The following is a 72,089-nucleotide window of genomic DNA, read 5'->3' on the forward strand; positions in this document are numbered from 1 at the left end:
TTGTTGACTTTAGTTGACTTTGACTTGACTGAAAATTGACGGTTGTCACATGTTACATTGGAATGTCTTTATATTTTTGGAGTATTGAGTTTTGGTAAAGTTGGTAAACGCAAGGAACTTGGAAAAGACTTGGGATTTTGAACACGTTTGAGATGTCATGGTAGACTTTAAGCAACAATTAGGGCACCTTTCACGAATCCACATCAGGTGGGAGCCAAATTGACACCTTGTGAATTGATATCGTTGCCTCGTGAATCAACATCAGAAGACTATGCATTATAGACACCAGTTCATGATATCACTACATGTGTTCTTAAGTTCTTACCTTCTTTCAATCTTGAATTCTCGATTATTCATCGGTTCGTCACACTCGCTTATTAATTATAGTCACCAAACATCAGTTAATGACACTTTGTTTATGATTTGATTTCCATTCTCGTACCAGACTTCAGTCCATCACACATTCACACTTGGTAGTTATTTCGAATCAATTGCACAATACCAGACGATCATTAATATACTGATTATTTTTGTTTTTATTTTTCTTATTCTTTTGTTTCTCGATCATTCTCGGTTACTTATTTGATTTCTTATTATCCAAATTCTCAAGTTTATAGTGTTTTTCTAATTTTTGTTTGTATATCCAAATTTTGAACCGGAATCTTCCAACTTGAACTTGATTTTTTTTTTTGTTTTAGGTTGAAGGATTATTTCTAGCCTTTAGGTTCCAGATTTTTTATTCTACAAGGTAATATGTTTGTAGATTTTTTAGTCAGAAGTTTTATGTTCTAGTTCCAAATTTTCCTATGATTGTTTTTGTATTATTTTATAGTTGTAGCTTTCTTTGAATGTGATCTGATACTAGCTTGCTTTACGTTCCAAGTACATTACAAGATAATATGTGTTTAGATTTGTGATTCATAAGTTTTATGTTTCAGTTCCAAATTTTTCAATGATTATTTTCATTTTGAAGATGTAGTTTGCTTTGAATCTAATATAGGCTTCCAGAAATTGAGATAGAAATAAGATAACATTATTGAAGAAGTAATTTTTCATAATTAATTGTTTTTGTACTGTTATGGCCATATTTGTGTTTTTTAGAATATTATTAATGAATTTTGTAAATGAAGTTTCTATTTTTTATTATTTAGTATATTTATGATTTCCAGTTTTTTTTTTTCTTTTCTCCGTGGGCCTACTATATGCTTGGACCGACTTGTGCCTGGTTTTATTTTCGCATCGGACATCCAAAATATCATGGTCAGGCCTATTTTGTTGGTATATGTTGCTCCAACATATCATTATTTGTTATGTTAAAATATATTAAGATGGTGTTTGTTGTCATTGATATTTGAATTTTTTTATAACATTTGTATGGCAATTGATGGATGCATGTGCATTTTTTATCTTTTAGAATTATAACTATATAGTTAAGATTTTAGGATCCAAATCCAATTTTACGATGACGATCTTGCAAAATTGAAAACGATAGTATCCCGATGTTGACAACTTTCGTTTGTAACGTCATAGTACTAAAAATTGACATTCTGCTTTTTGGTTATATCCAAAATATATATTTCTAAATTAAATAAATGGTACATAGCCACCAACGTGATTCATTTTAACAAATGCTATTATATAATCTTCTCTATGCATCACTAGGGCCGAAGTCCTGTGTCGGTAGGTAATGGGCTAATTGATTTATTCGGGTTTTATAAGGGTTGTATTTAGTTGTAATGGGAAGGACCACCAATCCATTACGGTAATCCAAATTGTAAATTGGGACATCCATCCAAGTTAAAAATAAGGGCTTGGGTTATTATCAAGGTCTTAAATTGCCCAAATAAATTGGATATGGAAATTAGGTCACTATAAAATTATATGAAAATTTAATTATAGTTTATATGATTACCAGTTACTTAAAATCTTTATCTGTATGGAGCAAATAAGATATTATAGTTTACAAGCTAAATAAAAAAATAGAAAATTTTCATTATTTTTTATAAAAAAATTTTATTCTACAAAAGCCATTATATACATAACTTTCTTCTGTTTTAGCATCAACATTATTTTTTGTTCATCATGTGTCATTATATTTTAATTTTTTTTATTTTTGTGCCGTTGATAGGTCACCACCAAGTCATTTAGCAAAAATATTTTTGTTTCCCATTTGCCATTATCTTTTAGAATGAAGGAAAAAGATGTAGTGAAAGTATTAAGTCCTTGAAATCTAATAAACGATATTACATACTAATCTTTAAGCCAATCAAAATTATAATTCATTCATATTTATTGAAAACTAAATATTTATAAAGTGTCCAAACTGCAACTTCTCTTTTAAGGGTGGTGCGTGTTAGCTAATAAGTCACCAACTCTCCTTTATTATTATTATTTTTATATTATCAATGTTTGTTGTATTTAATTTACACATATAGGTTTAAATGAAGGAAAAAAAAAAGATTTAGTGTAAGTCTTAAGTCTGTAACATCAAATAAACAATACCATATGCTAATACTTTGAGTCAATCAAAATTGTTAATTCACTTGTAACACGTCTAAGAAACAATCAAAATTGTTAGTTTAATTGTAACACATCTAAGAAACAATTGGCTATTTTTAATGACATATGTGACATCCCTAAAATCACGGCCAGAAAAGACCGGTTTCATTTATGCTATTAAAATAATTTCAGAGTAAATATATTGATTAAAAAGAGTTGCGGAATTTGTTCCCAAAACACAATATGATAAAATAAAGTTTATCAAAGCATTTCTTAAAGAAATGTATTTTCATATATAACAAACTCGGGATGTCATGTTCCGATACAGACCAAAAACATAAACGGCACATTATAAGCCTTACAACAATTATATACAACTACTGACCTATAAACAAAATATCTTCACAAGTTGTCCAACTTATGCTTTCGCACCACTACCTGTAATACAAATAAAACTGAGTGAGCTAGACTTGGGAGCCTGGTGAGCATATAAGATTTTCAACCCACAATAAATAATTATTTTTAATTACACCAATCAACAATAACCCGATTACCCATTCCCGTTATCCTCACTTTACGTCCCTAAAACAACATCTATTACCAGGGACCTAATCTAGGATTTTCATCGGGATGGACATTACTACAAAGGGGTTTCCTCAACAATAGATGTTCTAAAGTCAACCATGAGGGGGATAGAGTACACCAGTGAACACATCGTTCATAACACCTACAGGTTATGAACCTGCCAGCGTTCCACTGGACAGTCTTGAAAGAGTCTGTGGTCATCATCCATACTCCGCTAGTTGACTAGATTAACAACAACATCGAGGCCTCTCATCATTTTTATTTTATCACACACCAACTATCTACCCATGTTCTACCCAACATATTAGTAGATAAAGTATACTTGTTTATATACAACTTAAAACCTGTATAACATGTTCATTCAATACTCATACCACATAAAAAATAGTATATAGTCACATAACACGTACTTCATAGAGTATAATTCATATATGTGTATTGTCATAAAGCAACTACACACTTACTCATATCATATATCTAATACATTCATCAATACTTGTATTAAAATCGTGTATGTGAAAGGGACTATTGTCACACCCCAAAACCATGAACGGCTGAAACGTTCTGGGGCCGAGGACTTCATGTACAGTATCACAACAATGAATAATAGTAAACAAGCAACAACATCATCTATTGCATTAATAATATAATTTCATACATGTGTGTTCTGTCAAGTTTTATAGACACCAAAATATACATATCAAAATAAAAGATGAGTCTTGAATGAACTCCATCTTCTCAAAACCTGGCACCTGTACCTGTCTATTGGTGACCTGAGAATACAAGTTATTTTGAAAGCTAGTATCAGCTTAAAGCTGGTGAGATCATAAATATATTAATGTCTGTGTTTGTATGAAAGCATTTGTAAGATGTTTTGTATAATGTTTTGTAAAATGTTTGAACTCTCCTAGAAAACCCTATGTTTCCTACTAATGGTAGCCTTCTACCAAAGCATCTAGTGTCTGTGTGTATGTCTCTTGTAAGAGTGTGTATTTTCCCAAATCCGACTATCATTAACCAAAAGTATATTTTTTACATTACCGTGCATCGTGTGAATATTTACGAAGTGAATGTAATGGAAAAATATCGTAGTACTGTAGTATTTGTAATAAGTGACTACTGCTGTACTAACTACCTTAAAAACAAAAGGCGTTTAAAGTAACATGTGATCGACCTGTATCCTGCTACTGACTCTAGTAAAACGACGATGTAAGACGCCGTAAGAAATGACATTTGGCACCCGTAGACTTGCAAGTCCCACTGTAGCGAGGAGCAAGGTGTAGGATAGTCAATCCAGTATAGATCTATACACAAACTCATACGCTCCCCAATTAAGGAGATTCTGGATACAAAAACGGTCATGGCAGGAAGTGCCATGACCCGTTTAATGGTTCACATAACTGCATGAATGTACATGTAATGAATGTGCTAACTGTAAAGTGTACTCTTTCTCTGTCTAGCATGTATGTACAGTAATGTTCTGCGTGTACTAGCTGTAATGTGTGTTCTCTCTCTATCTAGCATGTATAGTAAGGTATTGTGTGTACTACTCGTATTGACTCATGAATGAACTGACTCATTGTATGTTTCATTGTTCTAGTAACAATATTAGTATCTTCCTGTACTACCCCTATGGTAGCTTACTAGTAATGTATGATCATGATTGTAAACCCTTGCTACCCAAAAGTATGGAACTGGTTGAAAGAACTTTTATGTCTATATATATATATATATATATATATATATATATATATATATATATATACATACATACATACATACATAATATATAACTAATGGATAGACGACCTTCAGACGGATAGCCGATGCCCTAAAGCCACATCCCAACGAGGAAAAGGAGATAAAGCGAGCTGGCCTTCCTAAGCTCTTTAAACATTACTTATATAACTATAAATACATAGGCATGCATTTGATAATAAGTATAAAAGAGTATAAGAAAAAGTATTTGATAAGTAAAAGAGTTTGTAAAACAGTTTGATAAACAGTTTGAACAGTAAGTAAACTACTAGTTTGGTAGTTATTAATCACATGTGATTGATATAATAACTATAAGTATTCAACTTGTATCCCCCCCATAAAAGTATTTAAAAATATTTAAACCATTGATTAAGGGGTATGAACTGTTGGATTAGTGTCTAAGTCCATAACTATAATTGGTAAGACTTGACCCGACCCGACATGGTCCATTTGGGTTGCATGGCATCATGCATTTGGATAGACTATAATGAGAGAAATAACACTTAAGGTTTGTTAATATATTATAAGTTATAATATATTAAAAGAAGATTATTTAATTAGTATTGATCAAGAATTAATCTAGAATTAATTAAGTGATCAAAAGAAGACTAATTAAATATATGGGTTGATTGTGTAAATCATCCATACTTGTATAGTGGGCTAATGCTCCATGGATTATCAAGTTGGGCTAAAACCCATACGATGCTCCATGGATGCTCTATGGTGTGTTTGAACCCATGGATCCAAGGAAATGGAAAGTCATGACAATTAGGGTTTAGCCGATTTCAAGTGTTCTACATTTCTCTCAAGGTTATTCCAAAAGCAATTGATGTTGTGTAAACCATTTGAGGTGTCACACTTGGGGCACTAGGCACTCAAGCTTCTTGAGAACCTTCTACATCAAAGAGGTATGTATTCTATCTTGTTATATTCATTGTTTTGTATGCTAGATTAGGATAATACCTTGGATGTTCATATTTGCATGTATAATAGAGAAAACATAGATCCAAGGTATTTAGGGTTGCATGTACACTTAGGAGTGTTAGAATGCTCAAAACCCAACAGTGGTATCAGAGCCAGGTTTGTTTTCTTGTTATACTTGCAAAAGTAGCTGAAAAATCGAGTTTTGCTGCTGTCTGCCCAACAGACTCGCCAAGTCCATGAATGGACTCGCCGAGTCCAAGGCAAAATGCATTCAACTCGCCGAGTTGGTTCGTGCACTCGACGAGTTGGACCCCCAGACAGCATATATTCGACTTTTTTGGTTGGAATTAGACTATGAACATTACCCTAAGATGTTTTTGAACTTATAAACTTGCTTTTTGATATGGTAATGTTCATGCTAATCCAACTTCTAAGATAATTGTCTTAATTTCAAGATTTGTATTACTTTGTATATTCATGCTAATTTCTTGAAGATTGATGATTTGAATTATCTTGTTCTTAGATTAATAGAAAAGTTGTGTGAAATAGTTGATTTCAAACCATTTTAATCTAAGAGTTGATTCCAAAGTGTGTTTTTGTAACTTGTCCTCAAGTTATATGTAAAGTCACATTTAAGAATCATAAAACTCATAAAAGTTGGCAAAGGTTACAAAATGAAGAGTCTAGTTCTAATTAAATGGTTTTATGACTCCATAACTTGTCCTCAAGTTATGGAGGTTCAAGAGTCTCTTCATTAAATAATAAAAAAATAAAAAAATGTAACCTTAATTAGTTCCATAAGTTACAATAAAAAAGAGTTATTTTTTTTATTAATTAGTTTAAAGTCTTCCATAACTTGTCCTCAAGTTATGGAACTTGAAGAGTTTTTAAATAAAACTACTTTAAACTCATAAGTTATTGAATAGTTTCAAAATTTGCCCTCAAGTTTTGGAATTTGAAAAAGTTTTCTCTTATGAATACTTTAATTCCAAGTTAAGCCCTTAGAATTTTAAAAGTTAAAATTCAACCCTTATACTTTATAATATTATAAGTTAATAATAATAATAATATATATATATATATATATATATATATATATATATATATATATATATATATATATATATATATATATATATAAGAGTAAAGCCAGTCTTACCGTTAGTAGGCCTCATTCACGAAGCCAGTCTATAAGGGGGGGTATAAGGTTATTGCCTATAAAATGGCAGTTTAATGGGTGTCCACTCTCACCCACCGCTTCCTTGACTGGTGGAGGGTCGTTAGCCGAACGGGTAGGACAAAGACTATAAGTTCTCCCTTCATTAAAAGTATTAATGATAAATACTAAGTAACTAAACACTTATAATTCCCAATCTTTGTTACTTAGGAAAAATGTGAATAAGGTGCTAACCCATGAAATTACACTTTGTACTTTGCTTAAGTCGGTTGGTGGAGCGTGTGTGGTTTACCGGCACACTGGCTTGACTTAACAAGGTAGGCAAAGGGGTTTCTTAAAGTTTATCATAGACTGGTGGAGCATGTGTGGTTTACCGGCACATCGGTTGGGTGATAAACATTTAAGAGTACCAAGTAATTTGCATGGTTACTTCACACCTTGTTTTGTGATCCTCGGCATCCCAGTCACAAAACCTGAAGGGCACACTCGAGATTGAAACATGCCATTGAAAAGTTCAATGAGTCTCAAAAGATCTAGGAGTTTCAAATCCAATTAAAACTTAATTATATTTCGTTTTTCATGGTGGAAATTGGTAAATCGTCATTTACCTACCTTCAAATATTTTATAGCTTGGATTACGGCATCCCTCTTCTGAGTTATAAAATAGTTTGTAGGGTCCTAGCCTTAATATTTCATATTGGGTGTTATATTAAGGACTTTTAATCAACTATCTTGAATATCTCCCAAAAGATGTCTAGTTCAGACAGCTATGATCTTCCCAAATCTCTTGGAACTTCACTTCCTCCACCTCCTCCAATTATTCTCCCTAACCCACAAGTTTAAGGTCACTCAAGCCCTATTGGCAAAGCAAAGGTCTATGTGTGATCACATCGTGGAGATGTAGTCACATATTGACAAGTCGGGAGAGTTGGGTGTCAAAGTCTTGAGAAAGTTGGTGTCTCAACTACTTTCTAAGTCACATAATGAGTTCCTTTGGGACCTATGAAACAGACTATGAAAAGACCCTTAATGATCTTATCTATTTGCTGAGATCAACTTCCTAAAACTTTATGGACATTGACAATGATGACACTAGAAATCCAGAAAAAGCATTCTCTTCCCAATGGAAAGGGATCGGCCGTAGTCAACTCGGTTGACCAAATGGTAAAGAGAAATGATAAGTCTGTGATAGTCCCATGTACCATTATCAAAGAGCCCATATGTTAAATTGCCAAAGGAAGGGCATTGGTTACGAAGCTGCCAAACTTACCTAAGGATGGTAAAGTCAATGGGTTTGACTTTATTTCAGGTAAAGTCCATTTGTCTAACTCTGTTAAGTTTCTACTCTGAGATTCTTATTACATGATGTGATTGGATCTTATAGTGATGTTTTAAGAATCAAAGAAAAAGTGGAGAAGGAAGTATATGCTGATTCTGATTGCGAAGATGGATTTCGATCGCATGGTTAATGATCAGAATTTTGAGCAGGTGCTTAAGAGTTATGATAAATTGCTTAGGAATAGATAACAACAAGTTTTCATATACATTCGCATTGTAAGGATTAGTTTTTCCGCAAAGTTTTAAAATAAAAGAAAAGTTTTTAATTTTATTTATTTTAAGTATCCTTACAATGGCATTTGTGAAAGAAATTGTTGTTATATGATTCCATTGATGGCAATAATGGAAAATGGTTTTGATTCTTTCATTTGTGGTAGTGTCTAAATTTACCAAATAAAGAAAATTTCTCATCACCCAAGTTTCAATTGGACCAAAACTTGGAATCATGCAAGTTGTATAGTATGATGAATGAGAACTTTCAAGCATTGTAAAATTAAGACTAACTACTTGTTCACATGGATGTGTGAGTCAAGTAAAGGACTAAGGGATCGAGTACACATTCTTGTGCACTGATCAAGCCCACCACAAATAATCGATAAGACTATTCGTCGTGAATTACTAAAGTTTAGTAAATATGGTTATACTTATATGTCTAAGTACAATTCTGTAGCATTGGAAAAGTCTCGATGTATGGCAGAACGAATCTAATTAGGAAGAAAGATAAAAGTTTCTCACATCTGAAAAGATGGGAGAGTACTTTAGTATCATGTTATATGATCATCTTAATGATTAAGAGACCTTATCACATTTCATCCTCTAAGTGCATTCTGATAGCTAAGAACAGGAGCTATTTGAAGTGGTCAAATCAAGAAGATGAGTCATACTTCGTTCCAAAACAATTCTTAGAGTCATACTCCTAGATTGTAACTTGAGTTACATATCTTAAAGAAGGTTTATTAACACTAGTCAAATGTAAGAGTAAAAGGTTATATACTCTTGTACATTTGAAATTGGTAAGTTGTGATGTTTTGGATAAAACAGAGACCAACTTAGACCAATTGTGTGAAGTGTTTGTCTTGATAAAGAATCCGCACTATCCCTTGAATATGTGACAAGAGAGTCTTATATGTCAAGAGGACAGTAGGAGTCTTATAGGTCTTGAAAGTCTCAAGAACTAATCAAGAAGAAAACCTAAGGTTCTTCACTAGCACACGAATTGAGGTTATAACTTATCGTGTTGAAATATTCTGTGCCCATTCCAGTTAAAGTTGGCTTTGCATATGAGTTCTTAGAGTCCTCAATTGGTTGCACAGCTACTTGGAAGCTATGGCAAGCCCTTGTGCTGCCAAATGGCAAGAACTTAAGATTGCACAAGTTCAATCCATATGAGTTTGGATTTGTCACTAACCTTGTCTTGTGATTATGGTTTTGACAAATTCATATGGGTAGGAACTCATACACCATAAAAATCTAGGTGTCATAATGTTTCTCTCCGATTCATGAAAATGATGGTGAGGAAACACTTCCACTAAGTAGATTTGTAAGTAAATAGTAATCTTTGCATTCTCAAAGTTGTTAGTAGGCACACTAACATGGACTTATGAGAAATAGCAAAGGTCTAAACAATTAAAACTATGATTACGGAATCCTTTTTCATAGTTCTGAAATTGTTTAGACACACCTGTGAGCTATCTAAGATAAGGTGTATGATTTTGATAAAGTCTTATCAAAGCAATCTAGTATCAAAAATCTGAACTTTGGTAAAAAAAAGTCAATAGCTGATTTCTGAGTACATGGCAAAGCTAGTGGTAGCATAAGTGTTATGCTAATAATCATCATGTTAGTGGGAGCATGATAATTATGATAAGTATTTCAAGTTAGCAATGTTAATTATAGAAAACAAAAGTTTCAATTCGTGAGGTTGCTGGGGTTGAAAAAGTTGTTTTGCTATAATTAAGGGAGAGGAAATTATACTTCATTTCAATTATGAAAAGATTAGATTAAGTTTATAATCATTCTAAAGAGCTTATATTGAGATTTTAATCACCTTTAGTCAAGAATATATATATATATATATATATATATATATATATATATATATATATGAATTTCATGTTGGATTCGTTTAACTTAAGAAAGTTTTATATATTGCATTCTCAAAATTCGATTATGATTACGACAACCCTTTTCATAGTAAAATTTTGAGAATATCGCAAACAAAAATTATTATGGCAAAAGACTGGTCTAGAACCATGTCTTTATGTGAAACATCATGAATCGTGTCCCATTTACTTTGGGTACAAGATCGATTACTTGTGCTATAATATTTATTCTTTCTGAATTTTCCAAATGCCTTGGGGAATTAAGGAGGAAAATGTCTAGAATTGGATATGACTAAAGTGATTAAGCAATTGAATCTAAGGTTTACCAAAGATTGGTTGCTCAAGGACAGTTGGAAGTATAGTGTGAATTTTTGAAGGGCTATATTGACATAGTCTGAAAAGAGGCAACTCTTGTTCAGAAGTAGTAATCAAAATGGGAATATAGAGTTGTCTCTATAGATAGTAGCAATCTGTGTAAGATTAGAAAGAACTTAGTGCAAGAAGCATGTTCAAAGCAATGCATACTTTGAACATAAGGCTTTGTGTCCATGGAGTAGGTCTTCATTGGAATACCCTGTAATGGTTGTTGACAAGTCTTTGTGACTTTGTACACACTCATTGCAAGAGGGTAGTGCATTTAAGTTTAAAATCTAACAGATTTCGCTTTGGAAGTGTGAAATTAGAATCATTGAAAGTTTGGTCAATAGGTTTATTTCACAAAGTAAGGATCGTAGATAAACATAGAGTGCATACTTGGTGTATGGCAAAGCTATTGTTTAGAAAAACATAGTGTACATGCTTGGAGCATGGGACAACTAGTGTTTTTAGTTCAAGTATAAAGTTAATAAAACCGAAACAATGAATAATGAGTAATTAGTATGGTGATAAATAGATAGTGTTTTATTTATATTCATAGGGTTTGATACCATATTTGATTCATTTATTTGTGTGTCTCACTTTGCATGTTTTGACTTCCGTAATAACTAGGTTATTCTTCCGGAATGACTAAGTTAATTAAACCATCCACAGTTGGTCATATGTTGGAAGTAGATATGAATCAAGACTGTCATGGGTTGGCTTGTAGAGGTCCAAGTTGGTGGACAAAGTTGTGCTACAACGCTCATGAGTGCTAATAAGTTTTGAGTATTGGATTCAACCCACGCTCATTTGAATCACTTCATGGATTTTATCACGAGTGATCATGAGACGATAATATCTTATATTCTTCAAACCTAGAGATATGATTTGTTACTATGAGTTGGTTGTACATTGATTGTGCGAAAACGCATTGGTAACTCGATGTTATAAAACGTGTCTTTGTGTATGATTCAACAAGTAGTAGAGCAAGCCACATGAGTCGAAATTTATCCATTCCTTTTACCTTCGGGATAAAAGCGATATCTGTGGGCCCCTCGATGATTTAATGATGATACATGTGAGTGCTTGGCCAAGCCAAGATTGAATTGATTTGTTCAATCAGTCAATCATCATAAATCGGAAATCGGGAAACAACAAATGGACAGAGAGAATGATTTATAATCCATGTCTCAGTCCATATGATATCTAGAATGGAGGAATATATGATCCCTTATCTAATGGACAAGTCATTGATAAAGGTCAAAGTTTATCTACACGGTCAGAGTTCGACAGAAGCTTTTGAGAGCTACGATTGCAAGTTGGTTCTTGAAGTCATACGCAATAATAGTTTTAGACTTATCCAAGTGGGAGACTGTTGGATTAATGTCTAAGTCCATAACTATAATTGGTAAGACTTGACCCGACCCAACATGGTCCATTTGGGTTGCATGGCATCATGCATTTGGATAGACTATAATGAGAGAAATAACACTTAAGGTTTATTAATATATTATAAGTTATAATATATTAAAAGAAGATTATTTAATTAGTATTGATCAAAAATTAATCTAGAATTAATTAAGTGATCAAAAGAAGACTAATTAAATATATGGGTTGATTGTGTAAATCATCCATACTTGTATAGTGGGCTAATGCTCCATGGATTATCAAGTTGGGCTAAAACCCATACGATGCTCCATGGATGCTCCATGGTGTATTTGAACCCATGGATCCAATGAAATGGAAAGTCATGACAATTAGGGTTTACCCTAATTGTAACAACTATATAAGATCATATTCTTTGGCAAAATCGGGACTATGGGTGAATAGAGAAGGGCTAGCCGATTTCAAGTGTTCTGCATTTCTCTCAAGGTTATTCCAAAAGCAATTGGTGTTGTGTGAACCATTTGAGGTGTCACACTTGGGGCACTAGGCACTCAAGCTTCTTGAGAACCTTCTACATCAAAGAGGTATGTATTCTATCTTGTTATATTCATTGTTTTGTATGCTAGATTAGGATAATACCTTGGATGTTCATAATTGCATGTATAATAGAGAAAACATAGATCCAAGGTATTTAGGGTTGCATGTACACTTAGGAGTGTTAGAATGCTCAAAACCCAACATGAACTCACCTGTAGTGAGTGGTACGGATGAACTGAAGATGTAGGATTCCTAAGTGTCAAGTGAAGTCTTGAACACACACTATGATCCTAGTTAACATATAATATCACATATATGTATCCAATTAGTCTTTAAACAACTAATAAACAAAGTCAAGACACCCTAGGAAATGCTAAACACCTTATACAAGTTTTATAAGTCCCAAGGATTGCATCTAAGTGTTATAGGGAAAGGCTAGTGTGCTTGGGGTTCAAGGAAAACTCCATTAGGGAGTTTACGGTTTTGTGGTCACTACCAAAAGAGTTTATGGTCGTAAAACCTTGAGTTTACGGCCGTAAGCTCACACACTTTTTGACCATTTGTTGTTTGAAGCCTTAAGATTCCCTAGAAGCTTTTCTACTAGAAGTATGTCACTAAGGAAGGAAGTAGGGCACCCTTTCACTCCTATTTGGAGTTTACGGTCCCTAACCATTTTCCTTTGAGTTTACTACCGTAAACTCATAAGGCTAATGGTATTTTGGGGGTTTTGAAGTCCTTAGTTCATCAAAGAATGGATCCATGTTAGCTACTAAGGTATAGGAAGGAATATGGGACATTTATAAATACTTTGGGGTGTTTACGGTTTTGCGAGATCCCCAAACCGTAAACTCATATACATGAGAGATTTTGGTGCTTTTCATGGGCTTAAACACATCAAGGAAGGATTTAGACATGTTTCAAAGGCTTGTGAAGGACTAAGGCACCCTTTTGCACCTTAACTTGGTGTTTACGGTTCAAGAACTTCTTGAACCGTGAACACCTTGTTCTTGGTGTTCTTGGGACAATTTCTTGATGTAATGATGTAAAACAAGATTTATAAGACTCTAGGATAGAAGTACTTACTATATGGAATCTTGAAATGAACTAAAAGTCCAAGAACACTAGTGTGTGTTCTTGGTGTTCTTGGTGAAAATGGAAGAATCAACCTTTTGGAATGATTTCATGGTTAGAAGTGTGTTAAAACACTAGATCAAAGCATATAATCACTTAAGAAAGCTATAATCACTTACTAGTTTGAAGATCTTGAAAATCTTTTGGATGATACTTGAGAGAGAAATGGTTTGGATCTTGAGAATTTGGAAAAAGTGAAAATAATGACAAATAGTCATATATATACCCCCAGATTTAGGGTTTTTGGCTGTAAATATTTTATTCAGGCAGTAAACTCTAATTTCTTAGAGTTTTGGAATAACAGTGTTGAACAAAACCCTAGTGCATCCTCTCTCCTGATATCTCTTTAAGTGTAAATCCTGAAATACTCAAACTTATACTAAAAAGTCTGAATATTAACGACAACTGTTCTGACTTCTATTGACTTGATATTGTTTGTACAGAATAGAAATTTCGGGTTGTCACATCATCCTCTCCTTAGAAAGAATTTCGTCCCAAAATTAGAATTTAAGAAAATAAGTAGTTACAAATAACTGAGTAAAAAGACGAGGATATTTCAGTTTCATCTGATCCTCACGCTCCCAAGTGAATTCCGGTCCTCGCTTGGCATTCCAGCGAACCTTCACTATCGGGATACGGCTTTGTTTCGTTTGCTTGACCTCTCGGTCCATGATCTCTACTGGTTCCTCCACGAAGTTGAGGCTCTCTTTGATCTCGATCTCGTCGAGTGGAATTACAAGAGTCTCGTCGGACAGACACTTTTTCAAGTTCGATACGTGGAAGGTAGAATGTACGTTACTGAGTTCGCGCGGTAAGTTAAGTTTCTAAGCTACAGGGTCGTTTCTTGCGAGAATCTTGAAAGGCCGAATGTACCTTGGATTTAGCTTTCCACGCTTTCCGAAGCGTATCAAGCCCTTCCAGGGTGAGACCTTCAATAGAACACGGTCACCCACCTGGAATTCCAACGGTTTCCTACGTTTATCAGCATAGCTTTTCTGTCGATCTCGGGAGGCTTTCAATCGTTCACGGATATGAACGATCTTCTCCGTCGTTTCCTGTATGATCTCCAGACCTGTGAGAGTGCTTTTAGGAACTCGTCCTTTAGCTAACTGGGTATCACCTACCTCAGCCCAGCACAGAGGGGATTCGCACTTTCGGCCATAGAGGGCCTCGAATGGAGCAGCGTTTACGCTCGTGTGATAACTGCTGTTGTAGGAAAATTCGACAAGGGGTAAATGAGTATCCCATGCTTTCCCAAAGTCGATCACACAGGCTCGCAACATATCTTCCAAGGTTGGGATAGTTCTCTCACTTTGCCCGTCGGTTTGTGGATGGTAGGCTGTACTCATGTCTAGCCTAGTTCCTAAGGAACTTTGTAACGACTGCCAGAACCTCCAAGTGAATCTACTATCTCTGTCCGAGATAATGGATAAGGGAACACCATGCAGTCGTACAATCTCCCTAATATAAGTTCTTGAAAGTTTCTCCATCTTGTCTGTTTCTTTGATCGGCAGGAAGTGTGCAGACTTGGTCAATCTATCGACGATGACCCATATGGTATCAAGTCCACCCGTTGTCTTGGGCAACTTGGTTATGAAATCCATAGTTATCCGCTCCCACTTCCATTCCGGTATCTCCGACTGTTGTAATAGACCGGAGGGTTTCTGGTATTCGACCTTTTCCTTTGCACAAGTATGGCATTAAGATCCAGATACATCTTATCCGATTGTGAAAAAAACATGTTCAATTTCTGCTTAAGGTAGCAATCTCTGCTTTCAAGTTAGGCCACCAGTATATGTTCGATCTAGGGTTATTCCATTGTAATTTTCAGTTACAGCAACAAGTTTTTTTTCTTAATGTGATCGTAATCCATCACGACCCATTTGCAAAGGATGCAACGCTATGTGGATCGTCTATTGAAGTTGAATGTGAACTTCAATGAAGACTTGGATATTGATATAGTCCTACACTCGTTGCCTCCTAGCTATGATCATTACAAAACGACTTATCATATGAGAAATAAGGAAGTCACATTAAATAAACTTCAAGGCCTGCTAAGAACTGCTGCAAGTGGATTGAAAGGGAAAAGTATCGAATCCACTCCCACTCCTGCTGCTGCTCCAGTCCTAGCTATTGGACAACGAAAGGGGAAAAAGAGGAAAGCTCCCTTTAAAAGCTGGAAGGGAAAGTCTCATGATGGGTCCTCTTCTAATGGATCCAAAGCAAAGTCCGGTTCAGCTCTCCCTGGCTCCGATCCAAAGGATGCAATCTGTTTCTACTGCCAAGACAAGGGGCATTGGAAGAGAAGCTGCCCTAAGTACCTGCAGGACATTAAGGATGTCAAGATCAAGCCTTCCTTATCAGGTATTTACACTATTTGTCTAAAAAATCATCGCATTCTAATTCTTGGGTATTTGATACAGGATGTGGTTTTCACATTTTCTCTGACCTGTAGGGACTAAAAAGAAGTGAGGAAGTAGAGCATGGGAAGATGAACCTGATAATGGGCAATAGGATATCGTCACCTATTACCAGGATCGACGTTTATTCTTTAGAGCTTAGTAGTGGATTTTGTTTAGACTTGAACAATTGTTGCTACTCGTCAGAAATAACGAGGAATATTTCTTTTTATGGTTTGTACAGACAAGGCTTTAGATATTCAATTAATAATGAAATTGGTTCTATTAATACTTATTATAATGGTGTATTTTATTTTGAAGCATTGCCTTGTGATGGTGTATATGAAACTGTGATGGTTGTAGACAATTTAGGAAATAATGTGTTGCACATTGATTCTTCTAATGGTTTAGACAAAGCATGCTTGTGCCATTGTAATCTTGGACATGTCAACAAGAAGCGCAATTCCCAACTCTAAAACGATGGAGTGTTGGAATCATTTGACCTTAGGTCAGATGATACATGTGACTCATGTTTGCTTGGAGAGATGACTAAATCATCTTTCACTGATTCGTGTGAAAGAGGTGAGGGATTGTTGGATCTCATAAACACCAATGTGTGTGGGACCTTTAGATCCACCACAAGGGATGCAAATCAATTTTATATGACTTTTACCGTTGATTGTAGTAGATATGGATACGTCTACTTAATCAAGCATAAGTCAGAAACCTTTTAAAAGTTCAGAGAGTTCAAACATGAAGTCGAGAATCAATTGGGTAGGAAGATCAAGATGCTCAGATCCGATAGGGGTAGTTAGTATCTTAGTATCGATTTCCACCACTACGTCAGGGATTGTGGAATTGTTTCACAATTGACACCTCCTAGGACACCACAACTTAATGGTGTGGCTGAGAGGTGTAATCGAACCTTGTTGGACATGGTTCGTTCCATGATGAGTCGAGCTTCACTTTTGATATTATAATGGGGGTATGCCTTGGAGATTGCTACCCATATCCTTAATTTGGTCCCAATGAAGAAGGTTGCCAAAACACCTCACTATGTGACAACCCGAAGTTTATTCCATTGCCGTAACTCGCTTCCATCCATAAAACTCGTCTTTAGCAAATTGTTCCGATTACGTTTTTGGATTAAGTCATTTAAGTTAAGACTTTTATTATGAACTCGTAAGTATCCAAACCCATTAGAAAAACATGAGAACGCCCCAAATTATTATTTGGAAAATTTTTAGTTACGACCACGTCGGGTTACAACAATTAAATCGGGTATGACCAAAAACCCCGTCTAACGTCAGTATCGGGTAGATTTCCACCGAGTCTCAAACTTAATCCATATTTAAAGTTCAAAGAACCTCATTTGAAGCTTTTTCAACCTCTCTCTACTCTCTCTCCTCAAATCCAAGTTCTTGATCCAAAAACCATCCAATTCAAGCTTCAAATCGTTAAGGAATCAACCCTAGCTCATAGTATAACATCTTTAGCCTTCAAATTCGTGTTTAATACATGAAATAGGATCATAATCATGTGTTTACAGCCCTGGAACAGCCCTAGGCCGCAAACACACATAAATGGGGGTTTTTGAGCCCCAAAACCCTTCCAAACCACCTTTAGAGCTTAGATATGACTTAGGGGATTACAAGACCGGACTTTGAACACCAAAACCTTATCATTTGAGGGGTAAACATGAGTTTATGGCCCAAGCACATGCTTGGACCGTAAACACCCTTTCATAGGCCGTAAACACCTTTTAAGGTGTTAAGAAGCCCCTTAAGCACCTCCTAAGCCTTGGAATAAAGTCTAGAACCAACCACCATTGTGTTAGGGGCCTTAATCATCAAGAAAACTAATCGCTTAGGAGTTCACAGCCGTAAAACCCCCAAGGAAAGGATCCTGGGCCGTAAACTCCTATAAATGGGTCAAATGGTGCCTTAACTTCATCCTATGACTTGTAAAATGAGTTAGAAACACATGTGATTAACTTAGGACCATCAAAGCACATAAGGAATGAGTACTTGAGAGTTTATGGCCGTATACTCCTAGTTTACTGCCGTAAACTCCTCAAATGGTCCATAAGTTGATCTAGTCCCCTTCCATAGCCTTAGAACTAAACCTAGCACCATCCCTCAAGAGTTATAAGACCATTTAGCACCCAAGAACACCCCCACCATGAGTTTGCGGCCGTAAACTCATGGGGAGTTGGTCATTAGGCCGAAAACTCCATTAGGAGTTTACTCTTGAAGAGCAAACTTCATATTCAAGCCATACACATCCATAGATGCTACCCGGGTCACTCCAAACACTTGAATAGAAGTGTTTTCGCGTTTCGAAGTGTTATTCATATTTAATTAGTAGTTCAAAGCCTAATTAGATACAATTGTGTATCTTTTCATATTACATAGGAACCTCGCGCGTTTTCAAGCCCCAAACTGACGTTTAGCATCCAAACCGACACATTCCTCGATTGGTGAGTTCATACCCCTACACCATTTTTCGTGTTTTTAAATGTTTTCTGGGGGGAATACAAGCAAAAGTACAAGAAATTCTTGTACTCAAACTTATTATTTCATTTGAAATGTTTTATATTCTGTATGTTTTTAACACTGGAAATCTTATCAATCAACCGTTTAACTTGTAGAGTTAGTACTCAAACTGTATGTGAAACTTATTATTAAATGTTATATTTTACATTTCACCAATGACTTTCCACATTATTACTGTTAAAGGTATGAACTTTAGAATATTAGAACCGTCCTTGATAACACTCCCCCTAGATACGAGAGTGAAGGAGTAAAAACATTAAAACTTAGAACTTTAGACTCGTCCTTGATAACACTCCCCTAGATACGAGAGTGAAGGACATGATAGTACTCCCCCTAGATACGAGAGTAAAGGATTAATAAAACAGAATTTTTCATATTAGTAATTTCAGTTTTAAATTCATTAATCTTAAGATTGGAGACACGTCCTTTGTAACACATCCCCTAGATTCGAGAGTGGAGGACTATCCCTGTAACCAGAATCTCCTGGAGGGAGAGCGTGAGATGAGTGTATAGATCTATACGGGATTGACTACCCCGCACCTGGCTGCTAGCTACAGCCGAACCGAAAGGTTCAAGGGTGACAAAATTCATAAACGGATATTGGCCCCGTTCTGAGCCTTATCTAGTCTGTAGTATGGTTATGGAACTCGCAATCAAGATTATGAAAACTTTTCTACTTACTTATTAGTTTTTTATTTGTGTTAAAACAAATGTATTTTTAAGAATAACCAGACTTTCAGGAAACTTCACACAAACACATTAAGTATGGCAGATACTTTTACACTTCATTTCGGATCGATAACCAACCACGACTTTTAGGAAAATAAGGGTTTTTCCTGGGATAACATAACTGCTCTTAACCAAACTGTGTAACAAATGGATAACTAAACTTTACTTTTAAGAAAATATGGGATTTTCTTGGATTCACGACTTTTACAGAAAACCAGAGGAAACTTGTTCATTTTCAGAAACAAATTGCTTATGAACTAAAGAGCTTTATGCTGATTTTCAAACTGCTTGTATTCTCAGGTCCACATTAGACAGGTATCCTGCGATCTTTTGGAGAAGACGGAGCGTATAGAAGACTCGTCTTAACTTTTTTCCATATGATATATATATGTGTAACACTTGTAACACTTTGATTTCAAACAAATGTAATACTTCTATGTAATGTAATGGTTGTGTTTACTATGCTTACTATGTACATTGGTTGCGATACTACATGACGTCCTCCGCCCCGGAACGTTATCGCCTTCGGTTTCGAGGTGTGACAGATTGGTATTAGAGCCCTTGTTTATAGTGAACTAGTATACCAAACCTTACATGGTATAAGACTATAAACACTAAGGGGCCGAAGTGCTCTGAACTAAAAGTATACTTTAAAATATAAGTATTTTTCCAAAGTATACAAGTATACCTAATCGCCGTAACCCGTAACCTCGAGTAGAACAAAACATAAGTAAATGGGTGTTGTACATTGCGGTTAAACCTGGGCAGTTATGTAGTCGTGTCTAGGGTCAATATAGCCTGATCAACTATATTCATTCGAGACACCACCAACATGTACTTGGGAGTGAATGTGGTGCCCAGCATGCCTAAAACTTACCCAATACCCAAACAACGAGCCGTCGTCGCAGCGGAACATGAAATACTATGGGAGTATTTCTAGAGCCAACTTCGTTATAGAAATCCTCATTCCAGTGTTGATCCTCAATCATTCCTTTAGCTATAGTTTATCTGCTTTGATAACTCTTTCCTGCTTTATAGCTTAATAGAATTCTATATCTGTCATAATGAGATATCCCTTGTATCATATCTCTTGATTCAATTTAGAGGACTTACCATCCTCTCTTTCCTGATCTTTTTAGATCAAGATGCCTCCAAGAAAGAGACCCAACTCAAAGAACAACAAACCTCCGCCACCACCTCCTCCCTAATTTGATCTCGTAATATTCCAGGCAGCTGTTACTGCCGCAGTGGCAGCCACCATGTCTCAAATGAACCCCGGTGGCCTCGGTGTTCCAGGAGGTGGTACCCAATCTCAAAACTAGGACGGTGGCCAGGGACACCGGAAGGAGTGTTCCTAAAAGGACTTTATGAATGCGAAACCCACATCTTTCGATGGCACTGGAAGTGTCATTTCCCTAACCCGATGGTTCGAGAAAATCGAATCTATTTTCGAAATCTATGCCTACTCTGAATCGGATAAGGTGAAATTCGCCGCCTGCACTTTCACCGATAAAGCCCTAACTTGGTGGAATGTCCGAGTCAAATCCTTAACCCTACCTGTAGCGAATGCTATGGCTTGGTAGTCCATGAAAGAACTTCTGCTTGCGGAATACTGCCCTCGGGGCAAAATGTAGAAATTGGAGCATGAAGTTTAGAACTTAAAGATTAAGGGTTCCGATATTGCCGCTTACACTTCCAGATTCAATGACTTGGTGCTACCCTGTCTGGGAATGGTTATCCCGGAGAGTAAAAAGATTGAGAGGTTCATCTGGGGGTTGGCCCAGCCAACCAAGGGTAATGTCTTGGCTGCAAAGCCAGACACCTACGACAGCGCCAAATGCCTAGCGCAAACCCTGATCGACCATAGCGATGACCTAGAGGAAGCAGCCACCACTCCTGAGCTGACAGAGAGGAGTGGTGAGAAAAGAAAATTTTGGAAGAAGAAGAAAAGTCATCCTTCGTAGGAGTCCTCAAAGAAGCAGCAAACTGTGGCAGTCAATGCTGCTACTATCCCTATTGCTGTTTCTATCGTCGGATCCACAACTCAAACACCTACCAGTAGGTAAGCTGGTACCCTCCCTATGTGTAACAAGTGCAACTATCATCACCTCACTTCCAGCCCATGTCAAGAGGTGTCTTGCAACAGCTGTGGCAAAAACGGTCACACTGGGAAAAACTGCAAGACACCAACCCAATCAACCAATCAAACTTCCGGAGCGGGTATCAGTCAGGCCTGCTACGGTTGCGGTGAAGTCGGGCATTTTAATAGGAACTGCCCCAAAGCGGTAACAGCTGGCAATACTGGAAGAGTCCTAGCTATGGGACAAGATGAGGCAGCCGCCGATCCCACCGTTGCCACAGGTATATTCCTCCTCGACAGCCCTTATACTTGCAATCCTTTTCGATTATATTGTTGAAAGAGAATCTGTTATCTATTCATTCAAACATCATCCTAATCTTAGTCCTCCATTAGTAACCGAAATGTCTACCGTCGAGATGACTAACAATGAGAAAGAGGACGCTAGCGATATATTCGTAGGTTGTATCCTTACACTCGGTGATCATTCTTTTTCCATCGATCTTATATTGGTTTTTGAATAGAGAACTTTGATGTTATCATTGGCATGGATTGGTTAAGTCCCAATCATGCAGATATCCTTGTTACGGAAAAGCCATCCGTCTTAATCTCCCCTCTGGTCAGACTCTCATAATCTACGACGATAAACTTAATTCCAACCTTCGCCTCATTTCATACATCAAAGCCCAAAAGCTTCTGTGAAAGGAGTTCCATGCATTCCTAGCCCATGTGGCAAATGAGAAACAGGAAGTTAAAGACCTCGAGAGCATCCCCGAAGTCTGCAATTTTGCCGATGCCTTTCGACCTAATCCGTGGAGCTACCCCCCCTCGTAGCCAAGTCCCCATATCACTTAGCTCCAGCAGAGAGGAACTCGGTCTGATGAACCCTTTGAGGAGTATTGTTAGTTCCTTTTGAATGTGTATCGACTACCGTGAGTTGAAAAAATTGACCATCAAGAACCGATATCCTCTTCCTCGAATAGACGACCATTTCGATCAACTTCAGGGAGCCTAATACTTCGCAAAGATAGACCTCAGGTCAGAGTACCATCAGATACGAGTTCATGAGAATGATGTTTCCAAGACGGCATTTAGGACTCGATATGATCACTACGAGATCGTAGTGATGCCCTTCGGTCTAACCACTTTCCCTGGTCACGTGGTAAGCGTGGAAGGCATACATGTGGACCCGTCCAAGATCCAAGCGACAGAAAATTAGTCGGCACCAAAGACACCCATAGAAATCTGTCAATTCTTGGGTCTCGTCGACTACTATCGTATATTCACTGAAAACTTTTCCAAGATCGCCAAACCCCTAACCACTCCGACACAGAAAGGTGTACTCTTTTGTTGGAGACCGTGTTCTATTGAAAGTCTCGCCTCGAAAAGTCATGATACGCTTTGGATAGCACATAAAACTTAACCCGAGATACATAGGACCTTTCGAAATCCTCGTTAGGATCGATCCCGTAGCTTACAAACTCCGACTGCTTTCAGAACTTAGCAGCATCCATCCAGTATTCCACGCCTCCATTCTTCAGTAGTGCATATCTGATGAAACCCTAGTAATCCCTTTGATGGGACTGAAACCAACGAAAGTCAGAACCTCATGGAGGAATCAATCGAAATCATAGACCGAGAGATTAAACGTACGAAACAATGTCGTATCCCGATAAGTGAAGGTTCACTGGAATACCATGGGAGAACCTGAGTTCACTTGGGAGCATGTAGACTCGATAAAACGGAAATAACCACATCTCTTTCCAAACCCATGATTGTGTCTTAATTCTAAATTTCGGGACGAAATTCCCTCTAACGGGGGGATGATGTGACAACCCGAAGTTTATTCCATCGCCGTAACTCGCTTCCGTCCATAAAACTCGTCTTTAGCAAATTGTTCCGATTACATTTTTGGATTAATTCATTTAAGTTAAGACTTTTATTATGACCTCGTAAGTATCCAAACTTGTTAGAAAAACATGAGAATGCCCCAAATTATTATTTGAAAATTTTTTAGTTACGACCACGTCGGGTTACAACAATTAAATCGGGTACGACCAAAAGCCCCGTCTAACATCAGTATCGGGTAGATTTCGACCGAGTCTCAAACTTAATCCATATTTAAAGTTCAAAGAATCTCATTTGAAGCTTTTTCAACCTCTCTCTACTCTCTCTTCTCAAATCCAAGTTCTTGATCCAAAAACCATCCAATTCAAGCTTCAAATCGGTAAGGAATCAACCCTAGCTCATAGTATAACATCTTTAGCCTTCAAATTCGTGTTTAAATCATGAAATAGGACCATAATCATGTGTTTATAGCCCTGGAACAACTCTAGCCCGCAAACACACATAAATGAGGTTTTTGAGCCCTAAAACCCTTCCAAACCACCTTTAGAGCTTAGATATAACTTAGGGGCTTACAAGACCGGACTTCGAACACGAAAACCTTATCATTTGAGGGGTAAACATGATTTTACAGCCCAAGCACATGCTTGGACCGTAAACACCCTCTCATAGGCTGTAAACACCTTTTAAGGTGTTAAGATGCCCCTTAAACACCTCCTAAGCCTTGGAAAAAAGTGTAGAATCAACCACCATTGTGTTAGGGGCCTTAATCATCAAGAAAACTACTCCCTTAGGAGTTCACAGCCGTAAACCCCCCAAGGAAAGGTTCCTGGGCCATAAACTCCTATAAATGGGTCAAATGGTGCCTTAACTTCATCCTATGACTTGTAAAATGAGTTAGAATCACATGTTATTAACTTAGGACCATCAAAGCACATAAGGAATGAGTACTTGAGAGTTTATAGCCGTAAAATCCTAGTTTATTGCCGTAAACTCCTCAAATGGTCCATAGGTTGATCTAGTCCCCTTCCATAGCCTTAGAACTAAACCTAGCACCATCCCTCAAGAGCTATAAGACCATTTAGCACCCAAGAACACCCCCACCCTGAGTTTACGGCCGTAAACTCATGGGGAGTTGGTCATTAGGCTGAAACATCCATTAGGAGTTTACTCTTGAAGAGCAAACTTCATATTCAAGCCATACACATCCATAGATGCTACCCGGGTCACTCCAAACACTTGAATAGAAGTGTTTTCGCGTCTCGAAGTGTTATTCATATTTAATTAGTAGTTCAAAGCCTAATTAGATAAAATTGTGTATCTCCTCATATTACATAGGAACCTCGCGCGTTTTCAAGCCCCAAACTGACGTTTAGCATCCAAACCGACACATTCCTCGATTGGTGAGTTAGTACCCATACACCTTTTTCCGTGTTTTTAAATGTTTTTAGGGGGGAATACAAGCAAAAGTACAAGAAATTCTTGTACTCAAACTTATTATTTCTTTTGAAATGTTTTATATTCTGTATGTTTTTAACACTGGAAATCTTATCAATCAACCGTTTAACTTGTAGAGTTAGTACTCAAACTGTATGTGAAACTTATTATTAAATGTTATATTTTACATTTCACCAATGACTTTCCACATTATTACTGTTAAAGGTATGCAATTTAGAATATTAGAACCGTCCTTGATAACACTCCCCCTAGATACGAGAGTGAAGGAGTAAAAACATTAAAACTTAGAACTTTAGACTCGTCCTTGATAACACACCCACTAGATATGAGAGTGAAGGACATGATAGTAATCCCCCTAGATACGAGAGTAAAGGATTAATAAAACATAATTTTTCATATTAGTAATTTCAGTTTTAAATTCATTAATCTTAAGATTGGAGACACGTCCTTTGTAACACTACCCCTAGATTCGAGAGTGGAGGACTATCCCTGTAACCAGAATCTCCTGGAGGGAGAGCGTGTCTTGAGTGTATAGATCTATATATGATTGACTATCCCCGCAACTGGCTGCTAGCTACATCCGAACCGAAAGGTACAAGGGTGACAAAAGTCATAAAAGGATATTGGCCCCGTTCCGAGCCTTATCTAGTCTGTAGTATGGTTATGGAACTCGCAATCAAGATTATGAAAACTTTTCTACTTAGTTATTAGTTTTTTTATAGGTGTTAAAACTATTGTATTTTTAAGAATAACCAGACTTTCAGGAAACTTAACACAAACACATTAAGTATGGTAGATACTTGTACACTTCATTTAGGATCGATAACCAACCACGACTTTTAGGAAAATAAGGGTTTTTCCTGGGATAACATAACTGCTCTTAACCAAACTGTGTAACAAATGGATAACTAAACTTAACTTCTAAGAAAATATGGGATTTTCTTGGATTCATGACTTTTAAAGAAAACGAGAGGAAACTTGTTTATTTTCAGAAACAAAACGCTTATGTACTCACCAGCTTTATGCTGATTTTCAAACTGCTTGTATTCTCAGGTCCAGATTAGACAGGTACCCTGCGATCTTTTGGAGAAGACGGAGCGTGTAGAAGACTCGTCTTAACTTTTGTCCATATGAAATATATATATATATATATATATATATATATATATATGTATAATACTTGTAACACTTTGATTTCAAACAAATGTAATACTTCTATGTAATGTAATGGTTGTGTTTACTATGCTTACTATGTATATTGGTTGCGATACTACATGACGTACTCCGCCCCGGAACGTTTTCGCCTTCGGTTATGGGGTGTGATAGATTGCTATCAGAGCCCTTGTTTATAGTGAACTAGTATACCAAACCTTACATGGTATAAGACTATAAACACTAAGGGGCCGAAGTGCTCTTAACTAAAAGTATACTTTAAAATATAAGTACTTTTCCAAAGTATACAAGTATACCTAATCGCCGTAACCCATAACCTCGAGTAGAACAAAACATAAGTAAATGGGTGTTGTAAATTGCGGTTAAACCTGGGCAGTTATGTAGTCGTGTCTAGGGTCAATATAGCTTGATCAACTATATTCATTCGAGACACGGCCAACATGTGCTTGGGAGTGACTGTGGTGCCCAGCATGCCTAAAACTTACCCAATACCCAAACAATGAGCCGTCGTCGCAGCGGAACATGAAATACTATGGGAGTATTTCTAGAGCCAACTTCATTATAGAAATCCTCATTCCAGTGTTGCTCCTCAATCATTCCTTTAGCTATAGTTTATCTGCTTTGATAACTTTTTCCTGCTTTAACGCTTAATAGAATTCTATATCTGTCATAATGAGATATCCTTTGTATCATATCTCTTGATTCAATTCAGAGGACTTACCATCCTCTCTTTGCTGATCTTTTTAGATTAAGATGCCTCCAAGAAAGAGACCCAACTCAAAGAACAACAAACCTCCGCCACCACCTCCTCCCTAATTTGATCCCGTAATATTCCAGGCAGCTGTTACTGCCGCAGTGGCAGCCACCATGTGTCAAATGAACCCTGGTGGCCTCGGTGTTCCAGGAGGTGGTACCCAATCTCAAAACTAGGACGGTGGCCAGGGACACCGGAAGGAGTGTTCCTATAAGGACTTTATGAATGCGAAACCCACATCTTTCGATGGCACTGGAAGTGTCATTTCCCTAACCCGATGGTTCGAGAAAATCGAATCTATTTTCGAAATCTATGCCTACTCTGAATAGGATAAGGTGAAATTCGCCGCCTGCACTTTCACCGATAAAGGCCTAACTTGGTGGAATGTCTGAGTCAAATCCTTAACCCTACCTGTAGCCAATGCTATGGGTTGGTAGTCCATGAATGAACTTCTGCTTGCGGAATACTGCCCTCGGGGCAAAATGTAGAAATTAGAGCATGAACTTTGGAACTTAAAGATGAAGGGTTCTCATATTGCCGCTTACACTTCCAGATTCGATGACTTGGTGCTACTCTGTCCGGGAATGGTTACGCCAGAGAGTAAAAAGATTGAGAGGTTCATATGGGGGTTGACCCAGCAAACCAAGGGTAATGTCTTGGCTGCAAAGCCAGACACCTACGACAGCGCCAAATGCCTAGCGCAAACCCTGATCGACCATAGCGATGATCTAGAGGAAGCACCACCACTCCTGAGCCGATAGAGAGGAGTGGTGAGAAAAGAAAATTTTGGAAGAAGAAGAAAAGTCAACCTTCGCAGGAGTCCTCGTAGAAGCAGAAAACTGTGGCAGTCCACGCTGTTACTATCCTTGTTTTTGTTTCTGCCGTCGGATCCACAGCTCAAACACCTACCAGTATGTATGCTGGTACCCTCCCTATGTGTAACAAGTGCAAAAATCATCACCTCACTTCCAGACCATGTCGAGAGGTGTTTTTCAACAACTGTGGCAAAAAGGGTCACACTGCGAAAAACTGCAAGACACCAACCCAATCAACCAATCAAGCTTCCGAAGCGGGTATCAGTCAGGCCTGCTACGGTTGCGGTGAATTCGGGCATTTTAAGAGGAACTGCCCCAAAGCGGCAACAGCTGGCAACACTGGAAGACTCCTAGCTATGGGACGAGATGAGGCAGCCGCCGATCCCACCGTTGCCACAGGTATATTCCTCCTCGACAGCCCTTATACTTGCAATCCTTTTCGATTATATTGTTGAAAGAGAATCTGTTATCTATTCATTCAAACATCATCTTAATCTTAGTCCTCCATTAGTAACCGAAATGTCTACTGTCGAGATGACTAACACTGAGAAAGAGGACGCTAGCGATATATTCGTAGGTTGTAGCCTTACCCTCGGTGATCATTCCTTTTCCATCGATCTTATATCAGTTTTTCAATAAAGAACTTTGATGTTATCATTGGCATGGATTGGTGAAGTCCCAATCATGCAGATATCCTTGTTACGAAAAAGCCATCTGTCTTAATTTCCCCTCTGGTCAGACTCTCATAATCTACGGCGATAAACTTAATTCCAACCTTCGCCTCATTTCATACATCAAAGCCCAAAAGCTTCTGCAAAAGGAGTGCCATGCATTCCTAGCCCATGTGGCAAACTAGAAACAGGAATTTAAAGACCTCGAGAGCAACCCCGAAGTCTGCAATATTCCCGATGCCTTTCGACCTAATCCCTGGAGCTACCCCCCTGTAGCCAAGTCCCCATATCACTTAGCTCCAGCAGAAATGCAGGAGTTATCCAGTCAGCTTAATGAGCTACTCCGCAAAGGGTTCATCAGACCGAGTTCCTTACCTTGAGGAGCCCCGATATTGTTTGTTCCTTTCGAATGTGTATCGACTACCGTGAGTTGAAAAAATTGACCATCAAGAACCGATATCCTCTTCCTCGAATAGACGACCTTTTCGATAAACTTCAGGGAGCCAAACACTTCGCGAAGATAGACCTCAGGTCAGAGTACCATCAGATACGAGTTCACGAGAATGATGTTTCCAAGACGACATTTAGGACTCGATATGATCACTATGAGATCGTAGTGATGCCCTTCGGTCTAACCACTTTCCTTGGTCACGTGGTAAGCGAGGAAGGCATACACGTGGACCAGTCCAAGATCCAGGCGATAGAGAATTAGTCGGCACCGAAGACACCCACAGAAAGCTGTCAATTCTTGGGTCTCGTCGACTAGTATCGTATATTCACTCAAAACTTTTCCAAGATCGCCAAACCCCTAACCACTCCGACATAGAAAGGTGTACTCTTTTGTTGGAGACCGTGTTCTGTTGAAAGTCCCGCCTCGAAAAGACATGATACGCTTTGGATAGGACGTAAAACTTAACCCGAGATACATAGGACCTTTCGAAATCCTCGTTAGGATCGATCCCGTAACTTACAAACTCCGACTACTTTCAGAACTTAGCAGCATCCATCTGGTATTCCACGCCTCCATTCTTAAGTAGTGCCTATCTGATGAAACCCTAGTAATCCCTTTGATGGGACCGAAACCAACGAAAGTCTGAACCTCATGGAGGAATCAATCGAAATCATAGACCGAGAGATTAAACGTACGAATGAAAGTCATATCCCGATAAGTGAAGGTTCACTGGAATACCATACAAGAACCCGAGTTCACTTGTGAGCATGTAGACTCAATAAAACGGAAATAACCATGTCTCTTTCCAAACCCATGATTGTGTCTTAATTCTAAATTTCGGGACGAAATTCCCTCTAACGGGGGATGATGTGACAACCTGAAGTTTATTCCATTGCCGTAACTCGTTTCCGTCCATAAAACTCGTCTTTAGCAAATTGTTCCGATTACGTTTTCGTATTAAGTCATTTAAGTTAAGACTTTTATTCTGACCTCGTAAGTATCCTAAACCGTTAGAAAAACATGAGAACGCCCCAAATTATTATTTGGAAATTTTTTAGTTACGACCACGTCGGGTTACAACAATTAAATCAGGTACGACCAAAAGCCCCGTCTAGCATTAGTATCGGGTAGATTTCCACTTAGTCTCAAACTTAATCCATATTTAAAGTTTAAAGAACCTCATTTGAAGCTTTTTCAACCTCTCCCTACTCTCTCTCCTCAAATCCATGTTCTTGATCCAAAAACCATCCAATTCAAGCTTCAAATCGGTAAGGAATCAACCCTAGCTCATAGTATAACATCTTTAGCATTCAAATTCGTGTTTAAATCATGAAATAGGACCATAATCATGTTTTTACGGTCCTGGAACAGCCCTAGGCCGCAAACACACATAAATGGGGTTTTTGAGCCCCAAAACCCTTCCAAACCACCTTTAGAGCTTAGATATGACTTAGGGCTTACAAGACCGGACTTGGAACATGAAAACCTTATCATTTAAAGGGTAAACATGATTTTATGACCCAATCACATGCTTGGACCGTAAACACCCTTGCATAGGCCGTAAACACCATTTAAGGTGTTAAGATGACCCTTAAACACCTCCTAAGCCTTGGAATAAAGTCTAGAACCAACCTCCATTGTGTTAGGGGCCTTAATCATCAAGAAAACTAATCCCTTAGGAGTTCACGGCCGTAAAACCCCCAAGGAAAGGTTCCTGGGCCGTAAACTCCTATAAATGGGTGAAATGGTGCCTTAACTTCATCCTATGACTTGTAAAATGAGTTAGAATTACATGTGATTAACTTAGGACCATCAAAGCACATAAGGAATGAGTACTTGAGAGTTTACGGCTGTAAACTCCTAGTTTACTGCCGTAAACTCCTCTAATGGTCCATAAGTTGATCTAGTCCCCTTCTATAGCCTTAGAACTAAACCTAGCACCATCCCTCAAGAGCTATAAGACCATTTAGCACCCAAGAACACCCCCACCATGAATTTATGGCCGTAAACTCATGGGGAGTTGGTCATTAGGCCGAAAACTCCATTAGGAGTTTACTCTTGAAGAGCAAACTTCATATTCAAGCCATACACTTCCATAGATGCTACCCGGGTCACTCCAAACACTTCAAAAGAAGTGTTTTCGCGTCTCGAAGTGTTATTGATATTTAATTAGTAGTTCAAAGCCTAATTAGATTAAATTGTGTATCTATTCATATTACATAGGAACCTCACGCGTTTTCAAGTCCCAAACTGACGTTTAGCATCCAAACCGACACATTCCTTGATTGGTGAGTTCATACCCCTACACCTTTTTCCGTGTTTTTAAATGTTTTCAGGGGGGGAATACAAGCAAAAGTACAAGAAATTCTTGTACTTAAACTTATTATTTCATTTGAAATGTTTTATATTCTGTATGTTTTTAACACTGGAAATCTTATCAATCAACTGTTTAACTTGTAGAGTTAGTACTCAAACTGTATGTGAAACTTATTATTAAATGTTATATTTTACATTTCACCAATGACTTTCCACATTATTACTGTTAAAGGTATGAAATTTAGAATATTAGAACCGTCCTTGATAACACTCCCCCTAGATACGAGAGAGAAGGACAAAAAACATTGACTCGTCCTTGATAACACTCCCACTAGATACGAGAGTGAAGGACATGATAGTACTCCCCCTAGATACGAGAGTAAAGGATTAATAAAACATAATTTTTCATATTAGTAATTTCAGTTTTAAATTCATTAATCTTAAGATTGGAGACACGTCCTTTTTAACACTTCCCCTATATTCGAGAGTGGAGGACTATCCCTGTAACCAGAATCTCCTGGAGGGAGAGCGTAACTTGAGTTTATAGATCTATACGTGATTGACTATCCCGCACCTGGCTGCTAGCTACAACCGAACCGAAAGGTTCAAGGGTGACAAAAGTCATAAAAGGATATTGGCCCCGTTCCGAGCCTTATCTAGTCTGTAGTATGCTTATGGAACTCACAATCAAGATTATGAAAACTTTTCTACTTACTTATTAGTTTTTTTATACGTGTTAAAACTATTGTATTTTTAAGAATAACCAGACTTTCAGGAAACTTCACACAAACACATTAAGTATGGTAGATATTTGTACACTTCATTTCGGATCGATGACCAACCACGACTTATAGGAAAATAAGGGTTTTTCCTGGGATAGCATAACTGCTCATAACCAAACTGTGTAACAAATGGATAACTAAACTTTACTTTTAAGAAAATATGGGATTTTCTTGGATTCATGACTTTTACAGAAAACCAGAGGAAACTTGTTCATTTTCAGAAACAAACCGCTTATGAACTCACCAGCTTTATGCTGATTTTCAAACTGCTTGTATTCTCAGGTCCACATTAGACAGGTACCCTGCGATCTTTTGGAAAAGACGGAGCGTATAGAAGAGTCGTCTTAACTTTTTTCCATATGATATATATATATATATATATATATATATATATATATATATATATATATATATATATATATATATATATATATAACACTTGTAACACTTTGATTTCAAACAAATGTAATCCTTCTATGTAATGTAATGGTTGTGTTTACTATGCTTACTATGTGTATTGGTTGCGATATTACATGACGTACTCCGCCCCGGAACGTTTCTGCCTTCGGTTTCGGGGTGTGATAGATTGGTATCAGAGCCCATGTTTATAGTGAACTAGTATACCAAACCTTACATTGTATAAGACTATAAACACTAAGGGGCCGAAGTGCTCTTAACTAAAAGTATACTTTAAAATATAAATATTTTTCCAAAGTATACAAGTATACCTAATCGTCGTAACCCGTAACCTCGAGTAGAACAAAACATAAGTAAATAGGTGTTGTACACTGCGGTTAAACTTAGGCAGTTATGTAGTCGTGTCTAGGGTCAATATAGACTAATCAACTATATTCATTCGAGACACGACCAACATGTGCTTGGGATTGACTGTGGTGCCCAGCATGCCTAAAACTTACCCAATACCCAAACAACGAGCCGTCGTTGCAGCGGAACATGAAATACTATGGGACTATTTTTGGAGCTAGCTTCGTTATAGAAATCCTCATTCCAGTGTTGCTCCTCAATCATTCCTTTAGCGATAGTTTATCTGCTTTGATAACTCTTTCCTGCTTTATTGCTTAATAGAATTCGATATATGTCATAATGAGATATCCCTTGTATCATATCTCTTGACTCAATTCAGAGGACTTACCATCCTCTCTTTCCTGATCTTTTTACATCAAGATGCCTCCAAGAAAGAGACCCAGCTCAAAGAACAACAAACCTCCGCCACCACCTCCTCCCCAATTTGATCCTGTAATATTCCAGGAAGTTGTTACTGCCGCAGTGGCAACCTCCATGTCTCAAATGAACCCCGGTGGCCTCGGTGGTCCAGGAGGTGGTACCCAATCTCAAAACTAGGACGATGGCCAGGGACATCGGAAGGAGTGTTCCTAAAAGGACTTTATGAACTCGAAACCCACATCTTTCGATGGCACCGGAGGTGTCATTTCCCTAACCCGATGGTTCGAGAAAATCGAATCTATTTTCGAAATCTGTGCATGCTCTGAATCAGATAAGGTGAAGTTCGTCGCTTGCACTTTCACCGATAAAGCCCTGACTTGGTGGAATGGCCGAGTCAAATCCTTAACCGTACCTATAGCCAATGCTATGGGTTGGGAGGCCATGAAAGAACTTCTGCTTGAGGAATACTTCCCTCGGGGCGAAATGCAGAAATTGGAGCATCAACTTTGGAACTTAATGATGAAGGGTTCCGATATTGCCGCTTACACTTCCAGATTCGATGACTTGGCGCTACTCTGTCCGGGAATGGTTACTGTTGAGATCAAAATAATAACTTTTAATCTATAAAGATCGATTAGATCGTGAACAAGTATATGAATATGAAACACAAGAACACAATATAAATAACAAGGCAGAACGAAAAAATAAGAACAAACAGCTTGAATCAAACGTGTCGAATGATTAAACAAAATCCTTAGAAGAGCTCGATTAAGAACATCAACTGTAAAGGATTGGAAGATTACAAGAGCACAATTTTGTAAACTCTGGAACGCTAAAACAGAAATCTTGAATCTTAAATCTTAACCTCAAAACTTAACCTAATATGCATGCAAGCGATAACTTATATACAATACATAAAAGGCTCTCGGTTGGACAGGCCCAAACCGGAGAATACTAGGCTAATCTATGAGCCCAAAGGACGCAATACAAAACAGAACTTCAGCCCAACAATCTCCCCCTTTGCGTCAATTTGGAGCGAGACCATCACTTCGTACTTGGGCCGGCAGCTGAAGCTGGTACCTTCTTCTTCACGGTACTAAACAGACATTTGGTTATGGAAAGGATGGTCTGTCTAAACCGGATGTACCAATTGATCATATCTTCAAAATATTTGATGTCATCAGCCGAATTGTCCTTACACCGCTTGACGATAGATAGAACGTGTTCCAAGCAGGGAGTGGTGTAGAGGTGCTTGTCAGCTAACGCGAATAGAAATTTCTGTCCTTCGGCTCTGGTGAACATCACAGAGTTTCGCCTCGAATCAATCTTGCCCATTTTCATCGTGTTTAGATCACTGGCCGATCCCACAGGCTTGACTTTCGGTTTCTTCTTAAACACTGTGGCAACCTCCTGATCCATTAGGGCCACCTCCATGATATAGCATGCCAACATCCTTTTGACATGGTCTAAGATGGGACCATATTCGGCTTCGTTTGTCAGCAAGATGTTGTACAAGACTATCCAATCATGAGGGTTCAGATTGGGCAGATCCGCCAGAGAGATCATGTGAGCAGTTCTTGCAGATCCTCGGATGAGCTTGAACTTGACGTTTGTGAATCTCCCCACGGCAAACGGCTTCATCACCCGAACATTGACAATCTTCTGGGCGCTCCATGTAAGGAATTGAGGGCGAGCGGCCTCCAGATAAAAGTCAATGAGCTCCCTGTCAAGCTCATCGTTCGGATGCGGGACTTCGAAAATGTTGGAGAAGGCGTGGAAGATGAACGCCTTTCGAGTCAGCGGCATATCAAATTGCGAATCGACCGAGTTGATGCAGTCGAATGATATCACCGGCTCGAGCCATAGTATATTAGGAGTCTCTATGGCCTCTTTTATCAGTCGATCCCTGGTCCAGGCAGGGAAGAGCAGCTTTCGGCTCTCAAGGAGATCGTTGGCTTCTTTTTGTTTACGTTCGGCTTCTTCAGCTTCACGTGCCACACGACTGACATCGTCATCAGTATTGCGACTGTTCTTTCTCTTTAACATGTCCGCAATAGTCTCCTTGTCTTCATCTTCATCTTCATCTTCATCTCCTCCCTCTGCAATGTTTTTGCCCTTGTCCTTCACACCCGAACCCGAGGCATGACCAGTTGGGGGTGGTTCGGTTGTGTGAGTTGCTTTAGAGGAAGGAGGTGGTTTCGATCCTTTCTTCTCATCTCCCCCTTGTTTCGGAATGGACACGAAACTGGGTAGGCCTTCAATTTTACTCAAGAGAGCCATGGCCGGAGAGAGTTTCTCAGCAAGGGTACGCCTTACCGAGTGATTGAGGATGGGGTCGTGTGCTTCCAGGATGTTGGACAGAGCGGCGTGGACATCCGAAACACACGTCTTGATGATTTCCCTTTCGGATCGAAGAGCCTCCAATTGTTGTTCGGAGTTGGAAAGTTGGGTGCTCTTGACCTTGAGGGCAGTAGTCTTACTTGCCAGGACGTCCATCAGTTTATTTTCAGCCGCAAGATCCTCTTGTAGCTTTGCCAAGCGGGCTTCAATGGAGGCACGGAGTGCCGAGTTGTCGTCGCTAAGGTTTTGTCTGAGGGTAGCGAACGAGGATAACTCCGTCTTTACAAACTGGGCCAATTGATTAACCAGTGGTTCCAGAGTTGTTTTGGTGGCTTCGGCGCTTTCCTGCATAGACTGCAGCAGGATTGTAGCGTCATGGAATAGTTTATCGACTTTTTCGGTCGCCGCCTCACAAGCTCGGGTGGAGGCGTCTATTGCAGCAGTAGCAGAGGCCACTGAGTCATGTTGAGCCCTAGAGAAGGCATCAACTATCCTCTGAAGGGCAGCTTCAGATAAGGATGACTGCTGATTGGAAGAGGAGGCGAGAAGTTGATCAACCTTCTCGTTCAGCTCGCGGAGATGCTTCTTGGTTACAGGAGCATCATCCTCCGCATCACTTTGAACTTGAAACGGACTATAGTAGACCGAATCAAAGTTCAGATGGTCACCATCGAGGTATTGATCATCGCCATCGGAGGCGTCTTCTGGAGATGGAGGTGGTGGTGAAGCTGGGGGTGTTATGGGTTTGGTTGGTTCAGGTTGAGTAGGTGGGGGGTTAGTTTCGGGTGGTGGTTGTGTATGGGTTTCGGTTTGTGGAGGTTCAGTTACGGGAGGGGTTTCGGTTACAGGTGGTGTTTCGGTTGAGGTGGTGAATATGGGTGGTGGTATAGGGAATGAGGTTGGTGGTATAGTAGGGGTTATGGTGGGAATGGAAATAGGAATTGTGGGTGGAGGGGAAGGAACTGGGGATTGGTGAAGTTCCATCTCCGGGGTTGGGGACCGAGGGGGTGTGTTGCCTCTTTGTGGAGATTCGTCTCCTTGTGACCCCTCAGAGTCCGAACTCCTACTTTCGGATTCACTGGAGGTTGACGAAAGAATGAGCGTCCGTTTCGGTTGGGTCTTCCTCCTTTTCGGTTTTGGAGAGGAAGCAGCTTTCGGTTGTTTGCGTTTCTTGGGAGTGGGTTTTGGGGCTTTTGATGGTTTCTTCCCCTTGTCTGCCTTCTTACCCCTTGCCACCGGTTTGTCAGCATCATGAATTGATCGCAGCATGTCCGGTGTCAGTTCCCTTGGACCAGATGGCCCTAACTCCTTGATCGTTTTGATCATACTGCTTTCTGATGGCACACTACCATACATCGACTCCGGGATAGAGCCAATGAAGGAGAATTTCGATGCAGCAGATACGATGATCTTCGTGGTGTGGAACGTACCAATCGAAGACATCGGTGCACCGTCAGCAGTTTGGACGTCAAACCGGTCCATGGCCCATCTTGTGATCAAGATCCAGAACCGGGCCAGCGACACTTCAGAGTGTCGAGAAATTGAAGAAAGGCTCTGAATCAGCTGCTGCCAAAGGACAAACCCGTAGTCGAGGTTGATCCCGTTGTATACCCCATACATGATTGACAGGAAAAGACGACTAGCCCCGTCCGATCCTGAGCTTCGTTCTGACAGTCCCTTGAAGAGAACTGTGAATAACCCATTCCATTGGGGCGGTAGGCATGACTTCTTGAATCTGGCAACGGAGGTGAGAACTTCCGTGTAGCCCATGTTGTAGAACATGCTGTAGAGCATACCAACCGGAATTGTCTCCGGGTGAACACGCGATGGGTCAGCAGCAAACCCAAGCATAGAGCAGAAGCGGGAACGAGAAATCGACGTCTTGTGTTCCGCCACTTCGAAAAAGATCCTGTCGACGCCCTTGTCGTAGTAAGCCGTCGCATAGACCTGAGATAGAGCCACCATTGGCACCGTTTCAATCTTGGACAATGCCGGAGCAAGTTGGGAGTACTTGAGGCATTCAATAATCGGCGACATGTAGGGATCATAGGCTAGTGGGTTCAGATCAATGACAAGGCATTGTTGAGGTCTGATGGGGAGAATCTGAGAAGTAGCATGGACGGAAGAGGATTCAGCCATTGTTGCAGGTTGGAGAAGAAGATAACCGGGAGAGAGTTTGGAAGTATTTTGCTTTGGAAATTATGGGGCAGTAAAGAGGTAAAAGGTGGTCTGGAAGGGTTTTTATAGTAGGTGATAGGAGAGAGAAAGATCGATTCAAATCTTTTATGGAAATATGGAAGGGTATTTGAGTGACTGATTGGTGACAGTTGGGACGTGCGATGATCACGTAGGAGAGAGAGTGTCAGATTCCTAGGATCACGCCGCCCAATAAGCGCCGGTTTAGAGAGATGAACCGTTTCCATTTCCACACGCGCCATTAATGCCTGATGGATGACGCTTCAATATTGTACACGCGTCCAATAGTGTCAGAAAAAGCCGGCCTCTTCAAATTCACGCGCCCGCCTTTTTACCGTCGTTTGAATTTCTATCCTTTGAACTTCCGCCGCGTCAGCATCTTTTGTCTCTTCCCCGTTTTTATCTGCTGTCTTTTGAATAAAACGCCCACGTGGATTATTGGTAACCACAACTTCATTATGAACCATCCATTAACTTTTTAGCCTGTAAAATTATTAGTAACGGAATTTTTGAAAATCTAGGATTTTCGTGCTAAGAGTGTAAAAGATAAGGAAATAAAGCAACTCTTTTTGGAATAATCTGTGATGTCAATTATGACACGAAACTGATGATCCCGGGCACGAATCTCTTCCTTCAAGATCAAGAGAGACCTTAAAGTGTTAGTGTGGAATCCCGTTGAATTACGATCAAACATTTATTAATAAATGTTGAAAGGCTTCTTTTAATAAGATAAAATAAGGGTGGTTTCGCTTTGATTCAACAATTCAATTCTTGATATAAGAATGAATGTGAACAAAGTACTTGTGAGACCAGTGTAGTCTGTTGAACAAGTAGGTTGGAGTTGATTTTGTAGTGACTTGGATGAATATGAAATCTCAGATAAAAAATTAAAACTGGATCCCTTGGGAAGAAATGTTATGGTGTGTAACAATTTCATTGGAACCACGCAAAAAGAAAAGAAATTGAGATTTCATGAAGGTACATTCGTCATTTCATTGGTAAAAACTTGAGCAAATTAATTTGTCACCGTCAATTCTTTGGTGTTGAATTTTGGGTTTCACTCAGCTCGTAGTGGCACGAAACTAAGATCATGAACACAGATGTTGCGTAACCATAAACCTCAGTGGTAGTTTCTGAGAGTCTCTAGGGTTACAGTGATGAAACGAATGTTATGGAGAAGTGTAATGGGGATGGTGAAAGAAGACATAGTACCTCTGCTGTGAAAGAAAGGACCAAGCAGGAGACTCTTAACTCATGTGAGAAGAGTGTGAGGTAGCTCACGATTAGAATAAATAAGTTAGCCTTATTGGGAAGACAAGGTTTGTGTATACCAAGTCGTGAAGGCAATCATTCAAAATCTTATGAGGCTTGGGACACATACAACAGCATGCTTCTAGGGACACTTAAGTAATTCAGCAAATATATCCCCATAAGTAAGCGAACATACAAAAAAAATAAAAACATATTTTTGGAGTGTTTGAAATGTATATAAAAAAAATAAAAATAAAATAAAGAAAATAGAAAAGATAAAAAAAATAAGACAAGAATAGAAAAGATTAAAAAATAAGACAAGAAAAAAAAATAAGACAGGAAAAAAAAAACTTTTGATTAAAAAAAAATGGAAAACCGAACCCGAACGTTCGGTTGGTTTCGGTTCAGGAAAATTTTGAAAAACCGAACCCGAACCTTCGGTTGGTTTCGGTTCAGGAAAATTTAGAAAAACCGAACCCGAACCTTCGGTTGGTTTCGGTTCAGGAAAATTTAGAAAAACCGAACCCGAACCTTCGGTTGGTTTCGGTTCAGGAAAATTTTGAAAAACCGAACCCGAACCTTCGGTTGGTTTCGGTTCTTGAAAATTTTGAAAAACCGAACCCGAACCTTCGGTTGGTTTCGGTTCTTGAAAATTTTGAAAAACCGAACCCGAACCTTCGGTTGGTTTCGGTTCTGGAAAATTTTGAAAAACCGAACCCGAACCTTCTGGAGGTTTCGGTTTTTGGAAAATTTTAAGAAACCAAGAAGTTTAGATAAAAAAAAACTTTTTACATAAAGAAAAACAAATTTAGCACAAGAAATATACAACTTAGAAAAACTACCTTTGAAGTAATGAGCGAGTGAAATGGTTGAACCGAACCCGAACGTTCGGTTGGTTTCGCTTCTTACGTTTGAGATTGAGAGGTAGTGTGAGGTACTGACTCTGATTCCATCATACCTAGGCCTTGCAAAATTTTATTGAATGAGGCTTCTGGAAGAGCTTTGGTGAAGACGTCAGCCAGTTGATCAGTGGTTCTCACGAAGTGAACTTCGACATTTCCATCTTCCACATGATCTTTGATGAAGTGATACCTCAGTGCTATGTGTTTGGTTTTAGAGTGTTGCACCGGGTTATGACAGATCCTAATTGCACTTTCAGAGTCGCAATATAGAGGGATCTTCTTCATATTGAGTCCATAGTCTCGAAGTTGACTCTGGATCCAAATCACTTGTGATGTGCAGGATGCAGCGGCAATGTATTCCGCTTCAGCAGTAGACAGCGACACACATGTTTGTTTCTTGGATTGCCAGCTGACCAACTTCCCATCAAGAAATTGACAGCCACCAGTTGTGCTTTTGCGGTCGAGTCCACATCCTCCAAGGTCTGCATCAGAATAGGCTTGAACGAAGAAGCCAGAGTTGGATGGATACCATAGACCCAAGGAGGCGGTTCGCTTGAGATAGCGTAGGATGTTCTTTACTGCCAGCATGTGAGGTTCGCGTGGGTTAGCCTGAAATCGAGCACAATAACATACAGAAAACATGATATCAGGCCTGCTAGCAGTTAGATACATCAGTGAGCCTATCATTTGACGATAGAGCGTGATGTCGACAGCCGGTTTATCCAGTGAAGGGGTAAGTTTGGTGCCGAATGCCATAGGGACTTTGACTTTTGAGTCTCCCATCATGCCAAACTTTGCTAGGAGAGTTTTCGTGTAAGCTTCCTGATTGATAAAGATGCCTTCGGGTCCCTGTCTTATATTTAAACCAAGGAAAAAATTAATAGGACCCATTGAGCTCATTTCAAACTTAGTCTCCATCAACTTTCTGAATTCAGCTGTTAAGCTGGGATTCGTAGAGCCAAAGATGATGTCATCGACATAAATTTGAACTATCATAAGGTGGTTACCTTCCTTTTTGCGAAAGAAGGTTGGGTCAACCGAACCTTGTTTGAATTTGGACATCTTTAAAAATTTTGTAAGCGTTTCATACCAGGCTCTCGGAGCTTGTTTGAGGCCGTACACAGCTTTATCCAGAATGTAGCAATGATTTGGATATTTTTCATTCACGAACCCAGGAGGTTGCTCCACATACACCGTTTCTTCAAGTTCTCCATTGAGAAATGCGCACTTGACGTCCATTTGGAAGACCTCAAAGTTTTTGTGAGCAGCATAGGCCAGAAATATTCTAACCGATTCTAGCCTAGCTACTGGAGCGAACGTCTCTTCGTAATCTATCCCTTCCTCCTGACAGTATCCTTTGACAACCAGGCGAGCCTTGTTTCTAATGACATTACCTTCCTTGTCCATTTTGTTTCTAAAGACCCATTTAAGACCAACAACCGAAGCATCTGGAGGAGTTGGAATGAGGCGCCAGACTTTGTTCCTTTCAAACTCATTCAGTTCGTCTTGCATCGCTTGAACCCAATCAGAGTGATCGAGGGCAGTGTTCACTGTCTTCGGTTCGACTTTTGATACAAATGAGTTAAACATACAAAACTCAACTTTTGAGAATAAGGATGTCTGTTTTGCCTTCAGTTGAGATCGGGTCAGAACCTTTTCAGATACATCACCAACTACTTGAGAGATAGGATGATCTCTGGTCCATTTTGTAAGAGGAGGGTAATTCGGATCAAAGGATGGATCTAGTTCAGCGTTGATCATCTCTTTAGGCTCGGATTGGCTATCAAAATCAAGCGTCATATCATCATGCTCCCCCTCAATTGATGAGTCTTGACAAGCATGAGGTTCAGGGGTTTCTTGTGGTGCTGGATTTTCAGCCATTGAAGCACCTTCGTTTGGAGGGGCATCTTCGGTTGGAGAGTTACCTTCGTTTGATGAAGGACCTTCGGTTGAAGTAGTAGAGCTTGGCTCCCCCTGGACTTGTGAGCTAGGCTCCCCCTCGACAAGAGAACTTGGTTCCCCCTCGACTGAAGCATTGTTGGTTGGAGATTCATCAGTAGGCGATTCTCCTTCATGCATTCTTCTTGCAGCATCTTCGACAATCTGCTTCATATGATCTATTTTGTTGTCGGCTGCCCTTGCTTCTGAGAGAGAAGCTTTTTCCGGTTTATCAAAGAGATCCAGAAAATTCTCGTACATATTGGCGATTGAGATTGTGACTTGACCAGTTTGAGGGAAGATTTCCCTGGCAGTGTCATCTATGGCCTGTAGCTTCTTAACATAGCTATCGTCGAAGGTCACATAGTATGTTTCTTCAATCCTTCTTGATCGTTTGTTTAGGACCCTGTACGCCTTTGAAGTGAGTGAGTATCCCAGAAAGATTCCCTCGTCGGCTTTGACATCAAACTTGTTGCGGTGTTCTTTAGAGTTAAAGATGAAACACCTTGAGCCAAAAACGTGGAAAAATTTCACATTGGGCTTCCTGTTGTTTAGTATCTCATATGGTGTGAGCGTGAATCGCTTGTTGAGATAGGACCTGTTTTGTGTATAACAAGCAGCAGAAATAGCATCAGCCCAAAAATATAGAGGTAAGGAAGCGAAACTTAACATAGTTCGGGCAGCTTCACACAGAGATCGGTTTCGTCTTTCGACTATTCCATTCTGCTGTGGTATGTAGGGAGCTGAGAAATTATGGCTAATTCCCTTTTCTGCAAGGAACGCTTCAAACTCCCTGTTCTTGAATTCGAGACCATTGTCGCTCCTGATGTTGCGAACGACCTTCTTGAGCTGGACTTCAATTTGCTTGATAAACACTTTCAGCTTTTGAGTCGCTTCAGATTTGAGCTTTAGAAAGAACACCCATGTAAATCTAGAGAAGTCATCAACGACAACAAGAATGTACTTGCTACCACCGATGCTTTCAATAGATGAAGGACCACATAAATCGATATGAAGCAATTCGAGTGGTTCGACAACTTTTGTGTTAACAATGGATGAGTGACTTTGACGACTCTGCTTTCCCATTTCACATGCAGCACATAAATGTTCTCTGTCAAATTTGAGCAATGGAAGACCCCTAACATGACCTCCAGTGACAAGTCGGTTAATATCTTTGAAATTGAGATGAGAGAGTCTTCTGTGCCACAACCAGCTTTCGTCGGATTGAGCCTTAGATAGCAGACAAATTGCTGGGTTTCCTTTGATAGGTTTCATGTTCAGCGGAAACATTTCACCCTTTCGCTCTGACTTCAGAATCACTTTCTTTGTTGTTTTCTCTATGATTTCAGAACCTTCATCATCGAATGAAACTTTGAGACCTGTACCTCCGACAAGCTGAGATACACTGATGAGGTTGTGTTGAAGTCCTTCCACATAAGCCACCTTTCTTATGGTAAAGTCACCATTCGTTATCATCCCATATCCCTTTATGGTGCCGAAAGAGTTATTTCCAAACTTAACGTTGCCACCATTTGCAAGAGATCTGTATTCCCTGAGTTCCTCCTTCCTTCCTGTCATGTGACGCGAGCAGCCACTGTCGATGTACCATTCTTCGTCAAACTGCTCGTCACTTATAACCTGCAAAAATTAAGCAGATTTAGGAACCCAAAGTTTCTTGGGTCCATGTGAGGTTTTCATGGGAACAGGAATAGTTAGAGAGATATCAACAAGATATGTTCTTTTAATTAAAGTTGTTTCATCTTTCCTTTTAATGGTGAAAACTTTTATTTTGTTAGGATTAGTTGTGTTCGCTTTAGACTCAGGTTTGAATTCACCGACTTTATGCTTTTCCTTCTTTTCAGCAGATGGACGTGGTTTTTGAGAACCCATGAATTTAGCGTTAGAGCTATATGGGGAAGAACAAGAAGAATTAGGAAGAGAGGATTTGGATTTGAATGGAGATGTCTTCCTTGCTGATGACTCTAGGTGACCCTTTTGCTTTTGATCGTGGGTGGGTTTAACCATTGAGTCTTGTTCTCTTCTGACTGCAGAACCGAACCTCTGAGTTCGGTTGGAGTTGTTCATGGAACCGAACCTTTGGTTTCGGTTGAAATCCTTTTCAGAACCGAACCTTTGCTTTCGGTTAGAATTCTCTTGCGAACCGAACCTTGGCTTTCGGTTGGTATCTTGTTGCGAACCGAACCTTGGCTTTCGGTTGGTATCTTCTTGCGAATCGAACCTTGTCTTTCTTACGGGATTATTTTCATACTTCAGATTCTTGTCCTTGTGTGAATAGTATGCATTCTGGGAGTGCCAGAATTGTTTCCTTTCAGAAAGGTTTTTCCTGTATCTTAGGTTCCTTTCTATCTTTTTATCCCTCATCTGTTTAGGTTGATGATGAACGTTCGCTTTCGCTTTTGATGTATCCTTTGCTGATTCCTTTTGAACTTTAGGAGTTTTGCTTTGAAACGAGGGAGCAGAGGGAATATCTGAAGAAGATTCAGTTTGTCCTGAGGAAGTGGAAGGAGTATCTGATGAAGTTTCACTTCGAGCTGTTGGCGTTGAAGGAATGTCTTCTTTTACTGAATGATCAACCTTTTGAGGAGTGTCTTTTGTACCACTTGTGCTTGGTTCACTGAAATTATCAGGCTTGTTCAAGGGTTCAGGTATGTATCTCCCTTTCTTCATCCAAGAGGTTCTTTCAGATAGGCCAACGGTTTCGTTTCCATTGTCAATAGGAGCTTCCCAGAAGAACTCATCACAGCCATCAGCATTGTCTTCGTTAACAATAGCCGTGAGTTCAGCTGTCTGATGTTCGGTTACTCCAGTCACTTTGTATACCTGATTCGGAGTGGTTCTGACCTTTTGATAGACAACAGCCTTTTCTACTAATTTCGGGGACTTTTGTTGGGACAATCTAGCGAATTCCACAGAATTTTCAGAAATAAGATTTTTGTGGTTTTTAGTTTCGCTTTTCACAAATTCTGAGCAGTCAACCGTATCCTCTACAGAAATTTCACTCATGTTTTCGTCCTCGTTAAGCTCAGATGCATTTTCAACATCAATTTTATTTTCTGAGCTTACCTTGGCATTTAGAGAGTCAAACTTTTGTATGGTTTCGGTTCTCAGTTTAAGTCTATCATTTTCGTCCAACAGATTTTTGAGCATGTCCTTATGGTCTTTGGATTTAATGAAGGACTCAATTTTGTCCAGTCCAATTTGATAAGTTGGGTTGACATCATCAGACGAAATCACACTCTCACAATTGTAAGCTTCAGCATCGATTTCATCCTCCTTAAATTCTAGGAATGGTAAAATCATACGGTGGATCTTTTTGCCTATCTCACAGTCCAAATGCAGCTGAGTAATATTGGAATATAAACGTTTAGCTATTAAACAAAAAACATTTCGTTGTTTTAACAATTTCAAATTGTCTCTCTGCAAATAAATGTTTTCGTCTTTGACTTTAATTAATTCCGACTCTTTTAACTCAATCCACATACGCCGCTCCTCACTCTTCGACGCCACCCTGCTTAATTGATCAGTCAGGTTAGAATTGGTGACTCTAGTTTGAGTTAAGCTACTATCTAAATGAGAAATTCTTGTGTTAACGTTTTTTAGTTCTTTCTCATATGAGGATGATGGTACTTTAGATGAAATAAAAACAGATTGTACCTTCTTTATCAGTTCATCAAGCTCATTGAACTGTTGGCTGAGTGGTTTGGCTGTGAAGCACATATCTTCTTGCGCTTTCGGTCCATTGCTTCCTCCATCGGTATTGTATCCCCTCATTTGAGATGCGCTTGACACCATGAAGCATTTTCCACCACTGCTTTCCTCCTTAGCCATATAAGCCTTTTAGGCTTCCTCACTTCTTCGTCTTCTGAGTCAGTAGACCAAACTTCAGTGCTACCGAACTCATCGTCATTAACCGAACCCTGCACAATAAGAGCATTAATAGAAGGGTTAGCGGTAGACTTTTTCTTCCTCAACTCATCCAATCTCTTCTGCAGCACGGCTTCCTCATCCTTTCCATCATCCTTTTCAGCCATCTTCTTAAGAACACAATCCTTAGCATAGTGGTTCTTGCCACCACAGTAGAAGCAGCTTACTCCTGAATCGCCATCTGCCTTCGGTTCCTTCTTGGACTCCTCAGCCTTCGGTTCATTGTTTGCCTTTTCAGAGCTATAACTCCCCTGCCAGTTTCGGTTTTTGTTGCTGGGGAATCTCTTCTTTATGAACCTCTTAGGATTGGATACCATCATGGCATAATCCTCAGTTGTGAGGTCATATTCTTCCAAGTTGAGCTCTTCATCCTCCATCACGGCTTTACTTTTAGATAGGAGGGCCAACGAACCAAGACTGGACACCATGTTCTTCTCTTGAACAACAATCTTCTCTTGGGACTTTAGAATACCCACCAGTTTCGCCAAAGAGTATGATTTGAACTGTTCATGGGCTTTGACTGTAGACACTACTGCTCTCCATTCCGATCTCAGTCCGTTCAAGAAAGTAACCTTTTGTTCGATGAGCTTCCTTTCAATGTCGTGTTTGATCATCTTGCTGAGAAGATGATTGAAGCGATCAAACGTCTGGGTCACGGTTTCTTCAGTCCCTTGCCTGAATTCTCCAAACTCAGATAGAAGCAAGGTTTGGATAGAGTGTTCAAGATCTTCGTCTGTTGAATACAGTTCGCGAAGTCTATCCCACACTTCCTTCGCCGTAGTGCATGAGCTGACTAGTCTGAATGTGTCGGACTGAAGGGCGAATCTGATCAACCTTAGTGCCTTAATATTGCACTGGAATTTATCTTTCTCATCCTGCGCAATATTCGTCACGTCTTTGAGCAAATCATTGTAATCTTTTTGCGTCTTAATAACTCTGGATGTCGCGGAATGAGAAAACGGTCCATTGATAACAGCTTCCCATATGAGAAAACCATTGTCCTCCGATCCAATCACGTAATCTTCAAAATGATGTGCCCATACTTCATAGTCATGGGTGTATAAGATTGGAATCTTTGTCGTCGAACCAATGCTGTTGGAAATATTAATAGGGTTTGATTGCGTTGCGTCCATAATGATCGTAATAACCTGTTCAAAGATCAGACTTGTAATAAAGCAAATTAGGGCAAAACAATAAATACTAAGATACGTCAATTAAGATGACGGCTCAATAAATATCGATGATTGCGGAAAACCCTAATAAAAATCTTTTTCACAGAAAAGAAGTGTATCGATTACACAGCCTCCTGCTCTGATACCAATTGTTGAGATCAAAATAATAACTTTTAATCTATAAAGATCGATTAGATCGTGAACAAGTATATGAATATGAAACACAAGAACACAATATAAATAACAAGGCAGAACGAAAAAATAAGAACAAACAGCTTGAATCAAACGTGTCGAATGATTAAACAAAATCCTTAGAAGAGCTCGATTAAGAACATCAACTGTAAAGGATTGGAAGATTACAAGAGCACAATTTCGTAAACTCTGGAACGCTAAAACAGAAATCTTGAATCTTAAATCTTAACCTCAAAACTTAACCTAATATGCATGCAAGCGATAACTTATATACAATACATAAAAGGCTCTCGGTTGGACAGGCCCAAACCGGAGAATACTAGGCTAATCTATGAGCCCAAAGGACGCAATACAAAACAGAACTTCAGCCCAACAGTTACCCCGGAGAGTAAAAAGATTGAGAGGTTCATCTGGGGGTTGACCCAGCCAACCAAGGGTAATGTCTTGGCTACAAAGCCAGACACCTACGACAGCGCCAAATGCCTAGCGCAAACCCTGATCGACCATAGCGATGACCTAGAGGAAGCAGCCACCACTCATGAGCCAACAGAGAGGAGTGGTGAGAAAAGAAAATTTTGGAAGAAGAAGAAAAGTCAGCCTTCGCAGGAGCCCTCGAAGAAGCAGAAAACTGTGGCAGTCCACGCTGCTACTATCCCTATTGTTGTTTCTGCCGTCGGATCCACAGCTCAAACACCTACCAGTAGGTATGCTGGTACCCTACCTATGTGTAACAAGTGCAACAATCATCACCTCACTTCCAGCCCATGTCGAGAGGTGTTTTGCAACAGCTGTGGCAAAAAGGGTCACACTGCGAAAAACTGCAAGACACCAACCCAATCAACCGATCAAGCTTCCGAAGCGGGTATCAGTCAGGCCTGCTACGGTTGCGGTGAAGTCGGGCATTTTAAGAGGAACTGCCCCAAAGCGGCAACAACTGGCAATACTGGAAGAGTCCTAACTATGGGACAAGATGAGGCAGCTGCCGATCCCACCGTTGCCAATGGTATATTCCTCCTCGACAACCCTTATACTTTCAATCCTTTTCGATTATATTGTTGAAAGAGAATCTGTTATCTATTCATTCAAACATCATCTTAATCTTAGTCCTCCATTAGTAACCGAAATGTCCACCGTCGAGATGACTAACAATGAGAAAGAGGACGCTAGCCATATATTTGTAGGTTGTACCCTTACCCTCAGTGATCATTCTTTTTCCATCGATCTTATATCAGTTTTTCAATAAAGAACTTTCATGTTATCATTGGCATGGATTGGTTAAGTCCCAATCATGCAGATATCCTTGTTACGAAAAATCCATTCGTCTTAATATCCCCTCTGGTCAGACTCTCAAAATCTACGGCGATAAACTTAATTCCAACCTTCGCCTCATTTCATACATCAAAGCCCAAAAGCTTCTGCGAAAGGAGTGCCATGCATTCTGTAACAGCTCAAATTTTCAAATAAAATTTTCATTTAAAACAAAACATCATTATTCGACAAAAGAGTTTATTCCAAGTTTATTGCAAAAGTATAAATAATAAATCTCCAAGATCTTCAACAATGGCAGTGTGTACGTGTCACGCCGGCGCCTTCCCACGGTCATCACTAGTACCTGAAAAACATAAACACAACTAGTAAGCATAAATGCTTAGTGAGTTCCCCAGTATACGACTTACCCACATACGCCTTCCGGCCCGGACCTTTCGGTCCACATAACATTGCCTTCCGGCCCGTAACATAATCGCCTTCCGGCCCATAACATATCGCCTTCCGGCCCGTATTAAATTGCCTTCCGGCCCATAGTATTTTGCCTTCCGGCCCATAATAGTATAAAACATAACACATGTAACATAACGCACATAACACATAAGTCATACATCATACCGTTCTTTCTATCGCATAAAGTCTCGCCTTCCGGCCCGTATAAGCATACATCACATATAAGCATACATCACATATAAAGCATCTACCTCTCTAGACATAGCATAAATATAACACATGCGACCTTCCGGTTTCACAGTCAAACCCTTCCGGGTAAAGTATAGTGAGAAGACTCACCTCGTAGTATGCAAGCTATAAACCCTTCGAGCTACTCGCACACGATCCGCTAATCCGCAGGTTCCCTATAATACCACATACCTTTATTAATGATCTTATCAAACAAGACAATTGACCCTACTAAGTTACATACAGGTCAACGGTCAATCTTGACCGGACCCGTCGAGTAAAAAGGGCAACTCGGCGAGTATAGACACCCCGACTCCACTCGCCGAGTCTAAAGGACGACTCGACGAGTTCTAGTAGATCTTCAAGCTACTCGCCGAGTCTGAAGAACAACTCGGCGAGTCCTAGTGAATCTTCAAGCTACTCGCCGAGTCTGAAGAACAACTCGGCGAGTCCTCGCCATGCAGTCAATCCGCTGCCTCCTGTATTTCGCATGATTTCGAAGTATATAGATATGGGGCTTCCTGGACTTTCACATATACTATTACAGGGGTTTTTAAACACTTGTAACAACACTATAATCTAACAATTCCTTAAATGGGTTTCCTAAACCCTAAATTCGCATACAACGTAAAAGCTACAAATTATGATCCGAAGATTACCTGGAAACGTGTTCCCTGTGTCCCCAACCTCCAGTACTCGACTCCTTGGACTTCCTTTGATCACCACCTTGCCTCTCCTTGTCTAACAATCTCTTCAACCTTCCTCTAGCCCTCACTCTTGCTCCAGATGCCCACAAACTCCCAAGGTATCTTCAATCGGCCAAAAGACGCGACATGACGGCCATAAGATCATTATATACGATTCAGAATCGAAACGGCTAGGGTTCAGCTGAACAGCGTCGACTCGCCGAGTCCCTTATTGGACTCGTCGAGTCCAGTCGCGTATCTGCGACCAGGACCATGGCCCTACTCGGCGAGTCGTGTACCAACTCGCCGAGTCCCCTCCTAAATGTGCCCCAAAAATAATTTAAAGAAATACCTGAAATTCCGGGCTGTTACAACTCTCCCCCACTAGAACTAGGCTTCGCCCTCGAAGTCTCATTCTGCGAATAACTCCGGATGTTGCTCCCGCATTTCTCTTTCCGGCTCCCACGTCATCTCCGATCCCTTCCGATGTTGCCACTGAACCAACACCAGAGGTATCTCCTTGTTCCGTAGAACCTTGATCTTCTGATCCCTGATAGCTACTGGTCTCTCGGCGTAATTCAGACTCGCATCTACCTGAATATCTTCTAACGGAACCACTGCTGCCTCATCGGCTATACACTTCCTCAGCTGTGATACGTGGAATGTATTGTGAATCTGACTCAGCTCCACCGGCAACTCCAACCGATAAGCTACCCGACCTACCCTTGCAATTACCCGAAATGGACCTATGAACCGGGGCCCCAATTTGCCCCTCTTCCTGAACCGAATTACCCCTTTCCAAGGAGAAACCTTTAGGAGAACGAAGTCGCCGACCTGGAATTCGAGCTCGGATCGGCGTCTGTCCGCATAACTCTTCTGTCGGCTCTGGGCGGTCAATAACCTCTGCCTCACTCGCTGAATCTGCTCGGTCGTCTGAAGTACAATCTCTGTACTGCCCATCACTCTCTGTCCCACTTCTCCCCAGCAAATGGGAGTCCGACACCTCCTACCATACAACAACTCAAAAGGTGGCATACCAATGCTCGAATGATGGCTGTTGTTGTAGGAAAACTCAGCCAACGGCAGATGTGCATCCCAGCTACCCCCGAAGTCTAACACACACGCTCTAAGCATGTCTTCCAATGTCTGAATCGTCCGCTCGCTCTGACCGTCAGTCTGGGGATGGTATGCGGTACTAAAATGCAGCTTAGTACCCAACTCCTCATGGAATTTCTTCCAGAACCTGGAAGTGAAACGTACATCGCGGTCCGAAACAATCGAGGTCGGCACTCCATGCCGAGATACTATCTCTCTCACGTACAACTCTGCCAACTTCTCTGCTGATGAACTTTCACTAATGGCAAGGAAGTGTGCACTCTTTGTTAGCCTATCCACAATCACCCAAATCGCATCGACTCCCCTGGCAGTTTTCGGCAATTTGGTGATGAAATCCATCGTGATCTGATCCCACTTCCACTCAGGGATCTCCAAGGGTTGCAACTTACCGTGCGGTCTCTGGTGCTCGGCCTTAACTTTACGGCAGGTCAAACACCTCTCAACGAACCAGGCAACGTCTCTCTTCATGCAAGGCCACCAGTACTCCTTTTTCAAATCCAGATACATTTTCGTAGCACCGGGATGGATCGAGAATTTCGATCTATGTGCCTCCTCCATCAAAGTAACACGCGTACCGCCCACGAATGGCACCCAGATCCGACCCTGAAATGTCAGAAGTCCCCGCCCATCCGTAACGAACTCTGAAATCAACCCGACAACCCGCTCCTGTTTCTGCATCCCAGACTTCACAACCTCGGTCTGTGCCCCACGAATAGCATCTAATACCGGAGTCATCATCGTCAATCTCAAGCATACTTCCCGCAATGGAGTACTCTCCGCCCTACGACTCAATGCATCAGCTACCACATTAGCCTTGCCTGGGTGGTATAGAATCTCACAGTCATAATCCTTAACCACGTCTAACCATCTCCTCTGACGCATGTTTAGGTTGGGTTGATCCATCAAATACTTCAAACTCTTATGGTCCGTGTATATGGTACAACGAACCCCGTACAGGTAGTGACGCCAAATTTTGAGGGCGAACACAACTGCCCCCAACTCTAAGTCATGCGTGGGATATCTTGCTTCGTGAGGCTTCAGCTGCCTCGATGCATAGGCTATCACATGGCCCCTCTGCATCAACACTGCACCCAGTCCTGAAATCGATGCGTCGCAATATACGACAAAGTCCTCCATCCCTTCCGGAAGAGCTAGTACTGGTGCTTCGCACAGTCTCTGACGAAGTGTCTCGAAGGAAGTCTGCTGCTCGGGTCCCCATGAGAATGTAACACCCTTTCGGGTCAATTTGGTAAGTGGCACCGCGATCTTGGAGAAGTCCCTAATGAACCTTCGATAGTACCCCGCCAACCCAAGGAAACTCCTGATCTCCGAAGGTGACTTCGGTGCCTCCCAACTCATCACCGCTTCCACCTTGGCCGGATCGACCAATATCCCTGCCTGATTTACAACGTGCCCCAGAAATTGAACCTCCCGTAGCCAGAAGTCACATTTGGAGAATTTTGCATATAGATTCTCCGACCTCAGTACCTCAAGGACCTCCCTCAAATGTCCCTCATGCTGCTCCCTAGACCGCGAATACACCAGAATGTCATCGATGAATACAATCACAGACCGATCCAGCATCGGCCTGCATACCCTGTTCATGAGATCCATGAACACTGCTGGGGCATTGGTGAGCCCAAAAGGCATCACCACGAACTCGTAATGCCCATACCGCGTCCTAAAGGCTGTCTTCTGGACGTCCTCATCCCGCACTCTTACCTGATGGTACCCTGATCTCAAATCAATCTTGGAAAACCAAGATGCCCCTTGCAACTGATCGAATAGATCATCGATCCTTGGTAACGGATAGCGGTTCTTAACTGTCATCTTGTTCAGCTCCCGGTAATCGATACACATCCGGTGTGAACCATCCTTCTTCTTGACGAACAGAATCGGTGCTCCCCACGGCGAGCTACTCGGCCGAATAAATCCCTTTCCTAACAACTCTTGAAGTTGCGAGGACAATTCTTGCATCTCTGGGGGTGCAAGACGATAAGGCACCTTCGCAATAGGCGCAGCCCCTGGAACTAGATCGATACCAAACTCCACTTTCCTCGCGGGAGGTATTCCTGGCAAATCCTCGGGAAAAACATCTGGGAACTCGCGCACCACTGGAACCTCCTTCAATGTCTTCGGTCTCTCGGAACTCTCCCGCGTATCCATCACATACGCCACAAAACCGTTACATACCCGCTGTAGGCATTGCCTCGCCCTAGCGGCCGAACAAAAAGCTGATCCCGAACGGGTACCCTCGCCGTATACCGTAAGAACTCCCCCACTAGGGTCTCGTATAGTTACCAGCTGACGCTCGCAGTCGATGACAGCGCTGAATCGGCTCAACCAGTCCATGCCTACGATGACACAGACATCACCCATCGCAATAGGAATTAAGTCAATCGGAAATGCGACCCCGAAGATCTCTAGCACACATCCCCTAAGAACCTCCGTAGCACAAATCACCCTCTCAGCCGCAATAGAAACGCTCAAGGGCCGACTTAACGGCTCACGACTAATGCCGATGTGCTGACTAAAAGCTAACGATACAAACGATCTACTCGCACCCGAATCAAATAATACTAGAGCAGGCATAGAGTTCACAAGGAAAGTACCTACACATACATTAACATAAGCATAACATTTCGACCTTTAATTAAATACGTGAATGATAACATACCTGCCACAACATCGGGCGCAGCGCGGACCTCCTCCGCAGTCAGCTGAAAGGCTCTCCCGCGAGCCCTCGGGGCCTCGACCTTCGCCGGTCGGGTCTCAGTAGTCCGGGTAGTAGGTGTAGCTCCCTGACGAAGTTGCGGGCACTCGGCCTTCCGATGGCCTGTCTGGTTGCAGTGAAAGCAAACCATAAACCCCTTAGGGCAATCCCTGGCAATATGTCCCTCCTTGCCACACTTGTAGCAACCACCAGCTCGACACGCCCCCTCGTGACTCTTGCCGCACTTCGCGCAAGTGCGACCCTTCGAACCTCCCATCCTCGAATCAGCGAACTTAGTCCGCTTGGCTGCCGGCTGAGACTGGACCGGCCGTCGATCCACCTGCCGAGACTCAGCCTCCTCCCTCGCTTGAGTCTCCAACTCAATCTCGCGCTTCCTGGCGTTCGCCTGAAGCTCAGTGAAAGTACGATAGGTAGAGTTTGACACAAACTCCCGGATCTCCCTCTTCAAAACACCCAAATAGCGGCCCATCTGCGACTGCTCCGTAGATACCAGTTCGGGGCAGAACATTGCCCTCTCATGAAACTTCCGTGTGATCACTGCCACGGAATCAGTACCCTGTTTAAGGGTCAAGAACTCCTGAATCAATCGCTCCCTCTCTACCGGGGGAACGTACTCATCTCTGAACATCTCCGTAAACCTCTCCCATGTCACCGCCGAAATCTCTGCCTGAGTGAAGTTCGCTGTCACGAACTTCCACCAATCCTTCGCTCCCAGACGGAGCTGGTTCAAGGCGAACCGTACCCTCAAGTGCTCCGGGCATGAGCAAGTATAGAAACACCCCTCGATGTCGGCGATCCACCTCATAGCTGCAATCGGATCCTGCGTCCCATCAAATTCAGGGGGTTTCGTGTTGCTGAATTCCCTGAATAGTAATGAATCACCCCCTTGCGGCCTGGCAGCAGCCACCGCTGCGGTAGCGGCAGCAACTGCAGCTTCAGTAAGTGCGGTGTACCGCTCCTCAAACTCCTCCATCAACGTGGTCTTAATAGACCCAAACATCTCCGGGATCTCAGCCCGGACCGCCGCAGCTACCTCTTCCTGAATAATCTGACGAATCTCCTCGTCACTCGCACCGCTCGAACTCGCCCCATTGCGTGTGGTAACCATGATGTCTCTGAAATACAACATAAAATCATCAGAGACTCCACCAAGTACAATTGTACTCGATACGCGCCCTACCCAGTCTCCGATTTCCAGGGATTCTTATTTGAGTCTTCCACTGATCCGGTGCCTTCGATAGTACGGGCCCAATACTACCGACCACACCGTATCAGTATTCGTCCCAAATCTTCCTCCCCAAATCCCGAATAATGAGTACTCTACCTCTAATATGCACTATCTACTTGCACGCTACCGAATATCTCATATAAGCAATCTCCCTAGACTAAGGCATCACAAAACAGGCAATTCTAGTCCTATCATGTATACCTAGTCTTCTAGCATGCATAACAATTCATAATTCAGTGCATCACATAACATCGTAAGGTATTCTGGGGATCTTTACCGTTCGGACGCTGGCTGCTCGTAGACACTGTTCCACCCTTGTTTTTACCGCCTTACCCTTTATAAAATGTTATGTCCTTATTATTTTTTTAAAAAAAAAGTTTTTTCCTCAAATCCCCGGTCTGAGTTCAGTTGCACCCAAAAGTACACCCGAATCCCTCAAACCAAGGCTCTGATACCAATTTTAACAGCTCAAATTTTCAAATAAAATTTTCATTTAAAACAAAACATCATTATTCGACAAAAGAGTTTATTCCAAGTTTATTGCAAAAGTATAAATAATAAATCTCCAAGATCTTCAACAATGGCAGTGTGTACGTGTCACGCCGGCGCCTTCCCACGGTCATCACTAGTACCTGAAAAACATAAACACAACTAGTAAGCATAAATGCTTAGTGAGTTCCCCAGTATACGACTTACCCACATACGCCTTCCGGCCCGGACCTTTCGGTCCACATAACATTGCCTTCCGGCCCGTAACATAATCGCCTTCCGGCCCATAACATATCGCCTTCCGGCCCGTATTAAATTGCCTTCCGGCCCATAGTATTTTGCCTTCCGGCCCATAATAGTATAAAACATAACACATGTAACATAACGCACATAACACATAAGTCATACATCATACCGTTCTTTCTATCGCATAAAGTCTCGCCTTCCGGCCCGTATAAGCATACATCACATATAAGCATACATCACATATAAAGCATCTACCTCTCTAGACATAGCATAAATATAACACATGCGACCTTCCGGTTTCACAGTCAAACCCTTCCGGGTAAAGTATAGTGAGAAGACTCACCTCGTAGTATGCAAGCTATAAACCCTTCGAGCTACTCGCACACGATCCGCTAATCCGCAGGTTCCCTATAATACCACATACCTTTATTAATGATCTTATCAAACAAGACAATTGACCCTACTAAGTTACATACAGGTCAACGGTCAATCTTGACCGGACCCGTCGAGTAAAAAGGGCAACTCGGCGAGTATAGACACCCCGACTCCACTCGCCGAGTCTAAAGGACGACTCGACGAGTTCTAGTAGATCTTCAAGCTACTCGCCGAGTCTGAAGAACAACTCGGCGAGTCCTAGTGAATCTTCAAGCTACTCGCCGAGTCTGAAGAACAACTCGGCGAGTCCTCGCCATGCAGTCAATCCGCTGCCTCCTGTATTTCGCATGATTTCGAAGTATATAGATATGGGGCTTCCTGGACTTTCACATATACTATTACAGGGGTTTTTAAACACTTGTAACAACACTATAATCTAACAATTCCTTAAATGGGTTTCCTAAACCCTAAATTCGCATACAACGTAAAAGCTACAGATTATGATCCGAAGATTACCTGGAAACGTGTTCCCTGTGTCCCCAACCTCCAGTACTCGACTCCTTGGACTTCCTTTGATCACCACCTTGCCTCTCCTTGTCTAACAATCTCTTCAACCTTCCTCTAGCCCTCACTCTTGCTCCAGATGCCCACAAACTCCCAAGGTATCTTCAATCGGCCAAAAGACGCGACATGACGGCCATAAGATCATTATATACGATTCAGAATCGAAACGGCTAGGGTTCAGCTGAACAGCGTCGACTCGCCGAGTCCCTTATTGGACTCATCGAGTCCAGTCGCGTATCTGCGACCAGGACCATGGCCCTACTCGGCGAGTCGTGTACCAACTCGCCGAGTCCCCTCCTAAATGTGCCCCAAAAATAATTTAAAGAAATACCTGAAATTCCGGGCTGTTACACATTCCTAGCCCATGTGGCAAACGAGAAACAGGAAGTTAAAGACCTCGAGAGCATCCTCGAGGTCTTCAATTTTCCCGATGCCTTTCGAACTAATCCCTGGAGCTACCCCCTATAGCCAAGTCACCATATCACTTAGCTCCAGCAGAAATGCAGGAGTTATCCAGTCAGCTTAATGAGCTACTCCGCAAAGGGTTCATCAGACCGAGTTCCTCACCTTGAGGAGCCCCGGTATTGTTTGTTCCTTTCGAATGTGTATTGACTACCGTGAGTTAAAAAAAATTGACCATCAAGAACCGATATCCTCTTCCTCGAATAGACGACCTTTTCGATCAACTTCAGGGAGCCAAATACTTCACAAAGATAGACCTCAGGTCAGAGTACCATTAGATACGAGTTCACGAGAATGATGTTTCCAAGACGGCATTTAGGACTCGATATGATCACTACGAGATCGTAGTGATGCCCTTCGGTCTAACCACTTTCCCTGGTCACGTGGTAAGCGAGGAAGGCATACACGTGGACCCGTCCAAGATCCAGGCGACAAAAAATTAGTCGGTACCGAAGACACCCACAAAAAGCTGTCAATTCTTGGGTCTCGTCGACTACTATCGTATATTCACTCAAAACGTTTCCAAGATCGCCAAACCCCTAACCACTCCGACACAGAAAGGTGTACTCTTTTGTTGGAGACCATGTTCTGTTGAAAGTCCCGCATCGAAAAGACCTGATACGCTTTGGATAGCACGTAAAACTTAACCCGAGATACATAGGACCTTTCGAAATCCTTGTTAGGATCGATCTTGTAGCTTACAAACTCCGACTACTTTCAGAACTTAGCAGCATCCATCCGGTATTCCACGCCTCCATTCTTAAGTAGTGCCTATCTGATGAAACCCTAGTAATCCCTTTGATGGGACCGAAACCAACGAAAGTCAGAACCTCATGGAGGAATCAATTGAAATCATAGACCGAGAGATTAAACGTACGAATCAAAGCCGTATCCCGATAAGTGAAGGTTCATTGGAATACCATGCGAGAACCTGAGTTCACTTGGGAGCATGTAGACTCGATAAAACGGAAATAACCACGTCTCTTTCCAAACCCATGATTGTGTCTTAATGCTAAATTTCGGGACGAAATTCCCTCTAACGGGGGGATGATGTGACAACCCGAAGTTTATTCCATCGCCGTAACTCGCTTCCGTCCATAAAACTCGTCTTTAGCAAATTGTTCCGATTACGTTTTTGGATTGAGTCATTTAATTTAAGACTTTTATTATGACCTCGTAAGTATCCAAACCCGTTAGTAAAACATGAGAACTCCCCAAATTATTATTTGAAATTTTTTTAGTTACGACCACATCGGGTTACAACAATTAAATCGGGTACGACCAAAAGCCTCGTCTAACGTCAGTATGGGATAGATTTCCACTGAGTCTCAAACTTAATCTATATTTAAAGTTCAAAGAACCGCATTTGAAGCTTTTTCAACCTCTCTCTACTCTCTCTCTCCTCAAATCCAAGTTCTTGATCCAAAAACCATCCAATTCAAGCTTCAAATCGGTAAGGAATCAACCCTAGCTCATAGTATAACATCTTTAGCCTTCAAATTCGTGTTTAAATCATGAAATAGGACCGTAATCATGTGTTTACGGCCCTGGAACAGCCCTAGGCTGCAAACACACATAAATAGGGTTTTTGAGCCCCAAAACCCTTCCAAACCACCTTTAGAGCTTAGATATGACTTAAGGGCTTACAAGACCGGACTTGGAGCACCAAAACTTTATCATTTGAGGGGTAAACATGAGTTTAAGGGCCAAGCACATGCTTGGACCGTAAACACCCTTTCATAGGCCGTAAACACCTTTTAAGGTGTTAAGATTCCCCTTAAACACCTCCTAAGCCTTGGTGTGACAACCGAAAATTTATTCCATCGTTATAACCCGTTTCCGTTAATAGAATATTCTATTTTATAAAAGTTCCGTTAATTTGGGGTAGACAAATCAATAAATGTTTTATTTTATTTCATTTTACGTTATTAACGTCGTAATGAAATAAATTAAAACAAGTGAATTACCCTTCCATTTAGTTGGAAAAAGATTTTAATTACGACCATTTAATCGGGTAAAACTTTAAACATCGTTTAACATAAGTATCGGGTAGTTGTATACCGGGTACAACACTCAATCCCTATATAATGGTGAGTGGACACTCTTTTGGACCTTTTACCACACTAGACACACACTCTCTCTCTTCTCTCTCTCCTTAAGTCCGATTTTCTCCAAAAACTGCAAGTTTCCGCTCCAAATCGTAAGTTCTTTCATCCTAAGTTGTACTACAACCCATTGCATGTCATTATAGCTAAAATGCATCCAAGAAGGCAAAGAGTAAGGAGTTTACGGCCCAAGAACACTCTAGGGCCGTAAACCCCTAAAAATGTGCCAAAATGGTCCCAAATCCCTTCCTTAGGCTTAGAGGCTAAGTTAGAACATACCCTAGAAGTGTTTTAACCATTTAATCTTATGATTAGAGGCTTAAAAGAGAGTTTACGAACCAAGAATATCCTTAGGCCGTGAACTCCCTTAAATAATGCAAAATTAGCCTTTAAACCCCTAAATAGCCTTATACCTTCACTTAGAAATGGTTAGGAATGATCAAATGACCTTAAAATCGAAGAATGGAGGGTGTCCAAGAGTTCACGGCCTAAGCCATGGGGCTTACGACCGTAAACTCCCAAGGAGTGGTCCTAGGACCGTAAACTCCAAGGGTGTGCTCCTTCGGAACCTTAAACACCCCTCTAGCCTTATATACTGCCTTGGAATCCCTTCTAAAGCCACAAGAGTCTTGAAATGACTCAATTACACTCCTCCCATGAGTTTACGGCCGTAAACTCATGGGGGAGGTGGTCTCCCAGCCGTAAACTCACCTAAGTTGGGTTTGTGAGGAGTAAACTCCATAGTGAGGCCTAAAACTCCTTCCTTGCAACCCATTAGCCTTCTAGCACTCAACCATAGAGCTTTTATTCACATTAGGATGTCTATATGTGTTTAATTAGAGTTTAAATCACTATTACTTGTAAAAATATGTCTTCATATGTTACTAGGGTCATAAAGGGTGTACAAGTCTTTACTTGACACCAAACGTTCATCCGATACTTCCACCCGATCTACTCATTGCAGGTGAGTTCATACCCCTTAATGAACCTTTTCAAATGTTTTTACATGATTTAGTGGGGGTACAAGTTTAATGCAACAAGTTTTATTATCAAATCATATGTGATTCATAACTTACCATCAAAAAGGGATTTTTACTATACTTTTAGCTACTTATCAATAAAACTGTGACAACCCAAAGTTATTTCGTTACATTACCCCGTTACTGTTAACAGAATATTCCTCTGTATAAAAGTTTCGTTAATAAGAGATCGTTAAATAAATAAATGTTTTATTTATTTATGTTTTTATGTCGTTATAGTCATAATAAAGTAAATGAAAACACTTAAATTACATTTCCAAAGTAATTTAGAAAAAGTTAGTTTTTATTATTACGACCACTAAATCGGGTGCGACCAAAAGCCCCGTATAACGGCAGTATCGGGTGGAATCCCACTGAGCCCCAACTCCAACCCCTATATAAGGGTGAGTGGAGTCCATTGGAGACTTTTTGCACTCTCCCCACTCTCTCTCTACAACATAAATTCGAGCAAAAAATCATCCATTTCGAGCCCCAAACGAGTAGGTAAACTATCCTAACTTGTTGTACAACCTATCTAGCATGCAAATTCGTGTTTAAATCATAAAATAGGGACAAAATGATGTGTTTACGGCCCAAGTACACTCTTGGACCGTAAACACCATTTAATGGTGGTTTTTAAGCCCCCAAACCCCTCCAAATTGCCCATTAAGGCTTAGATATGATTTTTAGGCTTACATATTCAGACTTAGAACACCTTGAAACAGGTTTTTGAAGAGTAAACATGAGTTTACTGCCCAAGAACATGCTTGGGTCGTAAACTCCTCTTCATGGGGAGTAAACTCATATTTGTGTGTTAAAAATGCCCGTAAACACACCAATGGCCTTGGATTAAATTCTAGAAACGACCAACAAAAAGCTAGGGACCTTAAATGCAATTAAAACAACTCCATAAGGAGTTCACGGCCGTAAACCCCTCACGGAAGGGCACCTGGGCCCTAAACTCCTACAAAGGGGTTAATTGGTGCCCTAAACTCCCCATTTGACTTGGAAAAATGCTTAGGAATTTACCTTCTACCATTTAAGACTTCAAAACACCAAAAGAATGAGGGTATAGGAGCTTAAAGCCGTAAGCTCCCTTTCTTAGGGCCGTAAACTCCTCAAATGGTCCAAATGATGCCATAAATCCATTCACACCTTTTATATTTGGACCTAGGAAAATCCCACAATTGATATGAGGCTTTTAAACACCCCAGAACACTCTCACCATGAGTTTACGGCCGTAAACTCATGGGAGTTGTCCCAGGGCCGTAAAATAAGTGTATAGAGTTTACTCTTGGAGAGTAAACTCCATCCTAAGTCATTCAAGCCCTTAAATGTTACCCGGGACACCCCAAACACTTAACCAAAGTGTTTTCCGCTCCTTAGAGTGCGTATACTCGTCTAGTTGGTAACCAGAGTCTCCTGTAGGGAGAGCGGACATTGTGTGTATAGATCTATACGGGATTGATACCCCCGCACCCTGACTGCTAGCTACAGTCCACGGCCCACCAAGCCAAGGGGTGACAAATGTCATATTTTATAGACGCTTGTAGGGCGTCAGGTACTCTAGTGTCGGTTAGTATGGTTACGAGTATCCCAGGTTACCTTATAATTCATGGCCTTAAGGTAATGGTAATTCACCAGCAATTTACACTGTATGCTGGAAACCCACTCTCGGAGTCACACCGTTTTAGACCTTGCTAGACGTATCATTCATTTGGTACTGTCTGGGGTCTGTATTCACTGTATCCACTATATTCACTATAATCACTGTATTCACTATATTCACTGTATCCACTGTATTCACTGTTTTAGACCTTGCTAGACGTATCATTCAATCGACACCGTCTGGGGTCTGTGTTCACTGTTTTAGACCTTACTAGATGTACCTTTCATTTGGTACCGTCTGGGGTCGGTGTCTCTTTCTGTTAGATTGATCCAGGCGTGTCGTTCATTCGATACTCTCCTGGAGTTTATGATTCCTTTGCCTTAGTCAGCAGTCCTCACTGCTGAGGTATATGTTATTTCCCTGAATTCTCCTGCTTTCTTAATAATCAAATTCTATATTTTGATAACGATAGTGATTAAGGGAAAAACTACTTTTTACCACATAACTCCATCCAGTCTTGGTAGAAGACTGCTTTTATCAAAGAAAATATAGGATTTTCTGGAAAAGACACTAATGAAATCGATACACTGAAAACACCACTTTTATTAAAGTTATTTGAATAAAATGCCACTAAATTCTTATGAACTCACCAGCATTTGTAAAAATGCTGATACTCGCTTTTCAAATAACTTGTATTCTCAGGTCAGCATTAGACAGGTACATCCCCGGAGCTTCTGATGAAGATAGCTTAGTACCATGCTGTACTTATTATATTTACTTGTATTACTTCGTCGTATTGTAATGTGAGCCATGTAAAACTATTACTATTAATGCAATGTTGTGTTGTACTTTGATTACTATAATGCATGTATTGTGATACTTGACATGACGTCATCCACCCCAGAACGTTTCCGCCGTTCCGGTTTTAGGGTGTGACAGATTGGTATCAGAGCATTGTTTATAGTGAGTTAAGTATATCAATTCATAAAAGATATACAGCCTATAAATACAAAAGGGATAAAAGACTCTGACCAAGAATTATACTTTAAAATATAACCATATTTTACCAAAGTATAAGAACATCCAGAATCTAAACACCCGAACACAAGTATCACAAGAAGAACAATAATAAAAGTCTTCGGATGTTGAGCATTACCGTCAAACCTAGGCAGTTATGTAATCGTAAGCTGGAATAAATGTAACCTGATCAACTACATTTATTCGAGATGCGATGAACGTGTGCTTGGGAGTGATAGTGGTGTTGCAACAGGTCTGAAACTTACCAATTAGGATTGATAGAGCCAAACATAAAGTTTAAAATACTATAGGAGTATTTTGGAATACTAAAAGACTAACAATAATCCCAGAATCATAATCAGAACATAAGAATCAAACAAGAACTAAAATACCATAGGGGTATTTTAGGATCCATAACTAACCTTGTGTGAAGAACTAAAAAGATCCTTATTGATATACCTACAACTACGGAGGGTGTACTCCCAAGGTTATATATAATAAGGATCCCATAGGCTAAGAATGTGTGGTTTCACTCTACTTCCTTTTCCTCGTTGGGATGTGGATATAGAGTAGTATCACATATACGAAGGCCTATCAGATCTAAGCTATATATGATTTGTATACCCTGTGTAATCGTAGCAGGACTCGATATGGATCATCCAGTGAAATGTTAATAATCTCTTAGGATTCTTTAGACATTTCCATTTTCGCACAAACCCTGTAGAAAACCCTATCCACTTCAGTATTCGGCAGAAGAGTTGATTCAGACCCAGAAGAAGTTCCTTGAGAAGATTTCCAATTCAGAAATAAATGAGCTGGGTCGAGACTATTGAATTCACCAAGTGCCAATATCTTTTTAGGGACATCGGTGAGAAACTCGCCTAAACTTCCAAAAATTCTAGTCATCCATCATGAAGTGATGACACCTATAGTCGGATTCGGGAGTAAGGCGGAGTAGAAATTCAATGTGTCTCCACGAGAAAAGAACCCTAGGTAACTACCCAAAGGAAACCAACGCCGATACCAGTCAAAGATACGAGGCAGACAGAGGGAGCCAGTACATGGAATCCGAGAATTGTCTTTTCCTCGTGTTCGTCACGCTAATATACCCATAAAATAATACAATTTAGTGAGTTAGTGGTTACACTACTCACGCTATGTGTTAGGTAAATCGTCGTTTCCCGTTGCCAGTCATGTGATTAGAGCGGATCCCCGCACCTCCATTGAGAGAGTTTAGCCATAAGCCTTTATGAGCCTCTCTTCCGCAGTTTCGTTCCGAACTGTTCTCAAATCTCTCCAGACCGGAGAGTGAAACCTTTCCAAGTATAAAGGTAACTTAGTAGGAACGACTCGCATCTTATAGCCTTTTTCCGGTACTCACACTCCTACCTTGTATACCAGGACTACATCATAGGGATGTAGGTCGACACTCAGACAACAAACATCCGAGGCACGGGAAAAATTTACGCCTAATACAGCCAGGACAAATATATCCAGGGCTAGCCATCGTCTCTCATTACCCTGTATTCCTTTCCGTGTAGGAAAAACCATGCCACCGAAGAAGCACAACCAGTCCACAAGCAAGAAACCTACTCTCTTTTTCGATGAAGCTACATTCCAAGCTGCAGTCTCAGCAGCCGTAGCAGCTGTCATGGCTCACCTGAATGCTAAAAACGCCAATGTTAGCAAGGGCCTGTTGGGAATTCCGATCCTAGCAATGGACAACAGCAACGAACACCTTCATACCCAACCACCCAAGAACCTCAACTGAATCCACTAAAGAGAAAACTCAAGATCGAGGAGGGAAGTACCTCGGCTCAAGGACCTTCTGAAGGGCAGCGAGCTGATGCAGTCAATGCCCCTGTCAATCCTTCCCTCCCGACTTCAAGAAGACCATACGTAGGAAACCTTCCCCACTGCAGCAAGTGCAACTACCATCATCATGGTGCCTGTCGGGAACTCTATTGTGCTAGGTGCCACATGAAAGGGCATACTGCTCGCGTATGCAGAACTCCGGTAGAGCGTATTGCATCAATCACCAATGTGACGACCAATCCAGTTTGCCGTCTATGTGGTGAGATTGGACATTTCAAGAAGGATTGCCCAACTGAAGGAAACAACAAGGACACAGGAGGAGCCTAACTCTACTGCTTAGGAAAAAGCATCAAGAAACCCGGCGGATTTTTGGTACGTCTCACGATCTCAGATAACTAAACTAAAAACATTAAAAGACTAATTCAAATGTAAATATTCCCCAATAAGGCGAAATTCGCAGCACTGTTATAAAATTTAAAAATTCATCAGGTCAAACTATAATGGCTAAACATATACGTTACGGCCATGTATAGTTAAGATGGGTAGACCTAGAGTGAGTGAATGCCGCCTCATTTCCTGTTCCTCGTTTGGTTGTGGATTTAGGGCGGAGTCGCTCAGTCAACAGTCCTCCCCACCTTAAATATACATGACTAGTATATGTTAGGCGATTATAGAAATGCCTTGTGAGAATCCATTCATGAAAAGATACTCTACTCGGAAACACTTAGGACTCTTTATAGTTTCGCGTCGACTCTATCGGTCCAAGTATCCGCGACAGTGATACACAGGACGAAACCCGAGACGCCTAGAACCAGTGTGCCTGTTCGGCACATGACCCTATCGATCTTCATTTTATATCATGTCGAAGTGTGCCAACTTCGACGGCTCTATCGATCATGGTTTGACGTAGTTCAACCATGTGTAAACCCCTGGTGCTGTGTAAAAAGAACTTTCTCCGTAGCCATGTCGGCGAATAAAGGTTCTCCTGAACCTAAAACATAATACAAATAATCAAACCTAATGTGATCCGTCAGTCGTCCCTCTTATCTCAAACTTTCCGAAGTACCCACGAGTGGATACCGCGCGCTGTTGACCGAACCCTCTTGGTCAGATGGACACCGAACCGAAAGACACTGCAGATACTCTAGAAGACGACAACCATCCGAAGCATACTTCGTAGATTCCCCAGAAAGACCCTTCGCACCTCACACGGCAGGTTCATAAACCTAGATATTAGAACTCATAAGGAATGACCACTATAACCAGGTATATGCATAAAGGTGGTATATAATTGAGATAAAAAAGATTTAAGGTGTGTGTTTCCTCCCTACTCCCTGTTCCTCGTTGGGTTGTGGGTTTGGGGTGGAGTCGCACAGCTGAACATCCTGCCGACCTCAATTATATACGGCTTGCATACACCAAGTATTAGTGGTTAAGCCAAGTATGAGTTCTACCACGAACCTCTTAGTCGAACCCTTCATCCTATTCCATAAAATAGGAACTGGAGTCAAGAGAACCACTACGGGTTGAGCTACTATAATGACCACAAAATCCAAAGATTGTTGTGATGGGTTTTGGTCATAAGACATCCTATGTGCTCATACAAACCCTAATGCTTGGATCTAGGTTTCTCTATTGTACATGCTTTGAATCCAAGACTATAAACCCTAATTCTAGCATATGGGAATCAATATTAACATATAATTAGGTTTATGATATTGCCTTGATTGTTATGTAGCAATAACAATCCCAATTCCTCCTTGAATTGACTTTGGAAGGCTTAGAGTCACAAGTGTCACTCCTCTAATGGCTCACAAACACCATAAGCAAGAGGATGAAGAGGAGAGAGGTTAGAGGCTGCCAAAACTCGTGTGAAACCCTAGCAAGAAGCTTGTCCACGTTTTTGGTCCTTAAGGGATCTATATATAGTGAGGCTATTAGGGTTATCTAACAAGGAAACCCTAATTTGGTTGCTTAAGCCCTAAGCAACCCATAGACTCCTTTAATCAAGCCCTTGGACGATTTATTTATGGGCTTCCCATAAGAATTCGTCCACCTCTTGATTTAAGACAATCCATGGCCCAAATTGCAATTATCTTATAATTACAATTCCAGTCCCTTAAGTTTAATTAATCTCTTTTAGTCACAAAACTAATTACTAATTAATTCTCGACTAATATTAATTAAACAATATGATTTCTCCTTGAATATATTATTCTCATAATATATTAATAAATCATATTTAATCCTTTCTCTCCATAATTCATCCTATCAAGTTGCTTTGGTGAAGGCAACCCAAAAGGACCATGCACCATCGGGTCAAGTACATACCAAAATAGTTATGGACTTAGACACTAATCCAACAGTCTCCCACTTGGATAAGTCTAATAACTATTATGTGTATGACTTCAGATCCAGATCTGCAATCGTAGCTTTCCAAAGCCGCTGTCAACTCTGATCCTATCAAATACGCGTGTCCTTAGATAAGGGATCATATATTCCTCCATTCTCGATATCATATGAGATATGATTTCAAATCATTCTCTTTGTACCATATCTCGATTCCTGATTTATGACGACTGACTAACTGAACAAATCAAATTAGCCCTAGCCCGGCCGAGCATTTACATTTGTCATCACAAAACCATCGAGGGGCCCAAAGATATCGCTTTTATCCTACTTTGGATAAAAGGAACGGATAAACTTTGATACAATGCTTGCTTGCACTTACCAACCAAATCATACACAACAATATGTTTTATAACACCAAGTTACTAGTGCATTTACATATTATTAATGTGCAACCGATTTGCAAGATACAACTCACGCATCTCAGTTTCAAGAATATAAGATGTTATCGTCTCACCAATCACTCGTGATACAATCCATGGAGTGATCCAAGTGAGCGTGGGTTTAATCCAACGCTCAAATCATATTCATAAGCACTCATGAACGTTGCAGCAAACATTTGCTTATGTCTAATACTCTTTTAGACAATCCACACACCAATTCACGACAGTCTTCATTCATGTCTACTTCCAACATATGAACGACTGTGGCCCATTTGAATAATTCGATTATTCTTAATAAACTCAATTATTCTGGAAGTCAAAATATGCAAATGTGAAACACAAGAATAATACTAATCCCATATGGCCTCAACCCTTTGAGCATAAATAAAACACTTTTTATTTATCACCATATTGATTACTCATTATTTGTCGTTTCGGGTAATCAACTTCTTACTTGAATTACAACACTTGTCCCATGCTCCTAGCATGCACACAATGTTTACCTATGGTTCTTACTTTGTGAAATAGATCACATTGAACACATTTCCAATCATTCTCATTTCACAACTCCAAATCCTTTTCATAAGTGAAAGAATATCAAATTCTTGCTACTTATAGAATATGCTAGATTCTAACATTTTATGCAATGATCTCTTTTGTAATGTCATTGCACCAAAGTCACAAAGACTATTGCCAATGATATTACAAAGTCTTCTATCGAAGATTGTTATAAGACAATTCCTTAGATATAATGTCTCTTACTCAAAGTACATTCCTTTGAACATCCTTTAGCATAAGAGTTTCTAATCTAAACATAGATTTTCAATATTCAATTCCCTAATATGGACACGCTTCCATATTTTCCATATGACAACTCATTCTTAATAGAATCTTTTCTATTCATAATAATGTCAATATGGTCCATCCGATATGGAAACATTTCCATAATTTCCATATGACAACTCATTCTTAATAGAATCTTTTCTATTCATAATAATGTCGATATGGTCCATCCAATACCATGCTTCCAACTACTCACAAGCGACCAATCCTCGTCGAACTTTGGATTGTCCTTTGATAGTTGTTTAATTATTTTAGCCAAAACCAATTCTTGTCCTTTTTCCCTCTAAATACGCTCGACATTTGGAAAATTTTAGAATGGTCAAACATTAAAGCATTCGCAATCGATCCTATACCCGAAGCGTAAGAATGAGTTGTCATATGGAATAATGAAGAGGAATGTCGTAATCATAATCGAAATTTTAAGAACACACTATGTACCTTTGACTAAATTTATTAACATTTCTCAACCTAAACCTTTATATTTGAAATGAAGCATAATATTCTCTCCCTTAATTATAGCAAAACAACTTTATAACCCTTACTACTTTGCAAGGTATAACTCATGTTTTCTATAATTAATATTGCCAACTTGCAATACGTTCCTTAATAATCATACAATCATAACATTTATGCTCCCACTATCATGATGATTATTATAAACATAACACTAATGCTCCCACTAGCTTCGACATGTATTCATAAACATCTTAACTTTCAGAAAACAATACTTATTGAATTTCTTAATTTCATGTTTATAATACTTAATGCTTTGATAATCTTTTATCAAGGCTTCTTGAACTTATACACCTTTGCCTTAGATAGTTCATATGCATGTCTAAACAATTAAGACTAATTGCCAAACCTCACAATTCAAATTATGGAAAGGTATACCGTAACCATAATCGAATTCGAGAATGCAATTTTACAATCACTATCTTCTTAAAATCTTTCTTAGTGAAAGCATTTCCTCACAATCATTTTCATGAAGGAGTAAATCTTATGACACTTAGATTTAAACGGTGTATGTGTTCCTATCCATGTGAATTTGTCAAAACTAAAGTTTACGACAAATTCAAACTCATACGGACCGAACTTTCTTAATCTTGATTTCTTGCCTTATGGTAGCACAGCTGCCCACCATGTCTTCCAAGTAGTTAAGCAGCTCACTCTTTCCTATCAATGTACCTTTCATTGATTAAGGTGCTTTGCCTTTTATGCATTCAAAATGAGAACTCATAGAACTCACATGCATAATTAACTCGATTGGATTGGCACAACAACAAAATAATGTCAACACGATAGGTTGTAAACCTCAACTCGTGTGCTAGTGATGATCGATAAGGTTTATTTGATTTGTTCTTGAAACCTTTCAAGACCATTAAGACTCCCACTGACTCCTTGACATATAAGATTCTCTTGTCAAAACATTTCTTGACAAACAAATATTCAAGAGTTAGTGTAGCTTTTATCAAAACTCTTCATAAATTGGTCCTAGTTGGTCTTTGTCTTTATCCAAGACATCACAACTTTCCACATTTGATGAATGTTATAAACCTTTAATACTTTTCACTCATTGTCACAATCTTAACTTTAAGACTTGTTATTGGAACGAAGTATGATAGACTTCTTGATTTAACCATTTCTTCAATCCTTGATTCCTCTTCTTAAACATACAATTGTACTAAGACTTTACTTAGAGGATCAATTGAGATATGGTTCTTAATCATTAAGACCTATCATAAAGCATAAAAGCTACTCTCCCTTTTTTCTTAGAATGGAGAAACTTTTATCTTTCTGCTTACTTGATTCTTCTTATTCGTTCTGCTATTGATCTAAACCCTTTAATCAATTCAGAATTACACTTAATCTTGTAAGTATAATCATATTTACTAAGCTTTTAGTAAATCATGACGAATATCTTTGTTACTCTTATGGTGAACCTGATCAGCACACAACTTTGTGTACTCGATCTCCTAGTCCTTCACTTGACACTTTGTCAATGAATTAGTCTAATTTCCAAATATGAAATTTCTCATTCATCGTGCAACCAAGTTGCATGATTCCAAGTTTCTTTCCAATTGAAACTTGGGCGATGAGAAACTCTCCCTATTTGGTAAACTCTCGACTTTCCATAAATAACATAATAAGAACCAAATCCATTATTGCTAATAATAGAAACATTTTAACATCAATTTTTCATACACGCCATTGCAAGGATAATATAAAAATCAAAATTTATTTTATGCGGAAAAATTTGTCCTTACAATGTAGTTCATTGAAAAACTGTGCTAATACATCTTTCTTAGCAATCTAATTCTAACTCTAAGTAGTAGCTCAAGAATCTAATCTTCGAGAAATGCGATCGAAATCCATTCCTTCATGGTTAGATTATGCTCACTTCTTCCCTTAAGCTTCCTTTCTTTTCTTCGATTCTACAAAACATCAAATGTAATCTTATCACATATTAAGAGTCTAGAATAGGAGCTTAAAAGAGTTATTCAATGGATTTTACCTAAAGCAGAGCCATACGTTTCGACTCTCCCATCTCTTAGATCTCTTAGGTAAATAGGGCAGCTTCGTCTCCAATGCCCTTTCTCTTGGCAATAAAAGCAAATTGACTCTTTTGGAACATGACATGGAACTACTTTAGACATTGCCTTTCTCTTATGATCAAACTTTTCGATCATAGCATGTATTTCGTTGCCATTGTCTATATCCATAGAGGTCTTGAAAGCAGATTCACCAATCAACTTTGTTTTTCTATTGTGCCAAACCATTGCTGATTCAGCAGCAATAAGCATATATGTGAGATCTATAAGGGTCACGTCGCGGTTCATCATATAGTACTCTCTTACGAACTCACTATATGAGTTAGGAAGTGACTGAAGAACCCAATTAACAACCATTTCCTCACAGACAACGGATCCCAACGTGTGCACACACCGGCTTTCCTTCTTTATGTTTACTTGCCAAAAAGGGCATGAGTGATCTTGAACTTTTCAAGCCTTTGAACTTGTGGGTTAGGAAGAATAATTGGAGGAGGAGGAGGGAGTGAAGCATGCTTTCTTGTTCCTTGATCGAATCGTGGAATATCATCTTCTTGTGGAATGCTTGTTCCACGGGATTTGAGAAGACCATAGTTGTCAAACTTTGACATCTACAAAATGGGAGAAAACAAATTCAAGTTAGTTGATAGATTGAGTCCTTAGCAAATTACCCAAATGAGATACTAAGGCTAGGACCCAACACAATATTCTACAACTCGGGAGACGGATGCCGTAACCCTAATTGCAGAATATTTGAAGGTAAGTGAATGACGATTCACTAATTTCCACCATGAAAAACGAAAAAGAATTTAAGTTTTAAATCTATGAAAACTCCTAGATCCTTTGAGATTCATTGTACTTTCAATGGCATGTTTAAATCTCGATATGCCCCTCTTGTTTGTGACTAGGATGCCGAGGATCACAAAGCAGGTGTGAATAACCATGCAAACTTACATGGTGCCCTCACATGTTACAATCACCTATTCGATGTGCCGGTAAACCACACACGCTCCACCGAACTATGACAAACATTGAGTCACCCTTTTCTACCTTTGCTTAGAACCATTTAGTGTGCCGGTAAACCACACATGCTCCACTAACGTCTTTGCAAGGGCACAAAGTGTAATTTCATGGAATTTCATCAATTCACTTTTGCCTAAGTAACTAAGATTGGGAATTTTATGAAAACATTTAGTTACTTTTATACTTATAATGGAAGGTTTCGTCCTATCCTACCCGTTCGGCTAACGACCCTCCACTAGTCAAGAGTACGGTGGGTAAGAGTGGATACCCATTCAATCGCCATTTTATAGGCAATTTCCTTAAACACCCCTTATAGACTAGCTTTGTGAATGAGGCCTACTAACGGTAAGACTGACTTTTACTCATACATATATATTATGTTAGACTTTTAATGTTATATATAGTATAGGGTGTATTTTACATTTTTAAAATAATAGGTGGTCAAATTTAACAATTATACTTTTAATTCAATTAAATTTTAAACCTAAATTTTTAAGGATTTATTAAACCTCCTTTAATTATACACCTTAATT

Source organism: Lactuca sativa, chromosome 4 (genome assembly GCF_002870075.4).
Source record: "Lactuca sativa cultivar Salinas chromosome 4, Lsat_Salinas_v11, whole genome shotgun sequence".
Taxonomy (NCBI): Eukaryota; Viridiplantae; Streptophyta; class Magnoliopsida; order Asterales; family Asteraceae; genus Lactuca; species Lactuca sativa.